Source organism: Ruditapes philippinarum, unplaced genomic scaffold (assembly GCF_026571515.1).
Source record: "Ruditapes philippinarum isolate M1 unplaced genomic scaffold, ASM2657151v2 ctg998_1_1_1_1, whole genome shotgun sequence".
NCBI lineage: Eukaryota > Metazoa > Mollusca > Bivalvia > Venerida > Veneridae > Ruditapes > Ruditapes philippinarum.
In genome coordinates, this window is record NW_026851652.1 from 11,518 (window position 1) to 83,606 (window position 72,089).

At 33.6% G+C, this 72,089-nt stretch overlaps 4 protein-coding genes across 5 annotated transcripts; 2 read left to right on the forward strand and 2 right to left on the reverse strand.

Moving 5' to 3' along the window:
* Positions 1 to 12,649: 12,649 nt before the first annotated feature.
* On the reverse strand, positions 12,650 to 21,587 carry LOC132733287 (uncharacterized). Its single transcript, XM_060719942.1, has 8 exons — positions 21,329 to 21,587; positions 20,251 to 20,449; positions 19,097 to 19,291; positions 18,615 to 18,722; positions 17,833 to 18,036; positions 16,147 to 16,288; positions 15,375 to 15,532; positions 12,650 to 14,131 (listed from the first exon to the last, which is right to left on the reverse strand). Exons 1-8 carry the CDS (start codon positions 21,572 to 21,574, stop codon positions 14,025 to 14,027), a joined length of 1,359 nt encoding a protein of 452 aa, XP_060575925.1. The 5' UTR covers positions 21,575 to 21,587; the 3' UTR covers positions 12,650 to 14,024.
* Positions 21,588 to 21,730: 143 nt separating this feature from the next.
* Positions 21,731 to 31,461, forward strand: LOC132733373 (transcriptional adapter 3-B-like). Of its 2 annotated transcripts, none has more exons than XM_060720054.1 (10): positions 21,731 to 21,846; positions 22,262 to 22,445; positions 23,874 to 24,064; positions 24,591 to 24,716; positions 25,406 to 25,664; positions 26,653 to 26,731; positions 27,829 to 27,944; positions 29,665 to 29,775; positions 30,264 to 30,457; positions 31,200 to 31,461. In XM_060720054.1, exons 2-10 carry the CDS (start codon positions 22,343 to 22,345, stop codon positions 31,332 to 31,334), a joined length of 1,314 nt encoding a protein of 437 aa, XP_060576037.1. In that variant the 5' UTR covers positions 21,731 to 21,846; positions 22,262 to 22,342; the 3' UTR covers positions 31,335 to 31,461. The 2 variants fall into 2 exon arrangements, with proteins under 2 accessions (XP_060576037.1, XP_060576102.1); XM_060720119.1 differs by having other exon boundaries at positions 21,832 to 21,850.
* Positions 31,462 to 34,296: 2,835 nt separating this feature from the next.
* LOC132733533 (choline/ethanolamine kinase-like) lies at positions 34,297 to 50,180 on the reverse strand. The gene is given in 10 exon segments (XM_060720227.1): positions 34,297 to 35,442; positions 35,791 to 35,874; positions 35,876 to 35,980; positions 36,398 to 36,506; positions 38,274 to 38,358; positions 40,658 to 40,716; positions 41,283 to 41,393; positions 42,748 to 42,881; positions 43,362 to 43,584; positions 49,498 to 50,180. Coding segments are annotated over 10 exon segments (1,263 nt in total). The 5' UTR covers positions 49,785 to 50,180; the 3' UTR covers positions 34,297 to 35,376.
* A 2,645-nt stretch (positions 50,181 to 52,825) lies between these two features.
* LOC132734911 (E3 ubiquitin-protein ligase Midline-1-like) lies at positions 52,826 to 56,715 on the forward strand. Its single transcript, XM_060721822.1, has 2 exons — positions 52,826 to 52,837; positions 54,991 to 56,715. The coding sequence occupies exons 1-2, from the start codon at positions 52,826 to 52,828 to the stop codon at positions 56,713 to 56,715; spliced, it is 1,737 nt and encodes a 578-aa protein (XP_060577805.1).
* Positions 56,716 to 72,089: the final 15,374 nt, after the last annotated feature.

The window sequence follows — 72,089 nt, forward strand, 5'->3', positions numbered from 1 at the left end:
TGGATCATAAGGTAACGTGTAAGCAACGCTGAAAAGCATTTGACTCTATCTCAATCCATTGAAAAGTTGCAGCACTTTGAAATCAATTTTGATGGAAAAAATCAACGCAAAATAGTGATTTTTGGCAATTATGAGCTGTCCCCTCGTTGCAATGGTAACAGAAAATTTAAGCCTGAGCATGTTGTTGCAAGGGCAATGGTCCAGTCAACATTTGTGCCAAGTTTGATTAGTGTTGAAGCAGTTTTTATAGTTTTAAAGCAATTTGAACTTGTAACGGGAGACTTTTCAATGAAAACAGCCATTTTTCACAAAATGCTCATGAAGTAATGGGTTAAGAAGAGGTAGACAAAATAACCACTAGGGTACCACTCCCCTTTGATATTGTTCTATTTTGGATAATATAATATTAAAACATTTAAAGGTGTATTGTGTGTCTATTGAATCAAATACAGTATATAGTTACATCTGTGTAAAAGGCCATCTTTCAATTAAATAGCATATAAAGAAAATGTGTCAATTATAACCAGGATTTTAGCTTCCCATTTTGCTCATTTATCCCTTTTTATCAAATATAGTAAAATATTCTTTTCTAGATTCTGGTTTTTTATCAAATATACATGTACAGTAAAATTCCCTTTTTCATTAAATTCTTATTTTATCAAATATACAGTGTACATGTAGAATAAAGGTTCCATTTTTCTTGAGACAAAACTGTCAACAAAGACAGCGTTTCCTTTTTTCATGAACTAGTCCTTATAGCAACTGATCTTTAGTGGGATCATTACAAACTGGAAGTCTATTTAGATATGATTGTTTATTTTGGTTGGTTTGTCTGTGATAACACCACCATACTAGCTTTTCTGGCAAAGGGAGACAACCAACTACATAGAACTCCTCATAATAAGACTGTCGTCTGCTTCATTAAAAGATGATACAATGTAGTGTAGATTGTTTGTTTTGTATGGTCTTTTGTATGTTTACTTTATTAGGCCTTCCCAGATAACAGCATTTAAACAGTCATACAAACTTTATAATAGCAGACGATGACCTTGACCCCACTGACCTTTTATAAACTAATCAGACTGCTTCTTTGCATAAACAAATCTGAAAACTTCAAATGAAATTCAAGCCAAAAAAAATCATTAAGTTATATTAAAATGATTTAGAAATACAAGTAAAGTTGCATTATTGATACGTTATGTCCTTTTTTCAACAACAGAATCCCAAAATCATTTAAACAATTTAATGTCAATCAAACAATAACAATTTTAAAAGCATTACAATAAGGGTTACTTCCCTTACTAAAAAATATTTTTTTGACTTTTTTGAAGAAAAAAAAAACATGACCGGCACCACAATTATTTGAGCACGATTTCAAAGTTTCAACTTTGAACACCCTTGAGACAAAATTTCTAAAAACATGAACAATTTTAATAATGCTGGTAATATACATGAACACTTTACCATATCATATAAATTAACTATCACATTATTCTGTTCTGTTCAAATGGATTTAACTCTTTCTAAACTAAATTCAACATCAATAAATAGGCCAAAATGTATCAATGTAAAATGTGTTAAATCAACACAAGAGCGATCAGTAATCACATGTGTCGCCTCATGATGGCCAATTTTATGTTGGGACAAGTTTTGTGACAGACGGACAGACAGACGGACAGTGCACAACTAGTCTTGGTACTGATCATTCCTGTAAAGTTTGGATAAAATTGCACCAGTAGTTTATGAGGAGTAGTCCGGACAAGCTTTTGTGTATCTGGCAACACACAGAAAAAAACACCTTTTTATCAAAGGGACATAACTCGGCCAAAAATCATTCAACCGGAAAACCCGTGCAATATGCGCAAGGACTTGAGCTACAGATCAATCCTGTAAAGTTTCATTGAAATTGCATTAGTGGTATAAGAGAAGTAGTCCGGACAAACTTTAAAAATAACAAGAACGTGTTTGTTAAACACTAATGCCCCCCGGCTCAGATTCTTGTCAGTAGCAATACTTCAAAAAATGTTTACCCATTCACTCAGTTATGGGCAGAAAAATCGCCAAAAAATTGTAGACACAAGTTTTATAACTTGACAAAGTCATGGCATTTTGTAATTGAGAAAAATATAAGTTGCCAAGTCATTGCTCTGACTTGTGAAGTTGAAAAATATTTAACTTCATGCAAGTTATCTTCCTACCAAATATGAAATACATCTGTCATTAAATAAAGGCTGTATGGACAAAAGGTGTAAAAATCTTTTTGAGCACTGGTGACCTTGACCCAAACTGACCCCTAACTCTATCCAAAAGAAGAATACCATGTAAGTTATCTTCCTACCAAATATGAAATACATCTGTCAATAAATAAAGGCTGTATGGGCAAAAGTGTAAAAATCTATTTTTAGCACAAGTGACTTTGACCCAACTGACCCCTTACTCCATCCAAAGGAAGAAAATACCATGCAAGTTATCTTTCCTACCAAATATGAAATACAACTGTCAATAAATAAAAGCTGTATGGGCAAAGTGTAAAAATCTATTTTTAGCACAAGTGACCTTGACCCACTGATCCCTACCCCAATCAAAAGGATGAATACGATGCAAGTTATCTTCCTACCAAATATAAAATATATCTGTCACTTAATAAAGGCTGTATAAGCAAATGTGTAAAAATCTATTTTAGCACTGGTGACCTTGACCCAACTGACCACTAACTCCATCAAAGTTTATGTTTCTATCAATTATAAATAATATCTGTCTATAGAATAAGGTCAATACACCTGTAACAAGAGCTGTCAGAAGGACAGCGCGCTCGACTTTTTTAGTGCTTGCCTATAAAACAAAACTTTGACAGTTAAGGGCACACAAGACTTTAACTAGGAATTTCTAAGTACAAATCAAGAAACATTTTCACAGAGTTATCTTCTCTTGCTTACAGATAGGTCTCATGATGGCACATAAGAACTCCAACTTCCAAAGTAATATCTCAAATGGTTAAGTCAACAAGTGGACAAGAATGAAAATTTTAACTGAGTTTCTAAGTCAAAAAGGGCCATAATTCAAATAAAATCCTTAACAGAATTACCTTCTCCTGCCCATGTTTTGGGACCATGAGGTAAACAAGTATTCCAACTTTCAATTTAATATCTCAACCAGTTCAGTCAAAAAGTTGACTGGTACAAAAAAGTTAACCAAGATTCTAAGTCGATAAAAGGCCTTAATTTTTAAAACAAATCCCTGACAGAGTTACCTTCTCTTGCGTACAGATGGGGGTAATGATGTGAAATAGCATTAAAAGTTTCAAAGCAATATCTCAAAGGGTTAAGGCAATAAGTGGATTTTACCCATATTCAATGTATTTTCTAAGTCAAAAAGGGGCATAATTCTGTCAAAAACCTTGACAGAGTTATGTCCTCTTGTCTGTTGATGAAGGTCGTGATGGTAAACAAGTATGGTCAGTTTCAAAGCAATACCTCCAATGGTTTTGAAATAAAGTGAGGTGGTACAAAAAACTTAACCAAGCTCAATACACTTTCTAAGTCAAAAAAGGGCCATAATTCTGTCAAAAACCTTGACAGAGTTATGTACTCCTGTCTGTAGATGGAGGTTATGATGGTGAACAAGTATGGTAAGTTTCAAAGCCATACTTGTAATACTTCTGAAATAAAGTGGGGTGGTACGAAAAACTTAACCAAGGTGTGACGCCAACGCTAACGCCGACGCCGACGCCGGGGCGAGTAGGATAGCTCCCCTTTTCATAGAAAAGTCGAGCTAAAAATGTAAAAATCTATTTTTAACATTGGTGACCTTGACATTGGTTACATTGACCTTGACCCAAATGACCCCATACTACACCCAAAGAAGGAGGTGTCTGTATTAAACTAAGACATCAACTAAAAAATAAAGGTTGTATGAGCAAAAAGGTTTATATTTATTTTATAAACCAGTGACCTTGACCTTGACCCTAGAGACCGCTTACTCCAAAAAAATTGGAGGACCATCAAAGGTATCCACCTACTAAATATGAAAGATATCAGTAAAGAAATTAAGCAATTAGGAGAAATTTAAGATAAATCCAACTTGCCGAAATAATTTAACCAGACAAGGCCCTATTTTCAAAGTGAAAAAAGGGAAATAACTGGGAAATATGGATGACACAGTTATATAACTTCGCAATATCATGTGCTTTGTATTGATAAGTAAGTGTGGAAATTATAAAGCCATTAGTAAAGATAGCACTTAAGATATTTCCAACTTGCCGTTATAGGTCAACCATTATTCACTTTCTAAGTGCTGAAAAGGGCAATAACTTGGTAAATATGAAAGCCAGAGTTATGAAACTTGCCCAGATCATGTACTTTGTATTGATTAGTAAGTGTGTAAACTTAGAAGCCATTGGTACAGGTAGAACTTAAGAAAAATCCAATTTGCCGTTCTAGGTTAACCTCCTACGGACAGACGGACGGACGGACGGACGGTTCAATTACTATATGCCCGGGGGCATAAAAATTATTAAAGGGCCATAACTCTGACAAAAATCATTGAACCGGAAAATACTGACAATATGCACAACAAGACATGGTACTGATCATTCCTGTAAAGTTTGGATGAAATTGCACCAGTAGTTTTTAAGGAGTAGTCCGGACAAGCTTTTGTGTATCTGGCAACACACAGAAAAAAACACCTTTTTATCAAAGGGCCATAACTCGGCCAAAAATCATTCAACCGGAAAACCCGTGCAATATGCGCAAAGACTTGTGCTACAGATCAATCCTGTAAAGTTTCATTGAAATTGCTTTAGTGGTATAAGAGAAGTAGTCTGGACAAACTTTAAAAATAAAATTTATTAAAGGGCCATAACTCTGACAAAAATCATTGAACCGGAAAATGCTGACAATATGCACAACAAGACTTGGTACTGATCATTCCTGTAAAGTTTGGATGAAATTGCACCAGTAGTTTATGAGGAGTAGTCCAGACAAGTTTTGTGACGGACAGACGGACGTTCTCACAGGACAGTAATTATGTGGCTACTCTATTGTTCTCTCTATTGTTCTTTTTAGCCACACAAAAGAAAATAGCCACATTAAAGCATTACGGAATGAATGACATCAAAGAGAAAGAACAGTTACCTATTGTCCCTCTAGCCACATAATTACTCTCCTGTGAGTGCGGACAGACAGACAGACGGACAGACAGAGGACGGAGAAGTGATCCCTATATGTCGCCACTACTCCGTAGAGGCGACACAACAATTAAACATGACTCAACTTGTCATTAATTTTACTGAATGAAACATCAATTAGATTAAATACAAATTAATAATTGATTGAACACCACTAATTTTGACATCATAATTATATTGATTTTAAATTGCTCTATCAAAAGTTCCTAAATTTAACACAATTCAATATGACTACAATTCAACATCATTAAGGATGTTTTAATTTGATGCCATTCAATATGCTAAACCTTGATTGATTAATTTAAATATGACTAATTGCACTCTGATCAATATGCCTAAATTTATCATTATCAAAAATGACTAAAATGATTATTATGCCTAAATTCAACATCATCAAATATGACTAAATTTGACACAGATCAATAAGCATTATAAAATATAACTGAATTCGACAATGATCAATATGCCAAAATATATTCTCATCACAAGTAAATATGCCTAACAAGATTGCATTTGAGAAAAATGCTATGCCACCGCATTAATACAATACTAAATAGTAGTGTAGGAACAGATTTTTTTTTCTATACAATTTTGAAGATTGTCATAATGCATATATCCCTGACCTTATAAATAATCTAATTTTTATTATCAGATTAGTGGTTAAATCTGTTGTTAACTCAACTAGAACTCCGCGAGTCGGATGTGTCGCCTTGTGAACAATATAGTTTAAGAGAAATGGCAAAGACAAAAATGAAATTTGAAAATCAACAAAGGGCAATAACTCAAAAAATAAGAAATGCAGATCAGCAGTTTCTGTGCACTGCACTTCTTATCAATAAAATCTGTCATTCTATTATGTTTCAAGTCTAAAGCCTTTATAATTTATGAGAAATGGCCTGGACAAAAATAAAGTATGAAAATTAACAAAGGGCAATAACTCAAAAAATAAGAAATGCAGAGTACCAGTTCTTGTGCACTGCACTTCTTCTTAATGAGATCTATCATCTTATGAAGTTTCAAGTCCATAGATTTTATACTTAAGGAGAAATGGCCTGGACAAAAATAAAGTATGAAAATAAACAAAGGGCAATAACTCAAAAAATAAGGAGTACAGAGTACTGGTTCTTGTGCACTGCACTTCGGGTCATTATGAGAAGCATGCATACCAAGTTTGAAGTCAATCCGACTTATAATGACTGACTTATGCTCCGGACAAGCTTTAGGGGACGCAGACGCCGACACCGACAACGACAACGACACCGACAACGACGCCGCCGACAAAAGTAACCCCTATATGTCGCCTTTTTCAAGGCGACACAATAAAAGATCAGAGTAGGAATATATCAATTAATGCACGTGAGTCTAGTGAATTTGGTTGAGAATGTCATATTTCACACAGCCTAAATTTCATGACTACATCAAAGGACAACACAGTAAGACACTTTATCAAAATCTAGGTCAGCTGAAATGAAAGTTCACTTTACATCTTAATCTGTGCACATGGTTCAAATTTCATAGCTGTACATCAAAGGACAAGAAAGTAGGTCACATCATCAAAATCTAGGTCACCTGATATCAAAGTTCAATTTTACAACTAAAACTGTGCAACAAGGTCAAAAATTTCATTGCTGTACATCAAAGGAACAAGAAAGTAGGTCACTGTCCCCTTGGGCAAGGCAAAGTTTTGGACCCAAGGGTTTAATTTCAAAACAATTCTTGATACAGGTCCACCAAACAAACATTTCAAGTCAAATATCTAAGCTGTAGCTTTCTTCCATTCAGAAAAAATTTGTTTTTATTTTTCTGTTTTACTATGTGTACATAATGAGAATCACTTTGCCCCGGGCAGGGCCAATTTTGACACCAGGGGAAAAATTTGAACACCTGGTGTAGAGGACCTATAGATGATATTATATAGCAAACATCAAAGCTCTATGTCTTGTACCTTCAGACAAAAAATATTTTTTTACTATATGTTTACATAATGAAATCAATGACCCCTGGGCGGGAACCAATTTTGACCCCAGGGCTATAATTTGAAAAATCTTGGTAAAGGTTCAACTTCGCAAAGTCTCATGCCATATATTTAACCTCTAGCCTATGTCAATTCAAAGAAGAAATTTTTCAATTCAGAGAAGAAAATTTTTCAAGTTTTTTACTTTATACATATAAGGAAACTATCGCCTCTGGCGCAGGGGCAATTTTAACACTAAGGGCATTAATTAAAACAAACTTTTGTAGAGGACCCATAGTTGATATTATATACCAATATCAAAGCTCTAAAGCCTTGTTACCTTCAGACAAGAAGATTTTAGAATTTTTTACTATAGTGTACATAGTGAAAATCAATGACCCCTGGCAATGGGGCCAATTTGGACCCCAGGGCTATAATTTGTACAATCTTGCTAGAGGTTCACTACACAATGTTTCATGCAAAAATATCTTAACTCTAGCATTTGTAAATTAAGAGGAGATGATTTTTTAAGTTTTCACTATATACATATAAGGAAAACCTATGGCCCCCGGGCGGGGCTAATTTTGACACTAGAAACAAAATTTGAACAACTTTGGTAGAGTACCTATAGATATCATTTAACAAATATTAAAGCTCTAAGCCTTGTACCTTCAGATAAGATTTTTTGAGTTTTTTACTATTATGTATATATTGAAAATCAATGACCCCCGGGGCGCGGTCAATTTTGACCCCAGGGCTATAATTTGAACAATCTTGCTAGAAGTTCACTTCTCAATGTTTCATGCAAAATATCTAATCTTAAGCATTTGTCAATTGCTAGAAGAAATTTTTTAAAGTTTTACTATAAGTTTTTACTATATACATATAAGGAAAACAAATGACCCCCGGGGCGGGGCAGATTTTGACCCCAGGGCTATAATTTGAACAATCTTGGTAGAGGTCTTCTAGACAATGCCTTATGCAAAATATCTAAGCTCTAGGCCTTTTGGGTCTTTACAAGAAGGTATTTTAAGTTTTTACTATATGTACATATAGTGAAAATCAATGACCCCTGGGGCGGGGCCGATTTTGACCCCAGGGCTATAATTTGAACAATCTTGGTAGAGGTCTACCAGATAATGCCTTATGCAAAATATCTAAGCTCTAGGCCTTTTGGGTCTTTACAAGAAGATTTTTTAAATTTATTCTTATAATTCCTTTTGGTTGCCATGGCAACCAGATTTCTGCATGGAATGTAATTCTTTGAACAACTTTGGAAGCCCTTCACCCAAGGATCAATCCTGCCAAGTTTGGTTGAAATTGGACTAGTGGTTTTTCACAAGAAGATTTTTTAAGTTCACTATATAATCTATATAACACACACACACACAAACAAACACACACACACACACACACACACACACACAGAGGTGAATCGCTATATGCCACCGCATCGCAGATGCTGCGGTGGCATAAAAAGAACACGGATAAATATGCCTAAATTGATTTATCATCATTAAATGTGACTAAATTTGACACTGTTCAATATGTCTAAATTTAACATCATCATATATGACTGAATTTGACAATGATCAAAATGCCTAAATTTATCCTAATCACAAGCAAATATGAATAAAAAGGACATTCAAATTGCCTAAATTTATCATCATTAAATATAACTAAATCGGAGTATGATCAATATGCAAAAATATAACATCATTCAATATGACTAAATTAAACACCAATCAATGTGGCCTTAATTCAAATATGACTGAATTTGACACTCTTCAATATGCCTAAAACTTTAATCATTAAATATGACTAAATTTTTCTATAAATATAATTATATTTAACACCATAAAATATCAATCAATCAAACAACATAAAACATGTATATAACATAATATTACATCATTAAAAATGATAATTTGCCATTATTAATTGCGCATAAATAACCTAATTTTTCATGTGACTAAATTATTCATAATATGAAAGGATTAAATTGAATACCATCTTGGAATAAATTGAACACATCAGATGTGACTTCATTGATTAAATCATGAATAAATATGACTAAATAAAACATACCTGGACTTAAAATAGGGAAAACAAAATTTTTTTAATTGAATTCTAAATATAAACTTTAAAAATTTAACAACAATTGTACATTATTAATCATAATAAAAAGTAATTTGGAACACATTTCTACTTTTCATCACCTTAGTGCAGTAATGGCTTAACTCCTATTAGATTATACAAGAAAAAGTACAAAAAAAAAATAGTCCATTTTTTCAACATGCAATTGATATAAGTAGAATCGTAACATTATGAAAAATATTGAAAAAAAAACTAAATATTACAAACTTTAATTGAGCCAGATATTCGTTATAAATGAATAAAAAAAATCAGTAGTGACTTGACTTTAAATTTTGATTAAAACTCATTCAAAAATCTAAATTAATATGTTATTCTATTCTAGTAACTAGCAAAATATACAAATAATAACAAATGCTCATAAAAACTGAATAAGAAAGATAAAAATCATGAACAATTCTTTCTCAAGCAAGTATAAGATCTAGTTTAAAGGAGTTCAAACTAACTTCCAAAACCCTTAAGACATAAATTTGAACATCTTACAAAGATCTGATAAAGAGAAAAATCTGTAAAGGATATGAAAGAAATATACAAAACTTAAACTGAAAATCAATTTTTTAAAATTGCAATTCTTAGCCAAATTTAAGTTTAAAGTGTTTAAGCACTTTTCAGTCTTAGGTATTTTTTTAAAAATATTCTAGAAAAACAGAGTGAGAAAATGATCTGAAATTTTGCAATCCAGACTATTATTAAATGATACACAAATCTTGAAAAATCTGTCCCTTCATGTCAACAAAAAAGGCTTTTTCTCTAAGATATAAAATACAGGTAAGGTGACAAATTGAACAAATAAACAACAATGTTTCATAACAAATAACTATGTCCCTACAAGTAATCTCCCTTGAATCTTCTTGAAATTAACCCTAAACCTGCAGAATTTGTATAATGGAATTGCCCAGCTTTGAATTTGGACCAGCCAATTGAACTTTTAAGGGATTTCAATATAAAAATACAAACATTTTAGCTGCCAACAGTATAGGGCCAGGTCAAACTGCACAAATGTGAAAGCTGATTTGGCATTAAGCTGGTGGCAAAGGTTTATTATATTTGTTTCCATAAGGATATGGGATAACAAGGAGAACAAACTACATTGTGTTGTCGGAAAAACGTCAAAAGACTGCCATTTCACAGCAGTAACGCATCCCAAGGACCCTCAAAATTCACCAATTTAGGATTCCCATTCCTTTATGGTAATTTGGTGACTTTGGTTTAAATAAAACTTAATCTTATGTTTTATTTAGGCACTATTTCTATACAAAATACCATGTATACAGGCTCTACAGTTTTATTTCTAAGGTGGCTGTCCATGTAATAGAAGCCTACAACTGAAAATTATGAACAATTCATTATCGATAACAGTCACTGAAAATATGTTTCCACATGACCTGCCACCTCTTAAAATTGTCAATGGATTCCAAAAATCTCTCAAACATGGGAAAAAATTCCTCTCTGAAATTCCTAGGGAAACCCCCGCAGATGTGCAGCCTGGACTGGCTCTATACCAGTGGCAAAAGATACTCACTTACAATCCTAGCAGGCTAAAAATAACTGATACACAAAATACATGTTGTAAAATTTGTAGAACAAGGGAAGTAACTCTTATCATTTAAATATAAAATATTCTTTAATACTATAAATATAAAATATTACCATGTTAGGATGAACAGCAAGGGAAGTAACACTTATCACATAAATATAAAATAATTTTCAATACAGTAAATATAGAATATAACCATGCTGGAATGAACACATCCGTCAAGAACCAAAACATTTAAGTTCACAACATCATAAATCACAGCATGGTGAAAATAACAAAAATAAATTTAAAAGTGCAGTCAAAATTCAAACACATGAACAAATATATAAATTGTTAATATAAGCAAGCAAACTCTTTTTTCAAAATGCAAACCATAAAAAATTTAAGTATTGGGTTTAATATTTAATTAATAAACTTCATAATAATGTTAAAAAAAAACAGCTTTGGTTTACTTATCATAAATCGTTATAATTAACTATGAGGTAGATAGGGATATTTGGCAAATTTTTTCTATTATTTCCCTTTTTATCAGTTATTTTTTCCCCCAATTATTTCATTTATTATATACTTATAAATGAAATATTGAGAAATATTGATAAAATAAAATGCGTATTTTCATTTTCCGTATTTTTACTGTAAAAATTTATTTTTCACTGCAGTGAAACATATTTTCCGTATTTTCACTGGTGTCTTGCCGGACTACTTTCTTTTAAATTCTGCCAGTACACAAAATTTAAGGAAAAGTCTTTCAAATTTTAATGTCAAAAAAAGAAAAATGTATATAATAAACAGAAAATTCAAGTTTTTTCTATAAATACATGATTTATTTTCATCTTGTGGCATGAAAATTACCATATTTCACTCGTGGCTACCGCCACTCATGAAATATTTATTTTCATACCACTCGATGAAAATAAATCATGTATTTATAGAAAAAACTTAAATATCCTCTATTTAATATGCTATGATGTCTTTTATTTTGGCAGATTTGGATATTTACAAATGTAACTCAACAATAGACTTACTCCGGAATTAAGAATATTTAGGTTTTTTCCAGGTAATCCAGGTGTACATACAAAATTTTACAGTTAGAGCTTCGAAAAAAAAAAAGCTCAACAGATTGACCAATCTGTTGTGACTGGTAGTGCACTGTGAAGCTAAAAGTTTGTTAGTACTGGGGGATTAGCTCGGAAAAACCCACATTTTGCTAATTTCAGGATAACATCTATTTTCAAGTAAACCCTTTCTACTTATCTCCCTTTATATAACTTTATAAATTTTTTTTCAATGCAGAACATTTTAAAACTATCTTATAATGTGCACTTATTCCTAGTTGTCTTTAACTTTCACGCAGGCTTGGATATTTGCCTTAAAGGGAAGTAATCAAAATCCTGTATTCACTTCCCTCATTACATCCCTTTACAATGATTTACCATATTCACATGAAAAAACAACAGTCATTTTTATAAATATTTACAATAAATAAATATTTACAATAAATAAGCACACTACCTGATAAGACATCAGTATTGTTTTATATCTGATTAACAACATTATTCCAAGACAAGATAACTTTAAATCTTGCTAAAAATATTCACGATGTGGCAATAAAATAACTTCAATTATTAGCACCATGAGAATAAATTTTGTATTACTCAATATGTAAACTACAACATTTATTTTCATACTTTCTTGAAACTGAGTAATTAAAATTGAATAATTGAAGTTGAATAACTGAAACTAAAAAACTGAAACTGAATAAATGAACACAAAATAAATTGAAACTGAAAAACTTAAACTAAATGACTGAAACTGAAAAACTGAAACTAAATAAATTGAAACTTAAAAGACTATAACTGAATATTTGAAACTGAATAACTGAAACAGAATAACAATAAATCTAACAAAAACAGTAGCGCCCATCTAATAATGCCTTTTTCACAGTAAATATATTGTTATGTAAAACAATATAAAAAGTTAAATTACTGTTGTTATTGCTGTTGTTTTAAACATGAGACAAGCAACAATATGTATTCTACATGTATTACAAATAAAAAAGCAATCAAATTTGACTTAGCTAACAGACTAGCAACAAAATCGAGACAAAACAGGATTTCTTCTTTTTTTTCAAAAAATGAACTAGAAAGATAACATCTTTTAAAGTAATTTTCAGTTGTTTGGCTAGCATCATTTTGTGTTTTTATCTTCAGAAGCAATTCTCATTTTTAATGATCAATGTTGTACAACATACTCAGTTTGTTTGATTATTTTTTTTCATTAACTTTTTGGGGTTGGGTTTTAAGTCCCACTTACACTATACAGGTCATATGGACTTTTTTAAAGCTTTGTTAGTAGAGAGAGACACCAGGTGCCTCTCCATGCATTTTTTCATACACTAAAAGGTAACAAAAAATGTATCTGAATAAACCAGTATACCAGCCATGACCTACATGTAGTATGAAAGAAATGTCTTGCAAAGGAAAGAGCCTTGCAAAGTGGAAGCCCCATATAGTGAATAATGAATCATTTTGCCTATATATGGAAAACTTCTGGATATATAAGCTTAAGGCTGTTTTAAGAGTGAATTTTCAATATTTGTGGAAAATCCAACTTATATAACTCTGTCCACAAATTTCAATGAAAAAGCTATAACTTATTTTGGTGCGTAACGTAAAAATATGCAAGAAAAAATATAAGATAAAAAGCCTAATTACTAAATCCTCACTATGCATCAATACAGCAAGTGGTACCCGGCATCAATTAAACATCCTTTGCATGTCTAAGAGCCAGTGGTTCCCGGCATCAATTAAACATCCTTTGCATGTCTAAGAGCCAGTGGTACCCGGCATCAATTAAACATCCTTTGCATGTCTAAGAGCCAGTGGTTCCCGGCATCAATTAAACATCCTTTGCATGTCTAAGAGCCAGTGGTTCCCGGCATCAATTAAAACATCCTTTGCATGTCTAAGAGGCAGTGGTTCCCGGCATCAATTAAAACATCCTTTGCATGTCTAAGAGGCAGTGGTTCCCGGCATCAATTAAACATCCTTTGCATGTCTAAGAGCCAGTGGTACCCAGCATCAATTAAACATCCTTTGCATGTCTAAGAGGCAGTGGTTCCCGGCATCAATTAAACATCCGTTGAATGTCTATGAGCCAGTGCTTCCCAGCATCAATTAGACAGTGGTTCCCTGTCAGCTGGACCCCATTCCCGCAGTACAACCATAGCAGTGGTTATCCACGGTAATTTCTGCTCCCTCTAAGTCAGAACACGATTCTATGTCATATATAGTTCTCTTACCTTGAAAAAAGAGTAGATAAAAAATTTACTAGTTTTAAAGATATATTATGCTCATCTTTGGGTAAAATATTTTTATCTAAGAAATATATTGAAATCCATGAAATTCTTACTGAATATGTTTAATTTGAATAAAATAATGAATAAACTATATATGGGAAGCTGTGTTCCCTATTACATGTCAAGTAAGAATGGTCCTTTCTTGAGAAGGCTGCCAGTTTTTTTTTAAATGACGTTATATATTCATATTGTGACCACCTATAGTGTGTAGAGTTCAAAACATTACATAGCTACTTAAAATGAAGTTGGCAAATGTTTATTTTATACATACAAAGAGACTGTGTAGCAATAATCAATTTTTTCAAAAATAAAATTTGAGCATAGTATATCTTTAATGAATACCAAGGTTTATCATGTTTATATACTGGTATTTCTTTACATACCATGGTTTATTTAATAGTATACCATGGTATTTCATTACATACATGTACCATGGTTTATTTATTGGTATACCACGGGTATTTTTATACAAACAATGGTTTATCTAGTAAAGATATATATGATGGTTTATCTAAATGCATACCATAATTTAGCTAAATACCTCCCATGTTTTTTACACTTGAGACAATATCATTTAAGATTTAAACTTTTCCTGCAGAAATAAAGACTATCTGTCTGAGATAATGCAAGACAGAAATGTAACTAAAGAAATTTATGAATAAATAATTGATATTAAACAGGCAATGTAAACACTAAATAACTGACTGACTTTTATAAAAGTGCATTGCAGGGGTGGGCCAATCACTATTGTTGTAAGAACTTGGGCAGGCCCTTTAGCTTTTTTTATTTCGAAATCAATTTGTTTCTCTGTATATTTACATTTATACATGTATATTAGCAATTAAAAAAATGTTTAAATATAAAATTGCATTAATAACATTAACTCTTAGCTTACTGGCAGGTACAGAATCTACCAATGTGACCAGTGCCCACCAAGATCAGTGGGCATGTCCTAGTTGTTCTTGGATCATGGTCTGCATTGTTCATTATTTAGTTAGTACATATATTTACATTTTCCATCAAAACAATGTGGTGGCTGAATTGTGTTATGGTGAATTCAAAGTGGCCTACGGTCATGATCTGGAGGTTAAACTACAAACACCACCATCATGTTAAGAGTTTCTTTCAGCTTTATATTCAATTTACAATATTTTAATATTTTCAAGCACAAAGAATAGGCCCGAACCTGAATCTGCTATCCTTAGGTCCAACTGCTGATTAAAGTCACAATCGTACAAATCTCCGTTCCAGTTCACGCTCAAGTGGTTACGACACATTGAACTGTCGACAGTATCCAGGTTATAGTTCCGTACCAACAGTTCCATGTAGTCATTTAACTCATTTCTGTAAGTAAATAATATTCTTAAGTTACATGAGGTAAATGTATGAGTGATCAGGACCTGGCCTTAAAACTTATCTCAGAGTTCTGTCTCAAATCACAGGATTTTCATTGGTCAGTGTACATTGTGTGCCAGTTTCTGACCAATCAAATACCTGAGATCTGAGTTTGAGCTAAGAACATTTCTTTATAACCTCATGCCGAGGGCTTTTTTTTGCACAAATATGGGTCCTTCCTTTAGTTTTTGGGAAAAAATAATATCATGGTATTTTTGCAAAAGAGGAAGAAAAAAAATTTGATGCAAACTGAACTTTAGAGGAAAAACTACCTGGTGTTAAAGAATTTTCTAGAAGGGAAGCAGCCTACAAACGGTCCCTGGTTTAGGATGAAAAACATTTCTGTGGACTAAAATAAATTGGGGTTCAATGGCAATCGGCTGTAAATTTTCATCAAAATAATCAAAGTTTTGCCATTCTGTTTGAACCACATAAAGTAAGTCTTCCTTGAATTTAGCTTTTAACCAAAATGCCTTGAGAAAATTCAAGAATACATTACAACCTTAAAATTAATGGCATCTTAATTGCTTTAATATTGAAACTTTAGATAAACTGAGATTCACCTTCTGTATAAAAAGTCAGCAAATCTTTTTATAGGCATATTGGTGACTGTAAACAATCTGTTGAAACATATTCCAAACACTGATTGCAACTCTTCCTTGTATTTGTCTTCCAGAGCCTGTTGTGGTGGAGGTAAAAATGCACCTGAAAGGATAGATCTTGTTCGTTCACAGGATAGTTCTTGTAATATACATGTAGTTAGTAAAAAGTGATCTCTTACAAAACTGGGTGATTTTCTTTGAAATGTAATTTACTTTAACTGTTTTCAACATATTTGAAAAGGGCAAAACTTAAGCTCCAATAAATTGCTTCTATATATGACCAAAGATAAAATACAGTGTAACACAAGCATGGAGGCCCTCTGTACAGCAATAACCTAAGGACCGTCTGTAGAGCAATAGCCTCAGGCCCTCTGTAGAGCAATAACCTCAGACCCTCTGTAGAGCATTTACCTCAGACCCTCTGTAGAGCAATAACCTCAGGTCCTCTGTTGAGCAATAATCTTAGGTCCTCTGTTGAGCAATAACCTTAGTTCCTCTGTAAAGCAATAACATCAGGTCCTCTGTAGAGCATTAACCTCAGACCCTCTGTAGAGCAATAACCTCAGGCCCTCTGTAGAGCAATAATCTCAGACCCTCTGTAGAGCATTAACCTCAGGCCCTCTGTAGAGCAATAATCTCAGGTCCTCTGTTGAGCAATAACCTTAGGTCCTCTGTAAAGCTATAACCTCAGGTTCTCTGTAGAGCAATGGCCTAAGGGCCCTCTGTTGAGCAATGGCCTCAGCTCCAATAAATTGCTTCTATATATGACCAAAGATAAAATACAGTGTAACACAAGCATGGAGGCCCTCTGTACAGCAATAACCTAAGGACCGTCTGTAGAGCAATAGCCTCAGGCCTCTGTAGAGCAATAACCTCAGACCCTCTGTAGAGCATTAACCTCAGGCCCTCTGTAGAGCAATAATCTCAGGTCCTCTGTTGAGCAATAACCTTAGGTCCTCTGTAAAGCAATAACCTCAGGTCCTCTGTAGAGCAATGGCCTAAGGGCCCTCTGTTGAGCAATGGCCTCAGCTCCAATAAATTGCTTCTATATATGACCAAAGATAAAATACAGTGTAACACAAGCATGGAGGCCCTCTGTACAGCAATAACCTAAGGACCGTCTGTAGAGCAATAGCCTCAGGCCCTCTGTAGAGCAATAACCTCAGACCCTCTGTAGAGCATTAACCTCAGGCCCTCTGTAGAGCTATAACCTCAGCTCCTCTGTAGAGCAACAATCTCAGACCCTCTGTAGAGCAAAACCTCAGGCCCTCTGTAGAGCAATAACCTCAGGCCCTCTGTAGAGCAATAATCTTAGGTCCTCTGTTGAGCAATAACCTTAGTTCCTCTGTAAAGCAATAACCTCAGGTCCTCTGTAGAGCAATGGCCTAAGGGCCCTCTGTTGAGCAATGGCCTCATGCTAGGGGCCCACTGTAGGGCAATAACCTCAGGAATTCTTTAGGGCAATAACAGAATGAATCATTTCCAAAGCAACACATAATAAATTAAGCCTCTCCCCAGTAGAGCCACAATCAAAACCTTTTTGTACCAAAGTTTATACTGTACTGCACACAGACAAAAATTGTGTTATGGCAACATATATATTAAACAGCTGTATTTCAATCTAAAACTCCTTTGTTTCTCTCTTACCTAGTGGATTATAGACAAGATCTAGATGCAGTCCTGTTCCAGGCTTCCCGTAGCCAGCCTCATTTAACATGAGCAATGCGTGTATACTTCTGTCAAACACTCCACTACCTCGCTGGGTGTTTACATTCTTAGCACTATAACACGGCAGAGATGCTGCAACATGCAGTTCATTGTCAGCAAAGAATTGAACTGTATCCTCCTGACCTAGAGAAACAAAAAAAAATAACTTTTGTCATATTTGAAAAAAAATAAATAAAAGGACTGCAGGCTCTATGCTTAACTATTACATGTATCAAGTGTTCTCCCTAAAGAGCCAGTGAAAATATTTTGAGAGAAGCAAGTAGTTTAGTACTGCCGTGTAAATTTTAAAACAATTTTATATATCATGGTTCAGCAAATTCAGATGGCAATATATATATATCTACAGCTAGGGATTTCAATGATTTATAGAGAGCACAGACTATTTGGTACATGCATTTCATAACCTACAATTGCAGTCTAAACTAAAGGCATTTTATAGATCTTAAGCTGAGATGTTTTCAGGGCTGAACTACTTAAGAAAGAAGAGTTCATACAGGTTCATAATAAATCATACAGCTTCTATCCCTGAGTGGTTAGGGTCTTTGACTTGCCCCACACAGCTGTGGGATTGAATACCACCATAGACTTTGGATTTATTCATGTGAGGAAGCTATCAAATAGCTTACAGAATACAGAGCGTCAGTGTTGTAATCATGTTGTATGTAGGTTTATACTTTTGAATTCTAAAAATATGTTAATACCTGGTTCTAGCAATGAGGTTAGATTGCTCCTAACTATCACAGATTTGTTAAGCTGCCTTCCGGCAACAGCGAGATGTCGGAATTCATCATTCAGTTCCGGTGCTCCACCTGTTTGCGATTTAAAATAAATACAAATTTTAAAGTTATTTTAGTTTGACCCTTAAAAATTATTCTTAATTTTAACAGCAGTCAATAATGCAATTCTTCTAAAACTGGCATATTGCTTGATTTATACATGTTACAGAGTAAAATTATCTCCATAGTTTTAACATTTTATTAAAATTTCATAAAATAATGATTTACAATAATTCTAAATTAATGTTACTGACTGTACAGTAATATTCAAAAAATATATACATGTATGTACATGTAGCACTAATCAACAAGATAAACAACTAACACAAGTATCATTTATCATAAAGTTTAGAAAAAATATGAGAAAACAATTCCTAATCCTCAATTTGTAGGCAATTAGGCAATACCTGTGATATCAAGGGTGTGAACATTGGGACTATTTTTCAGCACATGAATACATCTTTCCGCTGTCTGCTTATTCATCATTTCCTTCCTCCTTGGTGAAGATTCAACATGACAATGGTTACACGCCTGATTACAGTACAGCCCTATATTCACTTGCATCAACTCTACTGTATTCTTCCTCAGAATCTTGTCTTGTACTGGAAACAAGTAAAGGAAATACTTTCAGGAGAGAAGATTTGTTTTATATACATCAAACAATATTTGCTTTAATCTGTAACAAAGGGCAATAACTCTGAATAGAAAACAGATATATTAGAACATTAAGGGCAATAACTCAGAACAGAAACAGACATATTAGAACACTAAAGGCAATAACTCTGAACAGAAACAGACAAATTAGAACACACAAGGCAATAACTCTGAATAGAAACAGACAAATTAGAACACAAAAGGCAATAACTCTGAATAGAAACAGACAAATTAGAACATTAAAGGCTATAACTATGAACAAAAACAAACATACCAGAACATTAAGGGCAATAACTTTTAACAGAAACAGACATACTAGAATATTCAGGGCAATAACTTTGAACAGAAACAGACAAACTAGAAGATTAAAGTCAATTGCTGTGAACAGAAACGGACATACTAGAACATTAAGGGAAATAACTCTGAATAGAAACAAACATATTAGAACATTAAGGGCAATAACTCTGAACAGAAATAGACATACTAAAACATTAAGGGCAATAACTCTGAACAAAAACAAACAAACATATTAGAACATTAAGGGCAATAACTCTGAACAGAAACAGACAGACAAATGGTATTGTCTAGATTTAAAGATGGACAAGTCCATTTAAGATATTTAAAGCATGGTAAGGATTTTATCATTTATATTATTTACAGTTTTTCTCAGAAGACTTTAAAACTCACGATTTCCTTTGAAATGCTGCTTTAAACTTTCAAGCTTAAATGGACCCAACATTTCTTTTGAACCATCCATGTAGGGGACAAGAGTGACTTAAAACATAGTAACCTTAACCACTTGAAAATGGATTTGTTGTAAAAAATATGTTAAAGTAATTTAAGTGCCAGTCAAATAAACTAAATTTAGACTTTTATGATAAATACAAATATACATGTATAATAATACCCTCTATTCCTTGCTCTAACTTTTTTTCTTTCCAAAATTCCAGGAAATCGGGTATTCCAATATAATCTAAAGCTCTTTGCCTTTTCTTCCTTTCCTCCCTAGTTAGTTTCTTTTGCCCTAATCTTTTCAGTTCAGCTGCTGTAATCTTGAACTCTTCATTTTCATCCATTTCTTTTAATGTATCTGGGATAAGTGAAGTCTGAAATTTAAAGTGAATCAATGTTAACTAATGTTTAGATAATACAGAATTTATATAAGTTTAATAAATTGAGTAATAACTTACATGTATATAGGCTTATAGACACACTCTGAACCAACCAGTTCATATTATGTCAGAATGTGTGTGACCTTTTTCTTGCTCAGAGTGGCGGCGTGGCTGAGAGTGATTAATGCTTCAAACTAGTATTCTAAGGATTGCTGACCGTGTTGGTTCAAACCCTATCAGGTGCAAATCGTTGTTTCCTTGGGCAAGAAACTTAACTCTACATTATTGTTTTGGGGGATATCAATGTCACAGGGTAAGACAAATGTGCAGCCTGACTGCAACTCCGGACCCAGGATCCTCGTAATACCGAACAGCGGCTCTACCGACTGGGCTATCAAACCATTTACTCACTATCTCCCCTAAATAGTGAACAGTTCTGAACCATGAAATACTCCCCCGCTATATTGAATTTCTGATGGGTACAGAGAACAATGTGATATACCATCACGGTTCCCCATTGGGTGCCAAATGTCACAAGGTGAGAAAAATGTGCAGCCTGACCGGGACTTGAACCTGGGACCCTAGGAATACCATAATGCAGCTCTACGGACCGAGCTATCCTGCCGCTTACACACTACCTCCCCTAAATAGTGATTAGTTCTGAACCGTGACTTGAAGATGAAAAAAAGTCAGCCAACGGTATAGCCCTAGGCCAGACTTCACAGATCTTGATGTGCAGGCTGGCCAGGCTATATACTGGTGGCAACGCAGGGCGGCCAGTCTCTTTCGGTTCCAGCAGTGAAAGGGTTAAATTAGTATCATGATATTTGATTAGCTCTTTATCTTATTCTGATAGAACATTCACTTTAATACCTTTGTTCTGGCTTTCAAATCTAACAGGCCTTTCCATTTATCCTTATCATGGCCTGGGCCTGATGATGCTGGCTTGGCAACTGGTCTGTTTAATTTGTGCTCATGTACATTTATATCTGTATTGTAGTCTGGCAAATCTGGGGAACTCTTTGTACTCCATTTTCTCATTAGACATAATGTGCTTGAATTTTGTGACAAGCGTATTTGGCCTATTGATGATGAGATCTTATGTCTTGCAAAATGCATTTCTCCAAGAATTTGTAAACATAAGAGTTAGCTCCCTTTTAGTCGTATGCCTATCAAAAGTCAATAAAATATTTTTATTTCGTAAGCATTAAACCATCACTTGTAGTCCCGTTTGTATTTCGATATTAATGCTAATATTCCCTTCAACCAAACATGAGTGACACTCCCTGTGAATCTTGACAAACTCGAAAATAAACTTGCAATCCGATTTCCGTACTATGCTTTGTGTATGACGTCATCAGTTCGTGTGTTCGGAAAAGTCTTCAAAGCTTGTTTGTATTTTACAATTTTCTCCTTTATTATTTTAGTTTTGTACGTTGTTTTATACGTTTTTTTTAAACGCAATTTATGAATATCGTGAATCTTTACAGTACTTAATGTTTAACATGAAAACTATACAAGATACTGACATCTTTGTACTTGCATACAATTCGGATATCTTCAATTCGGACTGAAATTGACAAGGCAGCTACTGAGCCTAGGGCACTAGCTATATTGTTGTATACTGTATATGTTTTATCATAATACTATTGAAAGAAGTCAATACTAAACTTTCCTTAGGTTTATCAATATCCGACATGAAAAGAATTTTAAATGATATCTCATTAAAAATATCTCGCTTTTCAGTTTTAACTTGTTATTCTTGATTTATTTTATAATTATAGAAGTGTTTATGGTTTATTTTAGAAACTGATTCAGAAGACAAATCGGCATGCCTTGAAATGATGATATATTCTGTCTCAGAACAGTGAAAACAGAGTGACAAAAATGAAAGGGAAAGGTAAAGGGGCCCAGGACAAGGAGTGTCCGTTGATGTTCCCTGACTTAGAAATTGTTGATCATGTGAAACAATGTCCAAGATATACAACTAGTAAGTATGAATCATTATAATTTATATGTGTCATGGTTCAGAACTGTTCACTTTATAGGGGAGATAGTGTTTAAGCAGCCAGATAGCTCAGTCGGTAGACCCTAGAGCTGTGGTTCAGTATTAAGAGGATCCTGGGTTCGAGTCCCAGTCAGGCAGCATGTTTTCGCACCATGTGACAAATGCTTAATTCTTAGTTTCTTTTCAGGTTTGTTTAAAGGCTGTTAACTGGCTATGTTTAAAAATTGCAAACTTCATTCACTTTCTGCTGATTTCCCGTCTTTAATGCACACATAGGTTTCATTCACTTTCTGCTGATTTCCCGTCTTTAATGCATACATAGGTTTCATTCACTTTCTGCTGATTTCCCGTCTTTAATGCACACATAGGTTTCATTCACTTTCTGCTGATTTCCCGTCTTTAATGCACACATAGGTTTCATTCACTTTCTGCTGATTTCCCGTCTTTAATGCACACATAGGTTTCATTCACTTTCTGCTGATTTCCGTCTTTAATGCACACATAGGTTTCATTCACTTTCTGCTGATTTCCCATCTTTAATGCACACATAGGTTTCATGCATTTTCTGCTGATTTCCCGTCTTTAATGCACACATAGGTTTCATTCACTTCCTGCTGATTTCCCGTCTTTAATGCACACATAGGTTTCATTCACTTCCTGCTGATTTCCCATCTTTAATGCACACATAGGTTTCATTTACTTCCTGCTGATTTCTCGTCTTTAATGCACACATAGGTTTCATTCACTTCCTGCTGATTTCCCATCTTTAATGCACACATAGGTTTCATTCACTTTCTGCTGATTTCCCGTCTTTAATGCACACATAGGTTTTTATTGAGAATAGGAATTTCTTACAAATTTTACGATAGCTTAATAATATAATTATATACATTGTATGGTAGGTCAGGAATTTTAAATAAAATAAGGACTAGGGGGACATCAAGATTAATATTTAAAGTAGACAGCCATAGGTATAGATAATAGAGCTTGGTAGACTGCACAGCTGTGCAGGCTGATCCTGGTCTATACTGGTGACATAGCCTATGATAGGTCAATCATTTTCTGTTCCAGCAGGGAGATGGTTAGTGGGCAAGACTGATAATTTATCAGTGTTTTACAGTCAACTTTTGAAACTATTATCCACTGAAGAGTTTGATTGAAATTTGGTTGATATCTTTTAATTTAAAGTTAATTTGACAAATTTTATGATAGCTTAATAATATAATTATATATATTGTATTAAATAAAATAATTTATGTATTGATTAAAAAGTAAATTTTTAAAGATAGTGACTACTTACAATGTACCAAATACTGAATAACTCAAGACAATATTCAGACAACTTTATCACACTTTAGTTTAAAACTAAAACTTAAAGTGATCTGAATAAAAGTTGTATTTCTGTTTTAGTTTTGGGGCGGGCTGAAGGGGAAACTATTGGTCTGGAAGAGTTGGACGTGATTCAGGGAGATTTGGAGACGCTGTTAGCAAATGCAGGAAAGAGACTGAAGGTTTTGGAAAATGAGATGCAACTACTGACAAATTGGCAGGAAAAGTCTGGAGAAATTAAACCTGTTGGGAAAGTGAAAGGTGGAAAAGTGGTATGTTCACATTGATAAGTAAAAGAGTCATCTCATATTATAATATGATATCAATATAAATATTATGTGTTACTACTGTCTTTCTTTTCATTATATGGGCTTTTGTACCAGGCACAGTTCAGAACTGTTCACTATTTATGGGAGGAGCTGTGTAAGCAGCTGGATAGCACAGTCAGAAGAGTGACTGGAATGGTAATCCAGGTTTAAATCCTGGTCAGGCTTGACATTTTTCTCACTCTATGACATACCTGTAAAATAAAGTCCTTTTGCTATTGCAACTTTTATTTCCTGGCTGAATTTGTGAAATGAATTTGTTATGCTTTGAATTTAAAACAGTCAAAATTCATATGATTTTAACATTGAAATAAAAAAAAAGAGCTACCAACATTATAGCCCCTGGTCATACAGAAACCTAATCACTTTTAGTTCCAGGAGGGGTAAATGTTAAGATATTTTGCTGTAGATATTATTTCAGTATTTATCGTACCTATGTTGTAGAATCAGCTAATGTTCTCTTTTATTCCAGCAACCAGAAACACCAAGTAAAAGAAGTAAAATAGCAGATGATAAACCTAGCAAGAAATTTAAAGAGACCAGTGGAAAGGCATCAACTGTGACCTCTGCTGGCAAATTGAAGACAAAACTGTCTCAGGTATTCAGTGCATACAATCTGACTAAAGTTCAGATCTACTTACATTTCTTACATGTAGATCTGATTACCATCATGTATGTTTCACCTTCATTGTGATTCGGATTTCCTGATAAGGCTATTTTATAGCCATGCAAGCAAACTGGTTTTTACAGATAGGCATTAGAAAAAGTATCGAAATATATCGTTGTCCATGGAAGTTAAACAAATTGTTGATTTTTGATAGAAAAAAAAATTATTACAAGTAATTTGAAACAACTAGACTAAAAATGATAGACTCAATTTTTAACGGGCAAGATTGTTTTGCCAGTTTATCTGCAAGTTATATGGAAAACGCAGTTTTTGTTCTCTCAAAATCATGAAAATTACCTCCTCAGTATGGACCTTTCCGGTTTTTCGTAGCGAAACATTTAGCCACACCTTTTCCATTCATTGCTAGGTCAACTGCTTACAAACAGTATCACAAACATAAGCACGTGTTCTTTTGTGCAAACCAGGTCAACCAGTGACTATGTATTGTCTCACTGTAGCGATTGGATAACAAGTTAGTCAATTTACATAAAACTGTAAACACCGGAAAGGTCCATTGGATTTCCAGCAGTTAAAATAAGAAAACGCATCTCTTTCAAAATTGTGAAATATTTTTGTTTTGCAAAAAAAATATTTGTTTCTTTTATTATAACATTACCTAGGTAAAACCACCGGATCATGTAGATCACTTAGAACCGAACCCAATCGAAATCCCCAAACTCCCGAAGAATAATGCTGTGAACAAATTCTGGACGTCCGTAGAACCTTATTGTGCGGACATCACAAATGATGACATGAAATTTCTTGAAGAAATTATCAGATCTCATGAAGATGACGCGGACTATTTTAAAGTGCCGTCTCTTGGCATGCATTACACGGAGAAGTGGGCGGAAGAAGATTTGATTGAAGAGCAGAAACAAGGTACATGGGAATATGTTCTGATTAAAGTGACAGGCTTTTTGTATTGATAGTAGTTCGTTATTTGTTTTGTAGATCTAACAGTCATAATAACTGTTTGTCTGACCAACTTTTAATATTTTTAATTTTCATCTTGATATCCCTAAAATTGATAATGCACAGTTCCAAAAATTAAACTGGACAAGTCCATTTGATAAATTCAGGAGGGTATGGTTTAAGTTAATGACTAAAAATATGAACATGTAAATACAAGCAACCATCCAAGCAGAGCTAGACTTTATTCTTGAAAGTGGCCCGGGCACCAAAACTAATAAGATACGCTTAAGACAATTTAATAATGCTATGTATACATCCGCAACATATCCGCAAATACCCTGAAAATGTTGATGAATATAATGATGACGACGACAATAATGATGATGATTATGATGATGATAGTGATGATGATGATGATGATGATGATGATGATGATGATGATGATGATGATGATGATGATGATGATGATGATGATGATGATGATGATGATGATGATGATGATGATGATGATGATGATGATGATGATGATGATGATGATGATGATAGTGATGATGATGATGATGATGATGATGATGATGATGATGATGATGATGATGATGATGATGATGATGATGATGATGATAGTGATGATGATGATGATGATTATGATGATAGTGATGATAGTGATGATGTTTAAAGTAGACTGCCAGCAGTATAATGTCTAGTTAGACTGCACAGCTGTGCAGGCTGACCTTGGTCTATACTGATGACAAAGACTTATCATTTCCATTCCAGCAGGGTGAGGGTTAGTGGGCAAGACTGATAGTTTATCACAGTGATTTATAGTCACCTTTTGAAACTATTATCAGCTTAAGATTTTGGTTGAAATATGGTTGTTATCTTTTAATTAAAAGTTAATCTGAACTTCTGAAGGTGATTCATTTATGTATAAATAATAAGTTGCATTATTTTTCAGGTGCAAAGATCAGTGATAAAAGAAATGGAGTTGCTGATACCAATGGTGCAACAACCTTGCTAAAATCTGCCGAAGTTGGGTAAGTTTGGACAATTTAAACCAAATTTTCCTCTTAAAAGCCTGTATGTTGTAATTAAGGATGTAACAACACTTCTAAAACAATTTCCATACATCCAAGAATATGTTAAATATCTACTGCAAATGTTTATACGCATTATAAGTACATGTAATCATTAGAATATATGCAGTTATTTCTTATTGAAAAATTTGGCTTAGACTTTATCGAAAATAAATTTCTAATAATCTCTCTTTATTTATATGAAATGTAAATTTGGCAATATCTTTACAAATAATGCTTTTTGGAACTTACAGTATTGATAAATCTTCATTTGAATATTTATGATATACAACCATAAAAAAATTGAGCCGTAGGTTCTTTAAACAATTTCACAGTATCTTTAAAGGCACATTAAGCCTCAGATATGAATAAATTTTTCATTCTGTAGAAAAAGGGTAATGTGTTTAATGATGTAACAATGGATATGGTACATATGAGATATGAAGTAAATTGTGCTGAATATAATAATCTGTCATAAAGGAAGCACAGTGGTACATGTCACAAACACTTCGGATGTGGATCTCCAAATGCCTTAAAATCCAAATAAAATGTATATTTGTTAATCCCGACACATATACTTTTCATATATTATAATATATGTCAAAACATCTTAATATAAGCTGTTTTGAAAAAAATTTATATTGCAACTAATTTACTTCTATTATATAGTATCCCAAGTGTCTGTGGTACATGTTTGTATTTTGATTTCCATACATAAAAACTAAATTACTATAACTGAACTAATTGCCAAAAACTAAAAAGGAGCAAAAGACTGTTCGCCCATCTTGCCAGTTAGTAATTTAGTAACATTTTGGAAACTGTAAAAAGAAACCAAAATGTTTTATAAACACAAAACAGAACATATGTACATTGTCAACGTTTGAATATGGACACATGAAAGTATGAACAGAATGAATACAAAAAAGTATGGACTACTTTGAAAATTGGTGAATTGTGTTGTTGGACCACCAAACCCCCCCCCTGCAAAATTAAACAAAGGGGAAAAGCATTAAATCCTATCTAAAGTTTATATACTGAAATACTTATTTGATATATAGGCTACATGATGAGTCACCTTTTGGACCCCTTACACAGAGACTTGTATCAGCCCTTATAGAAGAAAATATAATGACACCTATCGATGATGAAATGGACGATGTTTACCCGGAAGATGGTATGTATTTAAAGAACCTGTATGTTGTAATTTAGGATGTAACCTACAGTCCAGAGAAGTTTTATAATATGTACATTATATGTTATTTTGGTTTATGAGTGATATATGTGGATATATTACCTGCCAAGATTTTATATCACCCGAGCCGTTAGGCAAGGGTGATATTTTATCTTGACAGGTAATATATCCACATATATCACTCCAAAACCAAAATAATAATTTTATTACCCTTCCCTTGCTGAGTTTAGACGATTTTTAAAAAAAAATCATTGCTGTTTCAAATGAAACGTCAAAATAAGATTCCCTTTAGGGTACCCCTTCATCACAACATGACATCACTTAAATACATGACGTATTTTTTTCAGTACCTTACGAATGTTAACAAAAGAAAAGGAGTAGTCTGTTGAACGCACTTTTTTGTAATTAAAATCAAGCTTTCATGAGGTCATATTTGTTTTCAATACTGATGAGAATATGTATCATTACTCTCCTTTGGTAAAGATTTATTATTTGACAGTTAAAATGTGCTTGTATATCAGAATTTACACCGCGTAAAATCGAACCGTACGCGCATTGCCACAGCGCATGTTGTTTACAACGTGGGGTACTTAACGGGGTAATTTAGTGTGTGTATATTACCCGTCTGGCTCGGTTATATCAATTTCTTTCGGGTGATCAATATCCAATCAAAAAGGCGGAAAAAATCTGGAAGGGTAATAAAATTATTCTTCTAAAACAATTACCAAACCAAATGTTACATATGTACAGCAAATGTTCATGTCCATTATAATTAAACATTAAAATTAATACATTCATTCTTTATTGAAATAAAACTTCCTTAGACTTTATTGAAAATAAATTTCTAATAACCTCCCTTTATTTACATGAAATGTTAAATTCGGTATGCTTTTTGAAACTTACAGTATTGATAAATCTTCATTTGAGCATAAGATTTATGATATAAAACCATAATAAAATTTCCATTACACTAAATACAGGATCTTTAAAATATTTACAATTGAAGATGGAATGTTAATTAAATGTATGCTTATGACTACCCTGAGCTTGGCACCACCTATTATGTTAATTGTTAAAACAACTGCTGGAAATGGTTCAGGATACAGACATACATGCCATAACGTCCCGGATGTCCGGGATTGTCCCAGAAATAAGGTATCTTTCCCAGAGGTGTCCCGGAGATGATTTATGTCATGTATGGTACAGGGCTGGTACATTTTATAATAAAAGGGGCATACTAAAGCTAGTATGCTGTTAAATGTCAAAACAAGTTTATTTTCATAAGTTTCTATAGGTTAAGTCAAGTGATAAAAATATTGTCACATTAGTTGTCATATAATATAAAATTTTATTAACTTTGTCCAAATAAATATAAAGCTGACCAGTTGTTTGAGGCTTGCTTTATTACAATTTAATTGAACTTGTTTAATAAAATTTTATATATTATGGCAACTCATGTGTGATGATACTTTTAACATGCTCTTGGATTATTTATTTTTCATTTAAGCATAATTATTACAATTGTTGTTTTTTACATTCCATCTGCTTTTCGGTTTGTCCCACTGTTCTTGCTTCATTAACTCTCTCAGAGTTCCAAAAGATTATTATGAACTAGAATAACAACAAATTGTTTTATGAACTAGAATAACAACAAATTGTTTTATGAACTAAAATAACGACAAATTGATTGATGAACTTTCAGAATCCCTCAACGAGTCTGCAGCTATTTCACCAAAAGAATTAGCCAAACAGCTGAACCTTGGTAATCCCTCCCACCTTGAGAAAAGAATAAAGAGAGAGCTTGAAGAACAGGGTACTGTATTTACTCAGTTATAGGACATAATTTGTTTCCTTCTATTATAAGGATCATACTATACACCTAGTCTTATAAGGGGGATGAAGAAAGTCCTTGGAAAAAGTAACTATTAAAACAAGTTTGTGTTAAGAGGGTTAAACTTACCACCTTAAGTTTTAATACTAATTAATTTGATTATTACTTTCAACAACATTTAAAATGATGACATTTGAAATTTAAACGATGGCATTTGAAATTGGACATCTTATATTGGATTGAATGATAAAAATCTTAAATCTGATTTGCAGCAAAAATGGATACTCCTTACTTAGTTTGATATGATATGGTTTTATTATCTTGGAAATGTTTTATTGGAAAGAAAAGGATATTTGATATTACATGGGTATAAAATTAAGCGAATACTTCTTAGAACGTAAAGTGTACTTTCTATACTTTCTTTACCATACAGTATCTTAAGAATGTCTCTACCATACTGTTTTATACAGGAATTTTAGATTTTGAAGAGGATGATGAAGATGATGAAAATGACGAGATTTTACGGGAACTTCGAGCGAAACAGGCGGAACTAAAATCTGTGTGTCAACATAATTTACTAGCAACTAAAAAACTTTACAAGTTAGCAAAGGATGAAATGGCCAAACAAGAACTGAAAAGAAAGCTGGCTCTATCCGACTCAGAGGTATGGGGTTTTGATAGATTGAAAATTGGGTTTACAGATTTTTATAATGGCATAATCAAAGTAAATGCTGTAGTCATAGAAAGTTATGATTTTTTAATCGTAACAGATTGGTTTATGAAATGGTGATGACTCTGTGATTGACTAATAAATGAAAAAAAATTGTTCCAAGGATCATTAAATACTGTTAAAACTTGATTAAATCATTGTATTAACGTAATCAGTAAATATACCTGAAAGAAATGCTGTTATTGAGGGTTGTTTTTGTTTATTTGGTTAAGATCCCATCATTCCTACAAGTTTTAATACTTATATTGTATATAAAATTCATATGCAGTATAGGTCTAATTCTTTTGTTTTGGCTTGTGCAGATCAATTGTTAGGTAGGAATAGGTGGAGGAAGACTATCACTCTTTGGCATAATTGTTGATTAAGGTTTTCACCTGTCACTTCATAAATCTATACATGTTGAAGATATTCAATTAAGCTTCACTTATGTTAATTTCAGTTAAAAACCTCTCACTATGTATTTTTTTCGGTGCATGGTTCATAATTGTACTTAACTGATCGATATACATAACCTAAGTATAAACATTGACTTAGTTATTCCCCTTTATTAACCAGGGAAATGTATGCAAGCTTATTTTCTGCAACTACTGATTGAATTCATTTGAAATTTCACACTGTTCATAATTGCGATAATTTATGTTTTGATTAAATACATGTAACAAATTATTCCCTTCAGGTGATGGATGCCTATCGTAAAGTACAACTAACGAAACAGAAGAAGAAAACACCGACGAAGAAAGAGAGAGATGCAGTGATAAAAGCTCTGAAAGACAGGGAAGTCTTAATGAAACAGATTGATATTAATGTATGATGAGATTAAGTAGATGACTTCTTGAATTGGTCTGGCGAAGAAAAACCAGTGTTTCATCATGTGGTGTTACCATGAAGAAAACGAAAATATGAGCCTTCAGACCTGAAGAAAAGTATTGTTTCTTTACAAGTCAAGGAGTTAAGATAATGTACAACATGGTTTGAAGGTGAAAAAGTTAATTTGTAATTTTCTTGGTGGAAAAAAGAGGAAGGTGCCAAATATTAATTGAATTATTATATAGAGCTGAAAGTTATCTTACTATTGGTATGCGTTAAATGTTAATGAGAAGTAAAAGATTGGGTGAAAAGTCATTATGAATAAGATGTTTGAAAACACCTCTAATTTATCACAGATGTCTGGGGTGAAGGTTAAAAAGCCAGTAGCTCTATCACTTGTCAGTGAACTGTGTATGCAATTTATATTTTATGTAATAGAAAGAGGGTGTAAACACAAGCTAATCTGATTTGGCCCACTTTTTAGTTAATGCATTGTACTGTATTTGGCATACAAATAATTATCCCAAATGTAAAGGTTATTCAGCTATGATACAAGGATCATTATCATATTTAACAGATTAATCTGAACTTCCCTACGTGAGTTTTGTTGATCTTACCAGTGGTTCTACTCAGGTGCCTGTTTGTGCCTGAAATAATATACAGAGGGGCACCTGAGGTCTTCCTCCACCAGTAAAGCTAGAAAGTCGCCATATGACCTATACCGTGTTGGTTGTGGTTAAACCCAATCCAGAAAAAAATGATATAAAACAACAACAAAAAAACCCCCAAAAAAACCCCGACAAACGAAACAGTGTTTTTGTGTTTTAGCTGTTCCCATGAAAGTGCGAAAGGCTAGCTCAAGGTGTTGATGGTCCTACTCAGTTTTGCGCTTGTGACTGTGACTCAAGTTCTCGTATTCATTTAGAGACCCAGTTAGTAAAACTGGACAGTTGCTACATGACCTATGACCTTGACAATGTTTGTTTGACGAGAAACACGAATAAATAAAATACTGAAACCCTCTTTTTCTCTGCACACTCATACTGAAGAGAAAATACCCACTATTATCATTTTAAGTGTTATATATTTCTCTATGTTAACTCTCGGACTTTAATAAAAGTATGTGGTTAACTCAATTGTGTTCATATGTTTTTGTATAATTCTTTTTATAATTTTATGTACATTGTCATTTTAATTTTGTATTAATGAGAATAAACTCTTAAAAGAAAACATGTTTTATTGTGTGTGTGTTTTTTTTCTGCATGGAGATAAATGGTTTTAACACCTGCTTATCATTCGAGAGTTAGATTACGGAACTTCGGTGGTTCTACACCGGTGCCCGTTCGTACCTGAAATAATGTACGGAAGAGCAGTTGAGGTCTTCCTCCACCAGAAAAGATGGAACGTCGTCATATGACCTATATTGTGCCGGTGTGACGTAAAACCCAATAAAACAGTTCAAATTTCGCCGTAATGAAAGACCGGTTTACTGAATCTTTTGGTTTTTAGGTATCTCCCAGTGATTGCATACACCCCTGAATCATGTGGAAGTAGTCAGTCACAAGTGTAGAAATTGGTAATTGCGAATTAGTTTTCTAGGAAAGACGGTTAGGTGGGTTGACCGGTCACTGCCGAAATACAGACCAAAATGTGTTGAAATCTGCATTAAAACGATTCAAACGTCATTTTTGTGCAAGTAACCCTCTATGTAAAGCTGTTGTAGATGTAATACAAACTATGACTGCTTCGTTAACGTTTAATGAATAGAAATAGATATTTTTTAGAAAAAAAAAAAACATCCAAAAAAAAAACAGTTGGCGGTAATGTAATCTTCACTCTACTATGTTGATTTTTATGCCTCCACAAAGTGGGGGAGCATATAGCGTTGCACTTGTCCGTCCATCCGTCCGTACGTCCCGAAATCTTGTGAACGCAACTCCTCTTAAACCGGATGGAAGTTTTGCTTAAACTTCCAGGGATGAACAACCTTAATGTGTAGATAGAAGTAAAGGAAGGAATTTTTGCTGCGACCAAATTTAACAGAATTATGGCCCTTTGTTGATTTTTATGCCCCCACAAAGTGGGAGCATATAGCGTTGCACTTGTCCGTCTGTCCATACGTCCCGAAATCTTGTGAACGCAACTCCTCTTAAACCGGATGGCAGATTTTGCTTAAACTTCCAGGGATGAACAACCTTAATGTGTAGATGGTAGTAAAGGAAGGAAGTTTCGCTGCGACCAAATTTAACAGAATTATGGCCCTTTGTTGATTTTTTCACTATATACTATGTAGAAATTTTGTGAACGCAACTCCTCTTAAACAGGGTGGCAGATTTTGCTTAAACTTCCAGGGATGAACAACCTTAATGTGTAGATGGTAGTAAAGGAAGGAATTTTTGCTGCGACCAAATTTAACAGAATTATGGCCCTTTGTTGATTTTTAGTTTTCAACTTGTGGCACATGTAGTCCAAAAAATATTTGACCTAGAGTCATAAGATTGACAGAACAGTGGCATTTGGGGGCATCCGTGTCCTACGGACACATTTCTAGTTTCACTATATACCATATATATGTTGTCAGTGGGGGCATCTGTGTCCTTTGGACACAGTTCTAGTTTTTATCATATATGGCACACATTCACATTTATTTTCTTAATGAGCGACCCGGGTTCGAATCACATATGGTGAAGGTAATTTTCGCTGTTATAGATAATGAAATCCTTTCTACGGTCATTTGCACTGTACCTCTGCTCTGGAATATCCAGAAACGATGGGGTGGCTTACAGCCGTGATCAGGTTAAGCTATCGACAAAACCACTATTGCATTAATTTCCATTTTAATCAAACAAAGAATTCGTACACTATTTCATTTCCATTAAAAGGCCTTTGACAGATTAACTGTCCCGTATAAACGCTGGTTTGCTTTTTTTGTTCTGTTTGGCTTCAGATAATAACAACACATCTAATATTATCAAATATACATTTTTTATTTAAAACTTCACCTAAAACATGTATAAAGCAATAAAGAAAGAACAATGCATTTTTCATAATAAACATTTTCAAGCGAACTTATTTGTACATCAGTTAGCATACTAGTATCATATTTTTTACACAAAATTGACCATATACTTAATTGCACGCATGTCACCGATCACTTTTCTGGGAAGAATAAGGATCGAACATATTTATAAATAATCATGCATAAATAAGATATATATAAATGTACATAATAATGGGAGGAACACAACAAAAATATGAATTTGTTTTGGCAAAAGTAAAAACAAACTAAAAACAATGCTGATAATACGTTATTCTTTGGTCTCAACAAGTGTACTGATTAATTCATGTGTTCTAAAAAAAACTAAATATACTGATCAATATCAAGTTTTTTACCTTGATCCTTTTGCAGTATATATAAAACCGATTCTATAACTAACTAAAAGAGGAAATTTTAATGCTAAACAATTACTAGCTGTATATCGAAAAGGCAAGTTCTACATAAAACATTGACTTTCCGTCTCAAAGTTAAAACGAAACGTTATTATAAAATGAAATATGAAATTATGTATACGAATTCAAGTCATGGCAAGTTAAGAAATATCGCGATTCAAATGCGTACATGTATACTGGATTAGATTAAAACTGAACACATGATTGGAAAACAATAAAATCATATAAAAATATGCATGTATACAATGAAGTTTCATAAAAAAAACCACTATTAACACATTCTTTTAACTTCAACGGACAACCTTAAAGTTCACTGTTGGCCCATGCAGGATAGCTGTAAACACCGTAAAAATCTCTGTATATTGAAGCCAACCGGAAGTTAGAATGATATCACACCGGAAGTAAGTGAAATATTCAACAGGAAGTTTATGTCATGTAAAGCAAAGAAAATTTAATTCATATACAAAAATAAAACAAACTTGGCTGTGAAGTTTGTAATGTACATAGCTCTAGTTACGTAGACTTTCTTTTACTATTTACATATCTTACATTGTGTATATAATGTGTAAAACTATATCACAGTTTCTTTTTACGTTTTACGTCAAATAGCCCAATTTCTTTTTCATTGCAAAATATCCAGCCAATCTGCTTTCCGCATATTCCTGCAACGGAAAAAACAACATCACTCGAATAAATATTTTGACAGTTAAAAGAAAATTAGAGAACAAAAATACGTTCAAAAATACTATGGAACTGGCAAATTGTTGAAAATATTCGATTGTAATAAAAACTTGAAGTTTTGTTGCACCCCATCAGAATAGTATAAAGAACTGGTATCATTTTAGGACACATTGATGTAATACCTTTTGGGTTCGAACCGGCAAACTCGGCGTGAAGAGTAAGGCACAAAAGCACCACCATACCACGCACCCTGAATAAAAATTCCATCCTTATACAAGTTACTGCGAGCATTTTAGTTTTTAATGAAAACACATGTATTTTTAACTCACCAAAAATCCGAACTGTATTGTCGACATTTCATTTTGTAGAATTGACCAAAGGCCCCACAGGAAGTGAGACGCAAGGGCAAAGGAAGTGAGACGCAAGGGCAAAGGTATTGGCCTCTATGTACATTTTATGAAGCGTAACATCGTCTGCATCACAGTGTGACGCTTTCAAATAGGCCTTGAAAAATTCGTACTGAAATGTAAAATAACTTACTTAATATAGATGTTACCATAGCAACAAAAATGGGAAAAAGATGTCCATATTTTCAACATACAGTTGTATTCTCCTACACACAGACAAGCTGGCAAAGGAAATAAGTACATTTGTATAATATGCCCGTTGTTTTGGGCGAAACAATTTAACTTTTGGTTGTTGTGGAATTCGACAGATGCTGCAAAAATAATCATCGCAAGTTAGCTGGGTTGTCTCCGAAGTTCTTCATATCTGCTTACAAATAAATCATAAAGTTTACACGCCCATTTATTTGTTAAAATCACATGAAACTTGATTTTTGTACACATTTTTATACCTCAGATGCTTTGATGGGGGTTCACACCCACGTTCTCAGGGAGCACGCTTTATTCCTAAAACATAATGCTATATATTCACCTGTTGTTCCCTAGTTGGATAAAAATGTTCGGTATAACTAAAGTAAGGGTACTCTGTTACATTGTAGTTATAACACCATTCCATAAAGTGATTCCCAAAATCATAACCTCTGAAAAGACAAGAGTATTTCAAATATCAATTATTATATACATGTGATCAGAACCCGGGAACGGTACTGCAGATTGCGGCGCATATTTCCGTTTAACAACGTTTCTCCTAAATCTAAATAACGTTTCGTATTATCCGATAGTACGGCCTCAAAGAATATATCAATTAAAACAATCTGTTAGTTTTCAAATTGGCCATATCTGACGGTATTATCTTTTTTCCAAAAACCGTAAATTTGACCTTTTTTTAAACTAGCATATACATGTATATTAATTTAAATTGAGGTTATATTTTTAAAGACCACCCACTTGGATAATATGAAAATATATTCAAAGGTCGGACAAACAATACGTTAAGCCGGTACACGATCAAACTGCCTCTCAACACAGAGATCAAGAGTTCGAGCCCAATCCTCGGGTCACAACCATGTTTCTTCATACGACACCAGTACTGGTTGGTTGCAGGAAGCGGACTCGAAAGTGATTAATCTAAATTTTGCAAACAAAACAGGATGGAAAATATGCGCCACAATTCTGCGGTCCCGCCCCAAGCTCATATGATAATCATTGCAGTAAAAAGTAACTAGAGGTGCAAGAAAAAATGTTTATACATCTACGTAATACAATTTTGCAAGTGTATGGTACAATAAGCAAAATACTACATGGTGCAAGTTCAAAAATTCTAAAAACCTGAAAACCCTTAATTCAGCATTATTTTAATTTGTTTTTTATAGTAAAAGAGTGCTTTCATCAGTATAAAAAACTAATTTTCTGAAAATCTCTGAAAACTTGTATCCATGAAAATACCTGATATAATGAAACATTTATCAAACGCCCGCCTTTTAGGAATAGTTCGACAATATTCATGAAAGGCATACAAACAAATTTAACAAAACATCCCAACATAAAATATAGAAAGATATTCTTTATTGTTTTAAATAAACGTTCACAAACTTTACAGTAGATATCTTGAAAACGAAATAAAAGATGAAATTAGGAGAAATTCTTTGATTAACTTTTCGCTGTTTTCCTTTGTATGTATATAAAAATGAAGTTATAGAAATTAAGTACAGCCAAATTTGTCTATAACATCCAATCGTTGGAAAATAAAAATCAGCGTTTGCTTTGACTTCCATACAAAATACTAAACCACTATATGTGTGGTTACATAATGCACCCAGGGCTCTCGTTTAGTAAAATTTGGGGCCGAATATTGCCCTATTCCCCCATTAAAATAGTGTGTTTTCCCCCCTAAAAGCAAAAAAAAAAAAAATCCCCCTCAAAAATATTATCTGACTGCCATGGATCAGGGATCATGTTTTAAGTTGAATTTTTATAGAAAATATAAAGATGTATCAAATTTCATAGGAACCAAATATTTCATGACTGCAGCTTATTGTTGATAAATTTGTTAACTGTATCTTGTTTTCACTTGTTTTTAATGAATTATTTTTCTTCTAATGAAATTCCCCCTTGAATGAATTTTTTTTGAAAATCATGGGAAATTCCCCTCCCCCACCTGCATGGACTCTGGCCCCAGTCTCAAAATGCGAACGAGAGCCCTGGCACCGAAAGCAAACTATGATACAAGTAACTTGCCAAGGGGTAATTATTTGGACACGTTAAAAGGACACCAAATATGAAAAGTTTTTGAGAAACAAGAATTAAAAAGATTTATAGGGCAAAATTGGCCTGTAATGGACAAAATGGGCCTTTAATGAAATGGGCCTTTAATGGCAATATCTATTGTGTGTTCTATAAAAAATTACCTATAGTTATAGCTACAATATTCCCAGTCTATGACGGTCAAACATTTCTCCCTATCCGGGCAGTTTCTGTTATACAAAATATTTCCTGGAAAAGAAAACATTTCATTTTGATATGTTTTAGATGAGATATAAAATATAAATTTGCATAATAGTCTATAAGCTAAAATATGAACAATAATAAAGACCAATCGGAATTTACTCGACTATTAGTCCTTATCCGAAGACTGACGGAAAGAGCCGAAAAGTTGCGATTGTAATAAGACGATACCAGGCTCAAAATAACCACAAAATATTTTTACAAAATTAAAACTTGGTCATATTTCAAATTTTTTTCTATTTCATTTAAATTTATATATTCAATATATTTGTGTATCATGTATCATATGAATTAGATAAAGTCTAAGTTGTTTCTGTTAGATAACGCCTCTAATTTATTTTGTCTTTCACAAAACGCGCATGCGCGAGATACGATATCGCATTGCTATATGGAATTACCCTTGTCTTGTATTACAATGTATATTATTGAGTTACTGATTTCTTGTTTTAAGAATTGTTAAAATTATATTGATATTGCAATTTTCACATATAAAATTTGTGTGTCTACTGCTATTTAAGGATTAAGCTTAAAAAAAAATGGCATGCTCAAAAAGCAGGTTTCATGAGCTGCAATGGAGCTGTGTGGCGACTGTCTGTAAAATCTTGTATTTTCAATTGCAGCGTCGTACACGTATATTCCCAGACGTTCGAGATTATCGATTTCAACACTTGTAGTGATGAAAATTAAAACAAAAACTATAGCTGTGGCTTGGGAAGTTAAGAGATATTGCATTTTCATTTCTGCTATGAATTGCACAAACTAGCAGGGCTCGTCTTGAGACTTCCAAACGATTTTATTTCTTATTGGTCACGTGGGATCTATACGGACTGTTCTCTTTTGTATTGTTTTAATATATGTTGATTAATCATGAATCGTATTGAATACAAATCTATTCTTTGACCAACAATGACAAGTTGCCAGTTAACAAGCATTGGCTAGTTACAGTTAACAAGCATTATCTAGTTACCTGTTAACAACTTGAATATTTTCCAGTAAACAAGCCTTGGTAAGTTGTCAGTATACAAGTTTTAACTAAGTGTCAGTTAACAAGCGATGGCTTGTTGTCAGTTAGCAAAAATTGACTAGTTTCCAGTAAACAAACATAACTATCTGCCAGTCATCAAGCTTCAATTTAGTTGTCAGTAAGCAAGCAAATAAACAAGAAATGGATGGTTGCCACTTAACATGCGTTGACTAGTTGCTTGTTAACAAGCACTGACTAGTTGTCAGTAAAGAAGCGTTAACCAGTTGCCAGTTTATAAGCGTTGAGTATTTGCTAATTAACAAGCATTGGTTAATTGCTAGGTTACAAACACTGATAAGTTGCCAAATTCTTATACCAACAACTGGCATTGACTTATTGACAATTTACAAGCACTGACTAGTTGCTAGTTATCAAGCATAGACTAGTTGACAATTTACAAGCACTGACTAGTTGCGTGTTAACAAGCATTGACTTATTGACTATTTACAAGCACTGACTAGTTGCTTGTTAACAAGCATTGACTTATTGATAATTTACAAGCACTGACTAGTTGCTTGTTAACAAGCATTGACTTATTGACAATTTACAAGCACTGACTAGTTGCTAGTTAACAAGCGTTGACTTATTGACTATTAACAAGCATTGACTAGTTACCAGTTAACAAGCGTCAACAAGGAAATAAATGTAAACTTCATCATTAGCTTAACTTTATACAAAGACAGACATATTACATGGCTTTTAACACTTGGAAAGGTGAAAATTAAACATACTATAACCCTAAGCTATGATATACCTTCATTCTGTTTCGGTATATGGACTTACCAACAATTTCAAGGTCATATGGCGACTTTCCTCACAAGTAGGAAGTACAAGTAACTCTGCAACAAAACAACCGTTATGCTGCTTATACCTTAAAACCTGAGATGGAGCGTATATAACTATGTCAATAAACTGCAGAACCAATTACCAAATATGTTTAAATTGCAAGAATCGGAATCAAATTTCCTACATACTCGTCCATGGGTATTCGATTAATCGGTGCACATATCACCCAATGAGACGAAGAAAGAAAATGTATTTTGAATTTACGTATGTATTATTTATAATTACCACATACCAATGATAATTGGTATGAATTTAAGTTAGCTTTGTTATTTTCCGTTACGAATATTTATTTATTCACCCAAGATATCTATTGTCAAGGAGTATTACATAATTTTATTATACACGGAAATGAACGGAATTTACCGAATATTTACGAGTTTATAAAGTAACATTGTTTAAAATACAATATTGCTTTACCTTCTTGGAGATCGTTATGTGAGAACACAACGGGAGATTCCACTCTCGACAGGATTTCTCTAGAAGAAAAACAATCTGGTTAAAAGCTACAACAAAAACCTTCTAAAATATATGATTCTTAAGGTCACTTTGTGCTTAGACATGTCTGTTAAAGGGACTCCATTGAGATTTTTTGACATGACGGGATTGGAAATAATTTTTCGAGATTTATGTTCCATTTGAAGAAGATTGACCCCTCTAACTTGTGTGAAAGTTTTTCCGGTCATTCGTCCGCTCAGTTTTTCCAGAAAAATAATATAATTGTGATGAAAAATGACCCAAAATTAAAAAGCGTTGCAACGCTTTTCACTAAGATGGGACTAACAATAACATATGATATGATTTTCAAGTTATTCTTAGTATTTTTAATCGTCTTTTGCATATCTTTCTGTTTTAAGTGAACCAGCTGATCTTTTGTAAATAACATCAAATTAAAAGTTTTTACGCTTTGGGCCTCATTGGAGCCGCTTTAATACAGATTTCCAATATAAATTTACATAAGAAAATTTCGGGTTCGGAAAAGAGGTTTACAACTAGAAAATAATGAGATTGTGTAAAATAAATACAGGTTAAGACAAAGTCTTACTTTAACGTCTGCAATTCTTGCTCTAAATTAAAGTCCCTAAATATGCGCATGTAATGTTCGTCCTGATCTGAATGCACACTCATTAAAATTCCTTTTGTTTCTTTTAACCATCTGTAAATATAGAAGAAGAAAACTATTTAAGTAATAACAAGATATGTTTGTAAAACATATATGCCCTCTATCGGCAGCCAATTAGTCATGTGATCAGGTTATTATGACTGACTTTTGACCTAGTGACCGAACAATCAATAAGGTTTATCTACTGGTCATGACTAGTCACTAGGTAATTGTGACCACAAAGGTTGTATGCAGCAATTTTATGACAAAGTTATCACAAAGAGAGAACATATGCATAAATTTTATGAATCATGTAGGCATCATTAATGACAGCCAAGTTATTATATTACATAAAACATTGAAATGTGTATACCAAAAGCATTTTTAGTTTAATAAAAAATATCAACCAAGGTAACTTGAGTTGTTAAGTTATTGGTCAAACACAGTCCTTACATACAAGGTAGATATGACATTGACCTTTTACCCTTAAATCAATAGGGGTTATCTACTGGCCAAGACCAATGCACCTGTGAAGTTTGAAGGTAAAGGGCCCATGAGTTGTTGGGATATTGATCAGAAAGCGTTTTTACATATAAGGTCAATATGATCTTGACCTCTGACCCCTTAACCCCAAAAATCCATTGAGGTTATCTTCTGACCAAAAGCAATGCATCTGTAAAGCTTGAAGGTTCAAGGGTCCATGGGTTGTCCAGTTATTGATAGAAAACCGTTTTGACATACAAGGTCAATGCGACCTTGACCTTTGACACTAAATCAATAGGGACCATCTTCTGACCATGACAAATGCATCTACAAAGTTTGAGGGCCAACAGCCAGTAGCTTGTTAAGTTATTGATCGGAGACCGATTTTTCCTACAAGATCAATTTGACCTTGACTTTGACCCATTGACCCCAAAATCAATAAGGGCCATCTACTGGTCAAGTATAATGCATCTATGAAGTTTGAAGGCAAACCGCCCATGGGTTGTCAATTAATTGATTGGAAACCGTTTTTACCTTCAAGGTCAATGTGACCTTGACCTTTGACCTCTTGACTACAAACTCAATAGGGGTCATATGCTTGTCATGAACAATCACCATACCAAGTTTGAAGTTCCCAGTTAATGATCGGAAACCATTTGGTCTACGGACCGAAGGACTGATGAACCGACCAGGACTGATGAACCGACCGACAGACAAATGCAAAGCAATATACCCCTCTCTTCTTTGAAGGGGGGATACTTATGTAAAACATTTTCTTAAAGAACGTTTTTGAATTTAAAGTATTGTTGAATATTGGTCTATCCAGCAACCACAACTATAGAAACCATTTTCCTATTTTAAGCAAAACTGACCTTGATAGATGGACAGCGTCTAATATGGAAATTGCGTATACATATATACGTACTTGTCCATGGTATCATTCAAGAATCTAGGCTCCTTACACAGGGGCATGTCTAGGGTATGAAACAATGCCAATTTTTCCGCTATCATCTTGGACAAGGTCGGGTCGTGCAAATCTTTTGTTGATAAACAATTCGCCTGAAATTTAGTAATTTGTTTACATCAAATCACTCGATAAATATATACATGTATATAACGACACCAAGTCAGCAATTATGACTAATAAGCACATGACAATTTTCATGTACAATTTTCCTATACACCAAAGTCTACCATGGCTAAACAAACTTGAAATATTAAAAGTAACTTGCACACGACTAAAAACGCCATGGTACAGCGATAAAAACCTCTTGTACGAATAACACTAGATCACCAGGCTAAACTAAAGAGGCTTTAATATTTAATCATCTAAGATGATACAGTATGGAATCATTGATATTTAATACGTTCTGCTAGATCGTATTCAGTCAAATAGATTGATTAATTCACTGCAAGGACTTAGCAGTTTACTGAGTTAAATAGCGACTCTGGTTCAATATATATGATTGTGCATATAAACTCGATTAATATAGAATAATTCAAAGAAATTCTACAAAATAAACCAAACACATATTTTACCGGAACAAGTTCTTCAATTCTCGCAGTAGGGTTCATTCCGTGAAGTTTAGGGCCTAGTTGCTTTTCGGACAACAGAGCAAATATCACAGAGTTCTGCACGACAAAATTGCTGGACGTTGCAATGTCGCCATATACACGGAGAAGAACACTCGAGGGCTGATTATCCGGAGCTCGAACACCCGGTGGTAGTGAACATATATAAAGATAATTCGTCAAGCCACCACTGAAAGAAAAAAATATGAATTTCATACTCATACAGGCGTTGCATTTTAAGAAAAAAGCTACAATTTTATTTTTTCGCAGTAAATTTATCATCTTTGGCACTCTGTAAGCAGATATAAAATGTTTATTGGCGACGCCGGTGAGCGGCGTCGTCTATTATGGAACGCTTTTTATTTTTGCCAATGGAAGGAGCTGTTATTATTAGCAGTTAATTTCATGTTGTGTTAATTAGTTTTATTTTGATTCGTAAAAATCAAGTAAACAAATGTGTTATTATATTTGTATTTAATAACTTTTTATAAAAAGCATGTGCATTGTGATATTATTTTCACGAAATTTCAGGTTAAGTTTAACAGCTTGTCCTTTAGTTTTAATGACAATACTAAAACCCGGATTTCGAATATCGTTGTGGTCTAGATTGAGGCCGTATCAGTTCATTCATTCATTTATACATGTTCAAAATTTTCCTACAAGAAGAAAGTTCACCTGCAATTGAGTATAAGGATAGGTAATGGAACTGTTGTAAACGATTATCCTATTGATTTTATCCTTATTACATTTATCTGTTGCGCAGAATGGTTGTTTTTACAAAGTGTACCAGTATCCGGATGTTGAAAGCTATCCGATTTTCTGCAATTACTGCTGACACATGGCCATCTATTTTTTATGAATACATTACCATTAATTTGCATGGCTTGATAAAACTGAACCTGCAGCATTTCATAATTTTGCTGTTTAGGGTGTTCTTTTGGGTTTCAGGTTTTCTTTATTTTAAGGGGAAGTAACTCATGTTTACTAAATTATTTGTTCTTTTCTGTCTATCTTAGGTATTACTTATAATACTATTTTTGTTGTATATAATTCACCAGTTGTAAGGTCATCAAAAGCATGTTAATGTTAGGATTTCATATTTATTTAATATAAACTGGGAATTATTAATGTTATGTGCATACATGTATATCTTAGACAGTAGTATATTGATATATTGAGACTTATATTTTCTGCATTTAAAGAGATACAGTTATGTCATTATTATTAAAGGGATGAGACTTTCATTTAAAGTTATAAATGATAAAACATGTATTGATTGAAAATGTCCTTAAACTTGGATCAAGCAATGTAATTAATAAAGTCTCAAAAAATCATATTCTGAATAGTTATTCTATTTTTTTTCTAACATGTGCATAGTTTGAAAAAAACAGCTTCGGTCTTATCTATTTGTAATGAAGAGACACCGGTCTCAACCTCCAGGTCTCCTGCATCAACCCGACAACAGACTGTACATAGAGTAGATTGTTACTTGCCCTTGAATAAATTTGTGCACTAAATTTATAGTGGGTGATTTGTGCCACATGAAAACCAACATAGTATAAAAAGTAACTGGGCGCCAGATGAAAACATGAAAATACAATCTACCACAAAGTGGTTTGTTTGTTGCATTTTTCATGTTTTTGCCCGGTGCCCTTGATGCAAAATACAAATCAGCCTTCGTAAAATTTCTTATGTTGGTCACAGGTTTGAGTTCTGGTCAAGCTCAAAGTTTTTCTCATCCTGTGACTGCATATAAGCATGAGTTCAATTTCCTATGCTCTGTAACATAAGAAATTCACGAACACAAATCGATATAGTGGGGAAATATGTTGTGGTTTAGAACTGTTTCATTATTAAAGAGAAAATGTGTAGCAGGCCGGATAGCTCAGTTGGTCTTCTGAAAGTCATGGGTTCGAGTCATGGTCAGGCAGTTTCAGTCAGGGTTTAGAAGTGGTTTTTCAACTGACACATGTTTGATTCATTTAACAGATTGCATTATTTGAAATGGACAAAGGCAGTATTGCATGATACTTTTAGATCTACAAAGGGCATTTGATACAGTTGAACACACTATACTGCACATCTGGGATGAAGAAGTTGTTTTTCTTCTTCTTCATGAAACTTCAAGCATTTGCCATATATAATGACATTCTTACATGGTTTAAGTCTTATCTCTGATAGTAGCTGGTTGATGTGGCTGGTACTCATTCTACTACTGCTCTGGGAGTACCTATGCTGTCCCCCTGATGTTCATTTTAGGTCCTCTTTTATGTCTAATATATGTCAATTACATGTCTTCAACCCTAAGCAATAAGCTTTTATTATAATGCACAGGCACGAGTATCAGACCTTGGAAGAAAAAATATGGCCAGATTGATAAAAAAACCTGTGTTCATCTTAAAAGTGTCAACAACCAAAATAAAATGTAAATAATGACCCCCTTTAAAAATATACTTCAAGTTGATAGTATATTTTTAAAGGGGATCATTATTTACATTTTTTGTTTTGGTTTTTATAAACACAGTTTTTTTATCAATCTGGTCATCTGGTCATATTTTTTCTTCCCAGGTCCGATACTCGTGCCAGTGATTATATGCTGATGACTCAGGAATCCTTGTGTCTCATAAATAAATCTGAAGAAATTCTTTCTTATAGCATAAGTCTTATAAGATTGCTTAATTGACTATAAATTGTCTTTGCATCTTGGCAAGACAGAGTCTATTCGTCTTTGGTTTAAGTTTCAACTTAAACTGGCCCTAGCCTCCAGGTCACATGTAATGGTACTGCTATAAAGTACACATCTTTTGTTAAGTATTTAGGTGCAAATCTGGATCAAATTCTTTTGGCGTCGCCCTTTGATGCTTTGCATCAATGATTTTCTTGTATAGCTAATGAAATACTGTTGCGTGGTCCATAATCATTGCTACAAATGTACGCAAAATCGACGGAAAAAAGTATGTGATAACAATCAAAATATAAAAGACTGTTTATTCCAATGTTACATGTGTCAACTATGATTGAAATTATGAAACGAATTTAAGAATATCGAAAGGAACGAAAGAAAAACAACTAAAAAGCAGCCGTTGCCATATGACGAACATATTTTAGCAGAAAACAATGTACTGTAACGATTAAGCGATTTCAATTTAAAATGAATATAAGAAACATGGCAATCAATTAGTTTTAAGTTACAGCGGACCATCTTTTAATACATATCCGGTTTTTATGGTAGTCACCATGACCGTGACCTTTGGCTACAAAACGGGCCTTTCCGCCAGCCTCCGGATTAGTGACAATAGCCGATGTGTTCCCATTGATCAAAGGGGTCAAGAGAGCAGCTTTCTACCAAAGGGCCAAATCAGTCTCTGGTTATCGGCCAGACAAGTCCTTATGGGTAAGCTCAATACTGGTCATTTAACCGACTGACCCTAAAAAAGGCAATGAGCTATCTATAAACTATGAGCAATCTAAATTGTTAAATTTGTAGGATTGTATATAAGATTAATCTGGACACATTCATGTGTTTAAAAATAAAAATCACGTTTGGGTTTTAACTCCCCTGAAGTCGGGCTAAGTTAACTTACCTGAACTCGGGGTTCAATTAACTCCCCTGAAATCGGGTTCAGTTAACTCCCCTGAAGTCGGGGTTCAGTTAACTCCCCTGAAGTCGGGGTTCATTTAAGTCCCATGAAGTCGGGTTCAGTTTACCCCCTTGAAGTCGGGTTCAGTTAAATCCCCTGAAGTCGGGGTTCAGTTAACTCCCCTGAAGTTTGGGTTCAGTTAATTCCCCTGAAGTCGGGGTTCATTAAAGTCCCATGAAGTCGGGTTCAGTTTACCCCCTTGAAGTCGGGTTCAGTTAACTCCCCTGAAGTAGGGGTTCAGTTAACTCCCCTGAAGTCGGGGTTCATTTAAGTCCCATGAAGTCGGGTTCAGTTTACCCCCTTGAAGTCGGGTTCAGTTAACTCCCCTGAAGTCGGGGTTTAGTTAACTCCCCTGAAGTCGGGGTTCATTTAAGTCCCATGAAGTCGGGTTCAGTTAACCCCCTTGAAGTCGGGGTTCAGTTAACTCCCCTGAAGTCGGGTTCAGTTAACTCCCCTGAAGTCGGGGTTCAGTTAACTCCCCTGAAGTCGGGGTATAGTTAACTCCCCTGAAGTCGCGGTTCAGTTAACTCCCTTGTAGTCGGGTTCAGTTAACACCCTTGTAGTCGGGTTCAGTTAACTCCCTTGTAGTCGGGTTCAGTTAACTCCCTTGAAGTCGGGTTCAGTTAACTCCCCTGAAGTCGGGTTCAGTTAACTCCCCTGAAGTCGGGGTTCAGTTAACTCCTCTGAAGTCGGGGTTCATTTAACTCCCATGAAGTCGGGTTCAGTTAACCCCCTTGAAGTCGGGTTCAGCTAACTCCCCTGAAGTCGGGGTTCAGTTAACTTCCATGAAGTCGGGGTTCAGTTAACTTCCTTGAAGTCGGGTTCAGTTAACTCCTCTGAAGTCGGGGTTCAGTTAACTCCCCTGAAGTCGGGTTTTGTTAAATCTCCTTAAGTCGGGTTCAGTTAACTCTCCTGAAGTTTTGTATTTGTACATATATACGAGATGAAACCGTTTTAACTCAAATTGGAACTTAATGACGCTGCAAGAATAACTTGCAGCCAGATAGAAAGGTTACATGACACAAAATACAGAAAGAATGAATAAGCTATTGTTGACGATCTTAAACATGTTCAAAGAAATTGCGAAACTCAAATTTTTAGCCATTTCATAATCAAATACATTTCTAATCAATAAATATATATCTTCAGTATTTTTGTTGTTGTTTTTTTTAAAGAAAATTAACTTAATGCAGTTTAAACTGGATGTAATTATACGTTTATGCAACATGTATGTAATATCGACCGCTTTCAGTGCACCAGTGTAACGCTACATGCGCGGCGCGCGATTTAATTTCTTCTGAACTGTCGTCTGCAACCAATATAAAAATATATGTAACATAATGTAGGCCTATATACATGTGGAAAGAAATATTTGAGCGTCACGAGATACTAAAACATGATGAAATTTGCTCAATTGACGAAATAAATGACGAAATTAGCACGGTGGTGTGATTACGCTTCCGCGTCACGCCATATCTTGTACATGTATACATGCTTATTGCGTTATCTCGGCTTATTGATGACCTGACCTGATTTTTAAAGACTTTTTGGTGGGAACGACAATAGATACATGTAATCATAGGTGGACAACAAAGTTATTTATATCTGGCGTCATATATAAAGGTACTCCATCCATTACAAGTTTGCATAAACCCGTCAACTCAGTTACATTCCGCACCTCAATAGCAACTTTTCGGCCCGTTCCGTCAAAATCTTCGGATTTTGAAATTATGTATAATCGGCTAGGTGTTCCAAATGCACCTTTAAACATGTATTTGTAATGATGCTAGTCACATTGATTTGACCTAAAATATGTTTAATCTTGTTAACTTATATCAATATATTAAAATTAATCGGATTTTTTGTTACATAGTCAGGTTAAATATAACAATACATGTGTATAACAAAAAAATATCAGATTTATTTTAAATATATTGATATAATATTGCATGTATAACAAGATTAAAACATATTTTAGGTCAAATCGATGCAACTATAGCACCTGTGGACTTAAAAGAGCTATTGTTGTCAGGTAAATCGATTCGCTTCCTCTTAATTAAGTAGATTTAAAATAGAAGTTAAAAAACCCCCGAAAGGATGACATACGGAGCTTTATAGAAGGTGTCACTGTAAAACCTTTGATATAGATGTATATAGATCCGTATAATTTGAGTAAAGTCTGTATTTATTTTAAGCTAGGTAATCAACTATAGCTTTTTAAAGTATTACTGTCAAATGTACCAGTGGTCAGTGATTTACCGAATGATCCAAAATTCCACTTATATGTATCAACTTCCCCGCCGGGTTTATATTTGAGCCGACGAAAGACCGGTCAAGGCAAGAGGCTCGAACTTAAGACCAAACGCTATATAGAACTGTATTCTTAGCCAATTAAGTTAACATATCGGATACTTGACGGATGTTTATTTTTTTTCCTAACAATACAACAAAATCAAACATACCTTAACTTTTTGATCTGGAAATCGGCCTCGCTTATTTCAGACCACACTCCACCAATCGAATCTCGGCACATGTTAAAACCCAGCCTCTGGGTTTCTGTAGAAATTGAATCGTCATCCATCAGCGTTGTTTTTACGCTCCTCGGCTTCGTAAATAGCAGACGTTTTAGAATTTTACTGACTTCAGATAACAATTTAGGGGACACCAGATAACGTTTTTGCATCACCATTATTTTATCAAACTTGACCAACAATATTGAGATAAGCTTCCATCTTCGTGAAGGAAACATCGTTCCTATTATCTATATATATTTATCAGTAATTATTAGTAACACTTATATGAAGTACAAAGTCCCTATGTAATCTCCAGTATATAGTAAATATGATTCAGTGTGTGTTTATGTCTCAAGTGTCAAACACCAAAGTCACATCTTCGCAACACGTATCGATCTTATGACACTAGAAGCTGCGACGCTGTACGTACTGTATATATGAATATTCTAATCGATATTTTGTATTTACCGAGGATATGGAAAACCCCGTATGTTGTCAAATACGCAACACAATCGACCAATCAGCTTTTGTTATATCTACATTTGTGTCAAGTATATGATGAGATATTCAACTGAGTAATTAATGTACATGCTATATATTTATATCAGTAACCGAATTACACGGAGATCAAAGTGTCACTTCTAAAAATAGAATGATAAACAATAACAACATCAAGTGAACAATATAACTTATGGTTAACAGTTCATTTAAATTCCGATGAAAACAGTGTACAAATGTTAACCATTAACGATAAAATCCGGAAATTTCTAGTTCTTGAAATTATTGTGCCTATGACTCATTCGCACGTGTGAGTGTTTGAGGACATTTATAGGGTGATAATTTCAGTGCCTAATAAATATACATGTATTTTTACTACCCTGTTTCGTAAAAATATTCCAAACAATGTGCTTTATTTTGACAAAAATAATGATAATAATAAACAACGAGAAAGAAAAACCTTGAAACATTTGATTGTTGTACAAAACTGACGCTGCGAAATGGATTGTTATAATATTTTCTTTCAACAAAATCCGGTATAAACCGCTCTTCGCCAGTCAAAACTGCCAGCAGATGTATAGTGACCTAGTTCAGCAATCTGCCAATATTATATTATCCATTCAATCCTAAATTGCACCAAAACCTGGCTAATAAGACCGACATAGTTGATATATTTATAACGTTAACCCCTTAAATAAATATTACATGTAAATATAGTATGAGTACTGTGTACATGTTTGTGCATAATCAATTAATGGTTTGAGGCATTTGATCAACAGTTTAAAATGCCACCAGTTTAATAATACATGTGTAATGCTTAACTATGTATGCATTACCATATGTCGACCAACAGTTCCATATAATCAATCAATCACAATCAATCAATCAATGAAATGAATAGATAAAATCAGTCAATCAATAAATAAATAAATAAACAAAATATTTTTTTATAAAAAAAACTTTGAAAAAAAAAGACCTAAAAATTTATCACTAAAATGATTTAAATATAGTTTTGAAAATATCTGTGTATTCCCTTCAAACCAGGGTCTTTCAAATTCTATTTGTACAGTCATTTCAGGAATGCTAAAACAAACAAGAGTACTGTTAAAAGCAATACAGTTTTCATGATAAATACGATCAATTCATAAATTACAAGGCAATTCTGTGGCATACTTAAATTGTATCATAATAAAATAATATTTATTTAAATTTTCATCACTCGACCACTTATAATTGCTTACCGGCAGCGACACACCTGATATTTAGGTGCTTGGATTTACCAAGTAGAAGAGTATAAGTATAATAAACATATGTTGTTATTGATTATACCAAACCATTATCTGCGTACATTTAAATGCGTACATTTCCATGGCATTGTAACAAAAAGACGGAAGCCCTCATTCGGTTAGTGACCTTTCTAAACAGTAATTCTCTTCAAATTTGTTTTGTATGGTGACTGAAAAGCGCCATGACGTAATTTCGCTTATTCAGTGTAGTGTACCATACATGTAGTTTTAGCGCTGCCGATTAAAATCCTATCATTTGATAGAACAGCAGAAATGGCCATTATGCCCCAGAAATGGTTTTATTTTTATGTCTCAAAAGCTTATCATGTTTGGTGCCCCGATTTTGTTTTCAAATGTTATTCATTGGCCAATCATCTGAGCTGCTACCTTTTTTTCGGTTATAGTGATTTAAAATAGTGTAATTGTGTGGAAGTCAAAATACTATATACTTTTGTTTACACTTTGATACCATTATTACAAATAATTTACATACAGCACCAATCTTCAACAGTTGAAAAGTACCTCACGTGCTCTAAAACCGTTATTTAAATGTTAAAAATACATGTGTGCCCTTTTCAAAGATTGAAAAAAAAAATACCGAGGCAAAATGTGCCTTTAAAGAAACCGCTTTCCAAAATGCAATTTCAATTTGAAAACTATAATTCAAAATGTTATCTGATATATATAATCACAGCCGTCAACCTTTCCCTTTTGAACAATATGGGCGACTTGTTATTTTTGTATTTTTATAAACAGAAATCTACTCTGCTCTTTTTTTAGAATTTTGAATGAAAATTTTCATATCCTGTTTACCGCAATGTTAAAACATAATCATAACTATTTTGGCAATGAAGTTTGACATTTTATCAATGTGATTTTAGTCTTGATTGAATCAAATAAACAAGCGTTCTTTTTATACATATTGATTATGACGTCAGCAGTTATTTTAATTACAGTTACATATATTAATTACAATTACATATTTTAATTACAATTACATATTTTTATTGAAAACTGCAGTTATACAATAAAGTTACGCACAATTTTGCGTCTAATAAACGTAACGTCAAAATGACTTGTGTTTAAGGACGTTTTCGGGAGTTTTCATATAGACATATAGGCAAAATAAAAACTGTTAAATAGAATTTCTTTAAACTTGGCATGTTTTTAGTTAGAATGTAATAACAGAAACATTCTAAGCGAAAAAAAGTGGGGTCACCGTTCTCGTTTTTGAGTTTACAATATAACTAAAATGGCCTGTCCCTTAAAATATGTAAATATATAATTTTTGTTTACCAATTGTGAAAGTCAGGTCATCATGTAAACCCTCGAGGCATCTTGTTCATTATCTTTCTTTTAAAAGTCCCTTATATATTATATATAAATATATAATAATTTAATCAAAAATTGTAACGTTGTACTTCAATCCCCACACCCCACTCGTCCCTCCCCCGTTGACTTACGTCGTAATTTGACGTGGGGTTCATTTCAAAATGGCGGCACCCGTAAGTTTGTTTAACATAACAAATTAAGTAGGTTTACATTTGAAATTGAACAGATTACAGATCTATATTTCACATTTGTTCGACATTAATTTCCTTTTCAAATCTAATTAATAGCTTTTAACGAGTCGGTATCACGCAAAGTAATCAAACTTTTTATTTCCTTACTATGAAAAGTTTTAAGCTGACTTGCATACATGTACAAAGATAATGATATGGTTACTAGAATATTTCAAAAATTATAACTGTTTTATCGCATGATAAACAGAAATAAGAATTTCAATGTTAATTGACATTAAATTTATATTTTGCTTCCCTTAATAAATTAAATTCCTTTTCAGTGACACTTGTGTACTTGTCTACGGTCACGGTTATACACGAACCAAGTGTACTTACATAACTGTGCTTTATTTGAAATAACGCACACCTTTTCTTTCGTCTAAAAGAAGCAATTAAAATGTAAACAAAGTAACGTTAGTATTTTGTTCCATACAAAATACTTTACCGCTATAAATGTGCTAATTCCCAGAATAAACAGAAGCAACATTTGATTAAGGAAATTGGCAATTTAGTAACTTTTTACAAAACTATAACAGGAAACCAACTATAAAAAAAGCTTTAGAGAAATAAGAATTAAAGCTTTTTGTGGACATAATGGTGTTTTAAACTGAGTGCACTTAATTGAACTACGAGTACTAGGTACAAGATAATCGATATCATATGCATTTGTATACAGGCTAATATGATGCAATTGTATGTTGCAACAGATCTAGATCTACATATATTATAATTGTTCAAAATTGTTTCAAAATATTTTTCATATTAGTTTCGCGTATATCTAATAGATCTAGTGACGTGTATATAGTTTTATATACGTGTACGCAGGTACGTTTATATAAGAGGATGTTTGCTGTATTATAATTTCGCTATAAATATTTCTGACTGGTTATATGGCTGAATATAAACGGTTGAACTTGTAGGCAAAATATCCATTGCCTAGCGGTCCGGATTATTTTTCCAAATAGCCGTTTATATAAGGTCAAATAACCGGTAAAAAATCTTTTTATAACTAATAATATATTCCGACACTAGATATTAATGTTGACTTGACTTTGAAACAGTATTCAAATGCATATGCATCAGTCGCCAATCCAGATATTTTACAGCTGTAAAAATTTATTCGCTGTGCCACGCCCCCTTATACAATATTTCACTCTCAGTCAATTATTTACTAATTAAGATGTCTGTACAGTCAGTCAACATCAAGTATTTATCCAGCTTGTTCATAAATGTAATCCAAATAAATTGAAAATGAAAAACGCACTTTCTTCCTGCTGAAACGTAACTCCGAATAAAACTGATCGTAAAAATGGCGTATTTGTAACTAAGGGAGGTAACTATTAAGACATTTATCACATAAGTACGGAAGCAAGTTTGGGCCACTTTTGAAATTTATGCAATACAGTTTGAATGGAATAAAAATGCACTTATATAATAGAAATTATTACTTAAAAACAAGGTTGGGGGATTCATCTTACTTTGTCAATGTTGACCAGAGCGACCAAAGTCAGTTAATAAAAAAATTACTATATGGGCCTACATGTTCATGTATTCGTTTAATTGTTCACCTTGCTATCGGTGTTTTGTTTCGCCAAACACTAATAATACCAAATTCTATTATTCAATTCACTGTTGAATATTACATTGTTTAAACGCTGTTTTAAATTGAAATTTAAATGTCAGACAACTATCCGTGACAAAGTTTTGTTTTGAAAATCACATACCCATAAAATTTCATATACGTTTTAATACCTTGTCACAATGTGGAATATAATGCGTTTGTCATTTAACAAAAAAATATACTTAAACATTTTTAACGGATACTTATATTTATTGTGATAGTGTAATTTAAACAGCAATATTTCTTTATCAAGTTACGAATGGAATATGTAAAAGTTAAAAGAACATAATTATACTGAGATATCGGAACTTAAACAGCAAATCTAAATAAAACAGACTGTTACTGTTATTCCTCGAAGGGGAAAATTTATTTTTAAAAAGGGATTTCCCTCTAAGCGCTTTTTAAAATTTGGGGGGAAAAAAATGCACGGGGACAAAATTTAAAACCCCCCAAATTTTGGGGGGGCCCGGACAAGCGGCAAAATGACCAGGAAGAAATCAAGCGTGTCGACATAGACGATATTTTGAAATGTCCACTTTGTCTCGATACCTTCGAAACCCCAAGAGCTTTAGCATGTTTACATACCTTCTGTGAACCCTGTCTGGAATTTTATTTTACGGATTGCAAGGCGTCTATAAAAGACGGAAAATTGGATAAAATAGAGTGTCCGGTATGCGGTCACCTTACCGTCCCGCAGGATGTCTTAAAGCATCCTCACGCAATGGTAAAGGATTTACCTCTGAATCATTTCATTTTACCTCATTTGGAGGGAATTACACCAAGAGAACCAAGAGAAAGAAATAGCCGTGCTAGCCGAGCAAGTCGAGTAGACTCTAGGCAGAAGAAAACTGTGAATTTTACCCAGAGTTGTGGTTCTTGTGGCGAAAGGGGCATGCTCATTGAGGCAACTTCATACTGCCATGATTGCGGGGATTTCCAATGCGGAGAATGTACAGAAAACCACTCAAAAATAAAAATGCTTACGCGCCATAATGTAGTCTCAATTGAAAAAGTAACAAGTGCGTCGCCAATCACAAACTCCTTTGACAAGCATTATATATGCTTGGTACACCAGAACGAGGATGTGCGATTCTTTTGCGCGAATCATGACGTTATTTTGTGTAGCAGTTGCGCAGTGGCAAGTCACAAAGCTTGTGAACTTGTCAATGAGTTTGAGGAACTTGGGATGCATCTTAGACACGATGATCAAACGGATAAACTTAGAAATAACATGAAGGGTTTACAAACAGCTTTAAACGACATGGTAGAAGCTATTAGAACCAATAATTACGGGATAAAGCGCGAAACCGAAGAAATTCCGCGAAGAATTGAGTCATTGAAAGCAAAGGTTCTTCGAATGTTCGACTACTTAGAAGAAGAAACTGCACTTAAAATTCAGGAATTTCAAAAAGAACAGGAGAAGAAGAATGCTGATAAGGCGTTCAAATGCAAGCAACTTCTTGTAGCAATTGAAGGCTCTAGCGCCTCTCTGGATACGGTTATTGAACATGGTTCAAACTCGCAACTCTTTTTGACATTTCAAAAGATCAAAAACCAATTACAAGAGTATGATAACTTGGTAAAAGAGGAGAAAGATTCCTTAACATGTAGTTCCCTAAAGTTGAAAGTCGTGGACGCGCTTGAAACAATTGTCAACACAACAGAACAATTAGGAGAAGTGTTTGTAGAGAGTGTTAAACCCGATCTCGCTGACCTTCCGCCATTGCTGTTCGTAAAGAAGGAGGAACCGGTCGCTGATAGGAAACCCGAATTTATAAAATCAGGAAAATTGAAAATGAGCGATGTAAATATTGTTAAAAGTTGTATTGCCGTTACATACATGGATAAAAAGCTGGCCCTCGTGTTCGAGGTGAATAATAGGGCCTGGTTCTCGTATACGTTTTCGCTCATTAGCACAGATAAACTAGAAGAAATTTACACGCAGGATCTGAAACGGGACCCAAAGAACATAATTTGTATAGACAGTAACAACGTGGCGATTACATTCCCAAACGGTGGGTTCATTGAATTCTATCTTTATACACCGAAGCGGAAGAAGAAACCTTTGAACTTTGTACTAGATCACACGATTAAATGTGATATTAGGGATACTGTGATCACAAAATATAATAAAACCATGTTCGGAGTAAGTACGGGCAACTATTTTTTGCGACCTTTTACCCCACGAAAGGGGTCATGAAAAAAGGGTTTTTTTTATTAAAAGCTTTAAACTTTTCGTTCTCAGAAACCCCAAATTTTTGGGGACAACCCAACCTTTAAGTCCGCATGTGGCTGTAGACTTTAAAAGAAAGAGAATCTACGTTGTGTCATCTAAACCGAACAAACTTTACTCTTTCAGTACAAAGGGAGAAGTGATATTTGAATACAACTTGGACAAAAACGTGAAGTGTGTTGATATCGATAAAGAGGGCGCTATAGGCATATGTTCCGGAAATGAAAGTAGTGGAAAACTGTTTCAGATTTCAGCAAATACTGGTAAAATCTTACGAAACGTTGCCATAGAAACTAAAAACCCGAGCAAAGCATTTTTCAATAAAAAATCGGGCGACTTTTATGTGATTGAAAGTTCTCAAAACTTGACCACAATTGAAAAATACAGGTTTAATATACAGGACGATGAAGATTTGTTTGACGATGATTAAGCGGCGGTTACAATATGTTCGTGACTGTGGTTTCCGCTACATTGTATTTAAGAAAACAACAACAACAACAACAACAATTTTTCGTGGTTTCCCGCCATTTAAAAAGGTTCGGGAACATGGGGTATATCATTTTTAGGTTATACAACCTCTGCAGAGGGACACCCTTTTTTGGTTTAAAAAAACCTTGGTTGCTTTTGAATAGGTTGGCCCAATTTAAAATTTATCGCTGAAGTCTTATTTAAATGGGGTAGTTACCCCTGAAAACCCCCCTAGGCACATTTTCATAAAATTTTTTTTCCCAAATTTCCCAAAAAACCAATAACGGTTTTTAAAAAACAAAATAGAAAATGGTTTTTATTTTAAAAATCTTATGAAAAAATTGCTTTTAAATGAAAAAAAAAAACTGTAAAATTCTAAATGATTAAACACGGATTTATATTTTCAATTTAAAAAACTATTAATTTTTTAATATAAATCCGTGAAAATTAGATGAACATTTATATGAAAAAATTGAATGTTTAGGGTATATAAACCCGGCTTTAAAAATAAACCGACCGTAGGGAGGGTTAATTTTAAACAGCCCTTATAAAAAGTTTTCCTTAAAAATCCTTTTATAAAATTTTAAAATAAAGATTGTTTCAGGTTTTTATGGCCCTATAAACGGTGTTTAATATAAACCCCCGCCTTACGGGGTAGGGTTTTTTCAAAATACCCTTTATATAGGCCCTAAACCCGTCAAAATCTTTTTAAAATTTTAAATAAAAAATATAAATATATGAAATATACCATTTGCCAACAACTTATATAACAATGTATATTTTTCGTGTTTTTGTTAGTCTAATACTAAGTACTATAAAGTAATTTTTTCATTTTATCACAGACCTTCATTATAACCCAAATTTCCCTTTTTGGAGAATTTATACTGTTATTAAAATAACATATAAATTGCTCTTACTGGCGTTTAAAATGTGTAGGTTTTTAAAAAAGTACAACTGTTTGGAGGAATTAAAACCCCACAATTTTTTTAGAAATAAAAAAATCAGAGATTTTATCTTTTTGCCTTAAAAGGAACTCCACTGAGGTTTATAAGCCTAAAAACATAAAAATTTTAATTTTTCACATAGATAAACATGAGCACGTAAAACAGAAATATAAATAAAATATAAACAAAGAAATATACAAGAAATACATTGAAAATCATATGTTTTTGTGCTTTTTCTCAGTCCGATTTTGAGTGAAAAGCGTTTAAACGCTTATTCAATTTTGTGTCATTTTTCACTTATTATAATAATTATTCTGAAAAAAAAAACGAAGGAAGCTAATGATTCTGAAATTTTGCACATACCTTATTAGTATAGATCTACATCAAATGAGTAATAATCTCAAAACAATTATTTCCAGTCCAGTCATGTCAAAAAAACCTCAGTGGTGTCCCTTTTAAAAAACCTAATACATGCATATTGATATAATGTTAAATACCATTCAAAGGCCCTTAAGCTTACAACATCTCCAGTTTCATCTTCTGCTTCACTTTCAAACATACTTTACGTTTAATATGGCAACGTTATAAAATATACATAATTGCAAGCCACAAATAACGAATGCAGTCAACTAAATCCTTTTGAAACCAGTCATGCTATACTATTCTTTCATTCATTTTCTTACATCATAAACTACTGATCTGTACCGGTATTTAGGTACTGAATGCATGAAAGATCTAAAATTAGATCAAGTTACATGTATATGTATGTGCACCTAATACCTTATTTTGAAGTGGAACATGTAAATAGATTATACGTATTACGTAATACTAGAGTAATCGTTGTATGGATTTATAGTTTTCTAAACGAAACTCTTAATTACAGTTTTGTTTATATATATGCGCATTAATGCATGTCCCGTATGAACAACTTTCTATTATTTTTTGTTATGGTATATGAACTGTTTAAATTACTATATATTTCTTGAAAGAAAAAGCGCTAAGCGGCCTGACAGTTTCTGAAGTTCTGGGTTCGAGTCCCGCTCAGACTGCACTTTTTTCACCAATTAAAAGTAATGTCTTTATCATTTTATTGGTTACCAGTCATTTTGTAACCACAACCCAAATCTACGGAAATATCAAGGACTTTAACGTTGTGGATTTTCCAAATTAGTGATAGAGACTCGATCAGCCCTACATGCAGGGACAGCAGTGTAGTAAAGTCCTAAAAAATGCCCTCGGTCAGTTTGGAGCCAAACCAAACTTATCACAATGACTCAGCCATAAGGGAAAAGGCTTGGCTCATTCAGCCTGCCCCGCCCCCAACCCTGCGTCCCTCTCCCCGCCCTCTATCACCTTGTCTTTTCAGACTGGCGCATTTATCCTCGCAATTGATTTGCAAAATATGATAGCCCTTATTTTAACAACAGGATTTTTTGACAATGTCTTAATTCTAGTTCATTGTACACGTTAGCTTTTATTTGTCCGGAATTCGCAAAAACGTTTCTCATATCATACATAAACTAGTGTAACGATAGCAAGGAAAGATAACTATTTCATACAATTTATTGTGTTACCTCGCTTTAACTGAACCATTATGCATTGCATGTGCTGCACTCTCTCATAGCAACATGTGTTGAAATATTACAGGTAAAATATCAAAATAGTTTGAATCTGTCTGTCATTGTTAACTTAATAAATTATATTTTATGTTTAATGATACTAACAAGAAACAACATTGTACATGTACCATGAACTTTGATAAAGGCCACTGTTTTCTCAAATGACATATAGTTTTCATTATCATCACCACCGCCATCATCATCATCATCGTCATCATCATCACCATCATCATCACCACCACCACCACAATCATCATCATGTATTTTCCAACAGTCTTCTCAACGAAAATTTAAGTGTCTCCTCAACGAAAAGTTGTACAAGTTGTTTTTTCTGTATCCATTTTCCTAGTTTTCTATTGTAACTAAAAAGTAAAGTTTGAAACTGCCAAAGGATTTCATATGACTTTATTAGCAATCGACCAGAACTTATTACTCGAATTCTTTTAGGGTATTTGTGGACATGTTAAGGATGTATACATAGTATTTTCATCGTCTTAGGATTACCTCCCGTCGACCATTTTCATAGCTTCGAACAACAAAAGAGTTATAACGTCCCTTAAGTGCTTTGCTTTCTCAACAATAGCACATTTACGTGTACATGTCTGCCCGTTGTTGTTATACTTTATTTGAAATGTTACATCTATGGAAACGACGAAAACATTGACGTTTTAAATGATAACAAACATAATTGTACACATTTATTTAACACGAAATACGGCCGCTGTCCAGTAATGATCTGCTAACCAACATGCATCTTAGATCTCAAACATATATATTTCAGTAATAGCAAAGGAGTAGGTTAGACGGCTTGAACGACATGCCTTTTGCTAGCACCAACAGCCCTTTTCAGAGCTACCCTTTCATATTGTCTCAGGTTACTGTACATTTAGGTTCTCATTGACCGCCGTACAGTGACCTACTTCTGCCTCAAAATTCATATCTGTGGCTAATACTCCGTGGGAATTGCATGGAGATAGATTATCACCACTTTGTGCTTCAAAATTAACTCTTTAAGGGCATGACTGGTGACATGTCCGGGGTCCGTACTCGACAGCGAAAGCTGCATTTTGTGCCCGAAAGGGCGGATGGACCCTCATTAAGCATTAACTACATACATACGGAATAGGTACTCCGTGGATTGCATGGAGGTAAATTATTACCACTTTGTGCTTCAAAATTAACTCTTTAAGGGCATGACTGGTGACATGTCCGGGGTCCGTACTCGACAGCGAAAGCTGCATTTTGTGCCCGAAAGGGCGGATGGACCCTCATTAAGCATTAACTACAAACATACGGAATAGGTACTCCGTGGATTGCATGGAGGTAAATTATTACCACTTTGTGCTTCAAAATTAACTCTTTAAGGGCATGACTGGTGACATGTCCGGGGTCCGTACTCGACAACGAAAGCTGCATTTTGTGCCCGAAAGGGCGGATCTCATTAAGCATTAACTACAGACAGGAATAGCAAAGGAAGTAGGCCAATGATCCTTTATTTTAGGCAGCAACACATTCTTTAGCTAAGCAACATAATGCACACAATGGTCTCATTAGCCTCCCGTGTATTATTTCATTAATAAAATCTAAAACATTTGCATTTAATTCCATTCAAATATGTCACCACTTTAGATTATAACATACTTTAAGGGCATGACTGGTGACATGTCCGGGGTCTCTACTCGATAGCGAGAGCTGCTTTTTGTGCTCTTACGGGCGGATGGACCTCATTAAACATATACTATAGATAGGAAGTAGGCCAAGCCAGCCCGCATAGCTCAATCGGTTAGAGCGCGAGACTTGTTATCTCGACATTGTGGGTTCGATCCCCGGGCTGGCCATCTAAAATTACTAATCAGTCTTTCGGATGAGACTTTAAATCGAGGTTCCGTGTATGATTACTTCAACAACTGGCACGCTAAAGAACCAGGAGAAGCTTCTGGAATCGAGTCATCTTTCTGTATCTGTATCTTGCACTATCCTCCAAAATCTAAATCTCAAAATCTCTTCTGGAGGACTCGTCTATATGGGCAACCGGTCTGGCCAACTAAAATTACTAATCAGTCTTTCGGATGAGACTTTAAATCGAGGTCCCGTGTATGAGTGCTTAAACACATGGCACGTCAAAGAACCAGGGGAAACCTCTGGAATTTGGGCATCTTTCTTATCTGTATCTTACACTATCCTCCTAAAATATAAAATGTCTATTACTCTTCTGGGGGACTCGCCCATATAGGCAAACGGTGGCGAGTATAAATAAACGTATAAATACGTTTACACACAAAGGCGTAGGGATGTATATACCGAATATTTTCATCAAGTAACTTTTTATTATATATTACTAGTATATAAAACACTTGCTAATTATTTTCTTTAAAAAAAAAGAGATACGCATGTTTGTTTTCATTTCGGTCTATTATGTCCCATAAAATCCACCACGGTTTCTTTAAGTTTTCTTTAATTATCTAACGATGTAATTCCATCGAAAACTGTATTGAAATTAAGCGACATTGGGCGCGCCCGATTGCAGACTTTTGTATTTGTTCTGAAAGCTGACAATCTTAGTTTTCGGATGATACAATTCATTCAATCATCGTTGCGTTACTATAGTCACAGTGGCATTTGCTGCACAAGTAGTTGAGCCAGTTCTTAGCAAGACGTACGTGCGTACATAAACGTACATAGGAAATAAGTAAAGATCATCATCATAAACTAAAAGATGTTTGATGGCAAAAATATAAGGATTCTCTCGTATCTGAATAATAAGTTAACGCCACAAGAGAGAACAGTGAATGGCACTATTACACGTGCAGCAATTTTGCAGACGACACAATTACACTGAATACAGTCTGAGTGACAAAGTTATCTGAAAGATAAAATTGATATATCTTTTAAAAAGAAAAGAACATGGAGCTATAATGATTAACAAGAAACATGGCAACGCCACGAAACCAGATTTTCAATTATCACCATTTTTTGGTTGTCATCGGAAACTTAATACAATTTACTTGCAATGTAACTTCATGCATTGAAACGGCAAGAGACGAATCAGACTTCATATAACACGGCGGATTCTGAAGATTTTTTTAATATTTCCCTCTATAATTTATATAAAACTGTGGAGCTCCATTTTGACCATAGGGTCATTATTTGAACAATTTTTGTAGAGGACCAATAGATGATGTTACTGACCAAATATCAAGGCTGTACCCTTGTGGTTTTTGATAAGAAATGGTTAATGATTTTTTAAAAATCAATTAGCCCCCTGGCAGAGCCCCTTTTCATCCTGGGGGAATAATTTGAACAATCTTTGTAGAGGACCACTAAATCATGTTACATACCAATTATCAATGCTCTACGCCTGGTGCATTTTGACATCAGATTTCCCTATATAACTTTATATAAAACTGACGAGTCCCCTGACAGGGCCCCTTTTGATCCTAGAGGCATAATGTGAACAATTCTTTGTAAAGGAATAGATGATGTAAAATACCATATCTTGTGGTTTTTGACAAGAATATTTTAAATATTTTTTATATTAAATCGATAATGTAAAGGAATAGATGATGTAAAATACCATATCTTGTGGTTTTTGACAAGAATATTTTAAATATTTTTTATATTAAATCGATAAACCTGGCAGCCCCTTTTACATCCTCGGGACATAATTTGAATAATCTTTGTAGAATACCACTACATCATATTACATACCAAGTATCAAAGCACTGCGCCTTCTTGATTTTGACAAGGTTTTCTCTGTATTACTTTACATGAAACCGATAAGCCACCTGGCAGAACCTCTATTTATCCTAGGGGCATAATTTGAACTATCGTTGTAGAGGACCACTAGATAATCACTAGATAATGTTACACACCAAATATCAAAGTTGTAGGCCTTGTGTTTTTTGACATTTGATATGTAACATCATCTAGTGGTCCTACAACAGAATCCTTAACTTTTGGCTCTCAAGCACTTGTAAACATCATTTAGTTTAGGATGCACAAATGGCGTGGTGATATTTACTTATTTCCTATATACGCTGGTGCGCCGTGCTAAGAACTTGCCGGTATCAGTGGCCAAGCTGAATATTCTTAAAAATGTAAAGAGGGACCATGCAAGTATGACGCAAGTATGATTATAATAGGTGCTGAGGAAATGTGGAGGTGTCCGAAATGGCTCAAAATCCGAAATGGCTTCTTTAAACAATATATCCACAACAAAACGTAATTTACAATAAAGATGTTCAAAAATGGTACATGTACAACCAATTTGCATACCATATAAAATAAAACAGTACAAATCAACAAGAGTTTTTATATCACAATGAAACATTTAGGAAAACCATGTAGCTATACACATATACAAATCTTCCACACCTATATTCAACTAAATAGGCTGCGCATTCCTATACTAAATTATGCACAAATTCAATCCTGATTCTGATAAAATCAAGGAATATGTATTTCTCAAACTACTGTTACAAATTACAATCACGATCGTAATTTCATAATAATTTGCTACATTATTACTTAAAGGGAGGTAATTATATATATTTATTAATTTACATGTACTACATGAAATACGAATGGCCAGCTTATTTAAAACAAAAGACATGTTCAGGTTTTGAAATTGATAAGATAGAAATATAATTAAATCACACCCATTTACAGAGTTATTTTTTATGCATAATGTTAACCTCCTCTAACACCTTAATAGAAAAGCACAATATGGCTGTAAAATATTATTTTTGAATTTCTTATTTCTGCCACGTTTTTGTTTTGTAAAAAATGTCATCTTTAGGGAAAAAAAAACAACTTTCAATCTGATCTAAAACTATTACTTAAGATAATACAGAATACAGACAAGGGCAACAATATTTTAAACGAAAAATGACCAGAATTTACAATAAATCCAGTGCAAAAAAAACTGTCTTTTTTTCTTATTATCATTAAAGAAATATTCATTTTTCTCATGAAAATGATTACTGGTAATATTTAACCTTTTCCCCCATGAGCATATTGTGAAAAATGGCCGTTTTAACTGAAAAGCCTCCTGCTACAAGTTCAAACTGCTATGAAACTATGAAAAATGCTTCAATACTAATCAAACTTGGCACAAATGTTGACTGGACCATTGCCTTTGTAACGACATGCTCAGTCTTAAATTTCCTGTTACCATGGCAACGAGGGGACATCTCAAAGTTGCCAAAAATCACTATTTTGCCTCGATTTTTTCCATCAAAATTTATTTCAAAGTGCTGCAACTTCTCAAGGGATTGAGATAGAGTCAAAGGCTTTTCAGCGTTGGTTACACGTTACATTATGATCGACCTGGGGTCATTTTTAGCCTCTCACAAGTCCAAAATTTTCTTGGCGATGAGGGGGACTCCGCCCCCTTCAAACCCCCTAACAGATGGGGACACATCCCCCTTCTGGCAACCCCCTGATGTATCTTTTGGATGGGGGGCGGCGCCGAAAAAGTGCTCAATTTTTTAGCAACATTTATCAAACGAAAACATGTGTTTGGGGCCCAAATAGGACATTTTTCACTAGTTGAGGCCTAAAAAAAGGATGGGGGGGGGGTCGAAAGTGCGTTGTTTCGCGTATATATGAGGTAAAGGGTTAACAAAAAATGATGAAAAACTTTGGAATCACCTAAAAACTAGTTTTTCCATGTTAACATGTGGTCTTTCACCTAATTTTGGTGAAAAATTGTTGTTTTGTAACATTTATATTTTTTTTAGTTAATACAGACAACCTACTTTTCTATACCACTAAACTGTCCCTTACTCAAATCCGTTCCCTCTCCAAAAATACCAACCAAAATAAACAAAAACCCTCCTTATATTCAAGTAACACTGCCTCTTATTAATTGATTTATTTTGTGTATATATATTATGTCATATTACAAAACAAAATAAGACAATTTATCACAGATATATCTATCACATTGTTTTTAACACAGTAATTTATTGAAAATATTAACTTTACAATTCATAATTAAATCAAAGATCTTGTTGACTTCAAGACAATATATACAACACAGGATAACCCATGAAAGTTCAATATTAAATAGAGAACTTATTTCCAATGGGGTCCTTTGATGGTAAAAAATATATTTTCTTGAGAACTGGCATTCAGGTCCATACTTAGAGATGATATACTGGACTGATGTTATATTTCTATGATCAAATAATATTAATTTCTATTGCACATTATGTTCATTACATATATCACATATTGCAGGAATAATACTATGAATATGACTAGTTATAACACCAATGAAAGATATATATTTATATATATCAAAACCAATCACAGATACTATTACATTTATATAAAACATACTATATTGATTAAAACATTATCTCTAAAATTAATAAAAATAAAATCAGCTTGTTCAAATTGTTTCATATTTTTTGCTTAGTTCTGCTTTTACTTTCTTTTTAAAGTTAATAAAAAGTTACTTTCCTTTTAATATCAAGTGGGAGCATGTTCCAATCCCTAATACCCTGGTAAAATGTAAAACTATTAACATGGGGTTTATGAAAGTTCCCTACACCACGGTGATAGGGCGTTTACCACAACTTTTCCGCGCAACGTCAAAATATCTTACTTCTGACCGAGACACCGTATATTTCTGGACAAAATATTAATGGCGGGATAACCAAATTGCAGATAATAGCTTACAAAATATCTTACTGCTGGACATTGCAAAATCATTCCAATTGTTTAAGTACTCCATCGAATTTTTGAAACAATTTATTGTTAATCTAGCACAACACAATTCACCAAAAATTACATACTTCGAAGAAATAGTGTTTACAAAAGATCGTGTCTACCTCAACATGACTCGTACTTGTCACAAAAACATGTGTTAAAACAACGCTGTATTTGTTCTATTACCTTACGAGCTCGTGTATATATTATGGTTAGGCATAAATTCAAGGTCCATACAAAATTGTGTGTTTCTATTTTAAATTTTAGGGAATATATGTTGTAACAAGAGCCACCGCCGGGCGGGGGCAACGCTCGACTTTTTACTTTTTCTAAACGCAAACATAGAAAGGTTTGAACATATATTAACGTTTCCTTTTTATAAATTTAGTTTGTCTGTCTTGTCACATTAGTTTTCTTTATATATTTTGTATATATATGAATAGAAACATTAAGCATATTTCTAAAAATAGCAACAGTACGCAATTTCTTAAAATAGCAACATGACGCAATTTCTCAATATAGAAAAAATGACGCAATTTCTAAAAATACAAAAAATGACATAATTTCTAAAAATAAAAAAGTGATGCAATTTCTAAAAATAGCAACAATGATGCAATTTCTAAAAATAGAAAAATTGACGCAATTTCTAAAAATAGAAAAAATGAAGCAATTTCTAAAAAAAAGAAAAAAATGACGCAATTTCTAGATATACTAAAATAGAAATTATGACGCAATTTCTAAAAATAGCACCAATGACGCAATTTCTAAAAATAGAAATTATGACGCAATTTCTAAAAATAGAAAAAATGACGCAATTTCTAAAAATAGCACCAATGACGCAATTTCTAAAAATAGAAATTATGACGCAATTTCTAAAAATAGAAAAAATGACGCAATTTCTAAAAATAGAAAAAATGACGCAATTTCTAAAAATAGAAATTATGACGCAATTTCTAAAAATAGAAATTATGACGCAATTTCTAAAAATAGAAAAAATGACACAATCTCTAAAATTAGAAACAATGACGCATTTTCTAAAAATAGCAACAATGACGCAAATTCTAAAAATAGCACCAATGATGCAATTTCTAAAAACAGAAATTATGACGCAATTTCTAAAAATAGCAAAAATGATGCAATCTCTAAAAATACTAAAAATAGAAATTATGACGCAATTTCTAAAAATAGAAAAAATGACGCAATATCTAAAAATAGCACCAATGACGCAATTTCTAAAAATAGAAATTACGACGCAATTTATAAAAATAGAAATTATGACACAGTTTCTTAAAATAGCACCAATGATGCAATTTCTAAAAATAGAAATTATGACGCAATTTCTAAAAATAGAAAAAATGATGCAATCTCTAAAAATACTAAAAATAGAAATTATGACGCAATTTCTAAAAATAGAAAAAAATGACGCAATATCACAAAAATAGCACCAATGACGCAATTTCTAAAAATAGAAATTATGACGCAATTTCTAAAAATAGAAATTATGACACAATTTCTAAAAATAGAAAAAATGATGCAATCTCTAAAAATACTAAAAATAGAAATTATGACGCAATATCTAAAAATAGAAAAAAATGAAGCAATTTCTAAAAATAGAAATTATGATGCAATTTCTAAAAATAGAAAAAATGATGCAATCTCTAAAAATAGAAACAATGACGCATTTCTATAAAAAAAACCCAAAAAAACAATGACCCAATTTCTCTAAATAGAAACAATGACGCAATTCTATAAATAGAAACAATGACGCAATTCTATAAATAGAAACAATGACACAATTTTAGTTATTGTTGTTGTTGTTGTAAATATATATATATAGACACACACACACCAATAAATATTTAAATATGGTCATTTACTGCACAAATCTGAGAAAATTCAGTAATTTAACCTTCAAGGTCAAGGTCATTTAAGAGCCCAAGCAAAGTTGGGTTTGATAAACAACAAGGTCTGGTCCTTAAGAATGTTCTCTAATAATATGAAGTTGATCCCTTCAATAATAGCAAAGTTACAGTCAGTGACCGCCAAAACAATGAAAATTTCAATAATTTGACCTTCAAAGACAATGTCATTAATGTGTGAAGGTCAAGGTCTTCCGGTATATCTTTAACAGTAATCTTTGAAGATTATTATGTTCAAGTTTCAGGACAATCCATTCAAAAATAACAAACTTACAGCCAATAAAAGCCAAAAAAATGAAAATTTCAATAATTTGACCTTCAAAGTCAAGGTCATTTATGAGTGAAGGTCAAGGTCTGGCTGGTTATTTTTAAGGGATATCCTTAAAGATTATTATGTTCAAGTTTGAAGACAATCCATTCAAAAATAACAAAGTTACAGCCAATAACAGCATGAACAAGCAAAAATTGGACTTTTAACCTTGAAGGTCAAGGTCATTTATGGATGAAGGTCAAGGTTAGTGTGGTCTACTGAAAGGTCTTGTCCCAAGGGTTGTTGTGGCCAAGTATGAAGACAATACACAAAGAAATAAAAAAGTTATGATCCAGGTACAAGTTTTCGGACGGCAACGGCAACGGCAACGCCGACCTGACTGTAGCAATACCTCTATTTTTTTTTCAAAAAAAAAAGTCGAGCTAAAAAGGCCTATTGACTCGAATATTGGAGTACCATACAACACTGAATTCAAACACCGCATTCTTTTCCGTACATATGATAACAGCAACATAACATAACAGCAGGTAAATTAATAGTTACTTATTAAGTATTGTGCAAATGAAAACGGTTGCAGTATTTATCGGTCAAACAGAAAAAGAATAATAATAATAGGTTTGATATAACAGCTTAAAATAGGATATTGAACATTTAGCAAATCAGTATTGATGGCAAAATTTAGCTTAAGCATGTATGACTTTATAGCTTGTTTTAAACCATGATAGTCTAAACAAGAGCTGTCCGTAAGACAGCGCGCTCGACTTTTTTAGTGCTTGCCTATAATACAAAACATTGACAGTTAAGGGCCATAATTCAAATAAAATCTTTGACAGAATTACCTTCTCCTGGACATGTTTGGGAATCATGATTGTAAACAAGTATTCCAACTTTCAAATTAATATCTCAAACAGTTCAGTCAAAAAGTGGACTGGTACTAAAAACTTAACCAAGATTCTAAGTCGATAAAAGGCCTTAATTTTTAAAACAAATCCTTGACAGAGTTACCTTCTCTTGCGTACAGATGGGGGTAATGATGTGAAATAGCATTAAAAGTTTCAAAGCAATATCTCAAAGGGTTAAGGCAATAAGTGGATTTTACCCATATTCAATGTATTTTCTAAGTCAAAAAGGGGCATAATTCTGTCAAAAACCTTGACAGAGTTATGTCCTCTTGTCTGTTGATGAAGGTCGTGATGGTAAACAAGTATGGTCAGTTTCAAAGCAATACCTCCAATGGTTTTGAAATAAAGTGAGGTGGTACAAAAAACTTAACCAAGATTCTAAGTCGATAAAAGGCCTTAATTTTAAAACAAATCCTTGACAGAGTTACCTTCTCTTGCGTACAGATGGGGGTAATGATGTGAAATAGCATTAAAAGTTTCAAAGCAATATCTCAAAGGGTTAAGGCAATAAGTGGATTTTACCCATATTCAATGTATTTTCTAAGTCAAAAAGGGGCATAATTCTGTCAAAAACCTTGACAGAGTTATGTCCTCTTGTCTGTTGATGAAGGTCGTGATGGTAAACAAGTATGGTCAGTTTCAAAGCAATACCTCCAATGGTTTTGAAATAAAGTGAGGTGGTACAAAAAAACTTAACCAAGCTCAATACACTTTCTAAGTCAAAAAAGGGCCATAATTCTGTCAAAAACCTTGACAGAGTTATGTACTCTTGTCTGTAGATGGAGGTTATGATGGTGAACAAGTATGGTAAGTTTCAAAGCCATACTTGTAATACTTCTGAAATAAAGTGGGGTGGTACGAAAAACTTAACCAAGGTGTGATGCCAACGCTAACGCTAACGCCGACGCCGACGCCGGGGCGAGTAGGATAGCTCCCCTTTTCATAGAAAAGTCGAGCTAAAAAATAACTTGTTTGCCTATACACTGTTCTAAAAGATTTAATTCAATAAAATCATTTTGTTCAATAAGAATATCTTTCACAAATCTGATTCCTTCATCATAAAAAGATTTAATGTAAAAATATCTACATGTATATCCTATTGAAAAGCAATGGTTATAAACCAGTGGCATATGTAACATTTGTTCCAAACTATCTATACAAAGTTTATCAACAAAGGTCATATAAACTTTTAAAACATCAATCATGAAAGCATTTTAATCTTATAATTAATTAATATACAAAACATTTTTCCAGAATTAAAAACTTTATCAATAAACAATGAGTTATAACATTTACTATCACAATTACTTACATATCTTTTAAACCATTTTATTATTAAAGAATGAACATGACTACTAACATCTACCATGTAAAGTCCACCTTCTTTGTATGTTATAATGATTACAGACTTTTGCCTTACCTTCCCATATAAAATCATAAAATAAGTCATTAAGTGTCTCTCTCAAACAAGAGCTGTCCGTAAGACAGCGCGCTCGACTTTTTTATTGCTTGCCAATAAAAAAAGTTTTTGCAGTAAAAGGCAATACAAGAATCTCTGTATTTTTAAAGTGAACAATGGCCATGAGCATTAAGATATTTAGTGAAGAATTATTTTACTGAATTGTGTGATACCCTTGAACACTGCAGCAAAGTTTGAAATGTTTAAGTCAAAAGAGGGCTGGTAAGAAAGAAAAAAAAACTGAGTTGAGCCTTAAATAAATTTAATAGTATTAAACCCACTTTGAGAGAATAAGGTATTTTTACGTCACTCAGAACACCTTGGTAAATGACATAATAACATAATTTTTCAAGAAATCTATGCCAAGGAAGCAGTATATTTTTGTACTTGTATTTTTGATACCCTTGAATATTACAGCAATGTTTATATGACATAATTTATGGTAAAGTGAACAAGTGGATAGGAATGAATTTTTTTAGATTTTTTAAGTTTTTTTAGTGCTTGCCTATAATACAAAACATTGACAGTTAAGGGCCATAATTCAAATAAAATCTTTGACAGAATTACCTTCTCCTGGACATGTTTGGGAATCATGATTGTAAACAAGTATTCCAACTTTCAAATTAATATCTCAAACAGTTCAGTCAAAAAGTGGACTGGTACTAAAAACTTAACCAAGATTCTAAGTCGATAAAAGGCCTTAATTTTTAAAACAAATCCTTGACAGAGTTACCTTCTCTTGCGTACAGATGGGGGTAATGATGTGAAATAGCATTAAAAGTTTCAAAGCAATATCTCAAAGGGTTAAGGCAATAAGTGGATTTTACCCATATTCAATGTATTTTCTAAGTCAAAAAGGGGCATAATTCTGTCAAAAACCTTGACAGAGTTATGTCCTCTTGTCTGTTGATGAAGGTCGTGATGGTAAACAAGTATGGTCAGTTTCAAAGCAATACCTCCAATGGTTTTGAAATAAAGTGAGGTGGTACAAAAAACTTAACCAAGCTCAATACACTTTCTAAGTCAAAAAAGGGCCATAATT

What these genes read in the sequence shown, in the direction of transcription:
- LOC132733373 (XM_060720054.1), top strand. Translation starts at nt 22,343, where the DNA reads ATGAAAGGGAAAGGTAAAGGGGCCCAGGACAAGGAGTGTCCGTTGATG. An exon ending in CTAAAATCTGCCGAAGTTGG is followed by an intron (nt 26,732 to 27,828) that starts GTAAGTTTGGAC and finishes TTTGATATATAG; the next exon opens with GCTACATGATGAGTCACCTT. An exon ending in TGGCTCTATCCGACTCAGAG is followed by an intron (nt 30,458 to 31,199) that starts GTATGGGGTTTT and finishes TATTCCCTTCAG; the next exon opens with GTGATGGATGCCTATCGTAA.
- LOC132733287 (XM_060719942.1), bottom strand. Translation starts at nt 21,574, where the DNA reads ATGCATTTTGCAAGACATAAGATCTCATCATCAATAGGCCAAATACGC. An exon ending in TCTTGTCTATAATCCACTAG is followed by an intron (nt 16,289 to 17,832) that starts GTAAGAGAGAAA and finishes CTATCCTTTCAG; the next exon opens with GTGCATTTTTACCTCCACCA. An exon ending in CCTAAGGATAGCAGATTCAG is followed by an intron (nt 14,132 to 15,374) that starts GTTCGGGCCTAT and finishes TCTTTTTTCAAG; the next exon opens with GTAAGAGAACTATATATGAC.